This window comes from Camelus dromedarius, chromosome 1, assembly GCF_036321535.1.
Source record: "Camelus dromedarius isolate mCamDro1 chromosome 1, mCamDro1.pat, whole genome shotgun sequence".
Taxonomy (NCBI): Eukaryota; Metazoa; Chordata; class Mammalia; order Artiodactyla; family Camelidae; genus Camelus; species Camelus dromedarius.
In genome coordinates this window covers 90,926,646-90,998,734 of record NC_087436.1, presented here as the reverse complement: position 1 = coordinate 90,998,734, position 72,089 = coordinate 90,926,646, and the positions used below count along the sequence as shown (strand labels likewise).

At 34.8% G+C, this 72,089-nt stretch overlaps 3 protein-coding genes across 12 annotated transcripts in view; 1 reads left to right on the top strand and 2 right to left on the bottom strand.

Annotated features, from left to right (window-relative positions):
- YIPF7 (Yip1 domain family member 7) overlaps positions 1–8,180 on the bottom strand; it is a 24,957-nt gene extending 16,777 nt beyond the window's left edge. The window contains 2 exon segments of the mRNA XM_010980345.3: positions 6,504–6,620; positions 8,091–8,180. Coding sequence (XP_010978647.3) covers positions 6,504–6,619 — 116 coding nt within the window. The 5' untranslated portion in view covers position 6,620; positions 8,091–8,180.
- A 12,043-nt stretch (positions 8,181–20,223) lies between these two features.
- GUF1 (GTP binding elongation factor GUF1) lies at positions 20,224–58,215 on the top strand. Of its 8 annotated transcripts, XM_064487015.1 has the most exons (22): positions 20,224–20,584; positions 22,356–22,467; positions 22,612–22,760; positions 23,040–23,120; positions 23,974–24,051; positions 25,746–25,829; positions 29,146–29,210; positions 29,734–29,937; positions 31,441–31,580; positions 32,706–32,829; positions 33,195–33,327; positions 34,001–34,144; positions 35,112–35,245; positions 37,579–37,680; positions 38,516–38,635; positions 40,224–40,260; positions 41,224–41,295; positions 48,023–48,086; positions 49,052–49,124; positions 49,470–49,511; positions 51,513–57,037; positions 57,452–58,215. In XM_064487015.1, exons 1-21 carry the CDS (start codon positions 20,420–20,422, stop codon positions 51,514–51,516), a joined length of 2,127 nt encoding a protein of 708 aa, XP_064343085.1. In that variant the 5' UTR covers positions 20,224–20,419; the 3' UTR covers positions 51,517–57,037; positions 57,452–58,215. The 8 variants fall into 8 exon arrangements, with proteins under 8 accessions (XP_064343085.1, XP_064343088.1, XP_064343124.1 ...); XM_064487018.1 differs by lacking the exons at positions 49,470–49,511; positions 57,452–58,215 and having other exon boundaries at positions 20,225–20,584; positions 51,513–52,186; XM_064487019.1 differs by lacking the exons at positions 23,040–23,120; positions 57,452–58,215 and having other exon boundaries at positions 20,228–20,584; positions 51,513–52,186.
- GNPDA2 (glucosamine-6-phosphate deaminase 2) lies at positions 41,497–68,996 on the bottom strand. 3 transcript variants are annotated; one of them, XM_064487091.1, is made up of 7 exons: positions 68,867–68,977; positions 65,791–65,952; positions 62,044–62,145; positions 60,779–60,961; positions 55,192–55,376; positions 51,160–51,334; positions 41,497–41,829 (listed from the first exon to the last, which is right to left on the bottom strand). In XM_064487091.1, exons 2-7 carry the CDS (start codon positions 65,912–65,914, stop codon positions 41,819–41,821), a joined length of 780 nt encoding a protein of 259 aa, XP_064343161.1. In that variant the 5' UTR covers positions 65,915–65,952; positions 68,867–68,977; the 3' UTR covers positions 41,497–41,818. The 3 variants fall into 3 exon arrangements, with proteins under 3 accessions (XP_064343161.1, XP_010978645.3, XP_031291055.1); XM_010980343.3 differs by lacking the exon at positions 41,497–41,829 and adding an exon at positions 43,402–44,583; XM_031435195.2 differs by lacking the exons at positions 41,497–41,829; positions 65,791–65,952 and adding an exon at positions 43,402–44,583 and having other exon boundaries at positions 68,867–68,996.
- Positions 68,997–72,089: the final 3,093 nt, after the last annotated feature.

The following is a 72,089-nucleotide window of genomic DNA, read 5'->3' as shown; positions in this document are numbered from 1 at the left end:
TGCAAATGGCATTATCTTATTCTTTTCTTATGGCCAAGCAGTATTGTAATTTTAACCCCATCTTACAAAAAAAGAAGATCATGGAGACTGAATGACAGTCTCACACAGTAACATTCAGGTGTTGGACTGTGAACTGAAGTTGTCTGTGGGAGCAGTGCTCTGCTCCCTACATAGAGCTGCTTTTTTCACTGATTTTCAGGGGCAATCACCAAATATGACACTCTCTATAAATCTGTGGAAGCAGCAATTTAAAAAAATCACAAGTTTCTAGTATAGTCAATTCATAGGGAAAAATAAATATGTACACTGAGTCTTGTCCATAAAGTAGACTTTCTAGCTCTGGCCATTCCCTACAATTATTGCTGATTGAATGACCTTGGAGTGTTTGACTGTCCCTCTTCTGAAATGTGCAATTTAGTTCTGTTGAAACGTGATGTTTCAATACTTCCTTGACTATGCTTTTATTTGGTTTTTATTCCACAATTTGTGTGAGACAGTCGGAAAACAACAATCTTAGTAAAGGACTTCTTGCTAGAGCTAGAGAAAGGAAGACAGAAAAATTGGGTTAGTCTATGAGGTTATTTGGTCATTTTGAATTGTTTTTACATGAAGAAAAGGAAACATAAAGAGTTGTCCTTATTAACGAGTTTACATTTCTTTCATCAATGCTCCTTAAGCTAAGCTAAAAATAGAATACAGGATTTTGAACTTTGTAGCTCCCTGTGGTCTCTTTGTGTTAAAATATTTACAAAATGGCTTCTCATACTTTCCTTCCTACGTTAATATGAAATCTAAGAATAATATATTCAACCTCCCTTATTGAGTAAGCCAGACAGAACAATTTCTTCTGGAAAATAAAGCTACTGCGATAGAAAGAGCTACATACATTTAATCATCTGCTAACTCTGCTGTAAGTTCATTAAGGGCAGGGACCTGGCTTAAGTCTTCTTGAAGCCCTCACAGAAAATGCCAATTACTGTTATTGTTCATTTAGTCTCGTGGCATGTTCCTATTTTTTTTTTCTCAGTGAAGGAGGCCTACTATTAAAAGTTCTAGTAGAAATGAATTACAAATAAGAACCTGAATGTTTTGTTTGTTGATAAAAGACCCTTTATTCAAAATTTTTATCCTATATAATTTACCATGGTCTCCTTCTGTCACTATCTAAATTAAAATTCTCTCTTTGATTTTGTACATGTTGACTATAACATTTAATATTACATCAAAATGAACAAAACTTAGGCAATACTAAAATAATTACATTTTTAGTTCACAGTCCCACCCAGCAAATTGTAAATTGTAACATCATAACCCTATTCTCATGTTTTAAGCCTTTTTCCGAAAATTGCTATAAACAACCATAATTTTAACCATTTATCTTGAACTGCATTTAGTCCCACGTATTCTAGTGTTATCATTTTTTTACTAGATGGTGTCAGCTCTGAATGGTTATGCCAATGAAGTTCTCTTATAATTTTAGTGACATATTTCAAGCTTATAGTATCGTTTCATGAAAACAGTTCAGTGGGATTGGGACTGGGCAACTTACTAACTACTTTGTTAAGCCTACACCCCTGAATTATTAATTAATTAAAGGCAATTGCATGAGTCAGATTAGTATACCCAATACTTAGGTTTATATCTGTACTCCACACAGCAATGGGAGTTTTGCAGAGTATACCAACAAAATAGTCCTCTTCTCCTTGATTACACAGTATCTTAAATAGCTCTATAAGGTAGATACTGAAATTTTGATGATTTCCAACTTAGCACATTATTCCAAATTGCAAATGAGTTAGACCAAAAGAAACACTGGACTCTGGCTGGTAGGATTTAAACGTTAGCTTTGTTAGCGGGCATCTCCTCTTCCTATAAAAGTCACTTTAAACAACTGTGAAGTGATTGCAAAGGGCTCCTTTAGGACAACGGGCCACATTCTTTGCCACATTTCCCTTCTTTTGCTTTCCGACTCTGTGTGCTAAATCTCTGCCTGTAATGATACTCCCACAGTAGGATGCATCCTGGACCAGGTAGAGTGGTTAGCAAACATGGCCTGTGGAGTCAGGCTGCCTGGGTTCAAGTCCCAGTTTTACAATAGTAGGCAAATCACTTCACATTCTGTGCCTCAGTTTCCTTATCTGTAAAATGAGGATAATAATAGAACTCATAGGTGTTACGAATTAAATTATCTGAGATAAACAAAGCCCTTAGAAGAGTGTTGGGCACACAAAAAGTGATCGATAAGCATTAGCTCAGATACTTTCCACACACCCTGGAACAGCATCTTCTCTATTGTAAATCGTTGTCTCTCAGTCTGTCACTTCCTCAGAGAGAACAGCATGAATAGGAGGCCAAGAGTCTGCATCCCTTCTGTGCTGATCATCTATAGCTTTTTCCCATTTTGGTCTCCCTGAAACACCCAGACTGACTCCCACAACATCCCACTCACTCTGCGTTTTCCTACCTGGAGAATCTCTACTATGTTCGTGCTAGGACTTCTGTCTCCAAGCCCGAAATCATGGCCACACACCTGGTCCATGTACAAACCCTCTGTATGCTCACTAATTCTTCAATATTCTCCCTTGTACCACCAAAAACCCCACTTAACATTGGGGTTATACAGCTCCAACCAGCCTGCGGAGGCCCATCTTTACTTAGATGATGTCGTGCTAAGATATGACATAGTCTCCACCTAGTGAAATCTCAGGCAGCAGGACTTAACATTTACCTTCCAATGTAAATATAAATCACTGTTAGAAGACTCAGTTATAATTTCAGTGGTTGCAGAAATATGTTCATTGTACCCAGTCAGTTTTCTGTGTCCCATTACATAATCACTAGCTACATATTTGATTAGAGGTTTTGTTTTTCCAGAACTTTCAGTTTGGACTCCCATCATGGTGGTCAATTGATTCTGCTTTCCTTTGTCAGCCCTACCTGGGCGGATGGGGCAAGATGACTTGATTCCCAGTGTCACATGATGAGCTGGAGTGTAAATCAGGTGGTAAGGAATGTACCATCAGGTAAGTACAATTCATTATACATCTACCTCCAACTTGGACTAGTATTCAAGGATGTGCATATTTCATACAGTCAGGTGACATCACACCCCTCCAGGAACCTGAGACTATGAAGGTTTTCAGAATTTGCAACTCTATCATCCGAAACAGCGTTAAGACAACAAAAATACCCTGTTGGCTAAAAAATTGGTCTGGATGCCCAGAAACATTTTATCTATGTAAGTCTCCCATTGAGCCAGTAAACACGCATTCTAAGTATCCTTGGTAAGAACATCTCATGTAGGGTCAGTTTGATGGCATGTGTTTTAGGAAGTGCCATTGACAGAGCCATTGACCATGCTTGAAACACTAGAGGGAGATCAGGTCTAGGGATTCAGAAGAGCTGGTGATTCAGTATCGATCTGGAAAAGTCCTACTGAGGACATTCAAAGGGAATTTTCCAGTTGTCACCTTTCTGTAGAAATAGCAACTTCTTACTTTAAATGATTGGAATAGATTTCCCACTTCAAAAATTGGAAAAATATAGTGGGAAAATGTAGCCTAGATAACTGGCTGCAGGTATTGGAAAGAATGGCTATCAGAACGACTGGATAATTAAGTTTTTTTAATGCCAAAATTCCTTCTTGCTCATTCTATTAGAAAACTTGTTTTTAAACATAAATATCTTCATTGTCTTAGTAAGCCCACTCAACCAGCTTTCAGATCACGATGCTATTCATTGAGCAGAACAAGTTTTTTAAAACAAGCTCTCATATGAAGGGGGTATGAGGGGGATGGAGCAAGGGCAGGGAGACTAATTGATTATAACTAATCAATCAAAGATTTAATCTTTAAAGATTTAATCAATTAAGGACCGAGATTAATTGATTAAAATTCTCTACTGGATTCCTATGTCTTTTGCCAGTATGATCAGTGTCTTATTCTTATTTGGGCTATATTTTAATTGAACTATGCCCTGTATGATTAAAAGATCAAATCTCTCAAGTTATTTGATGTACACTAGTAAACTGCTGACCTGACTCTCTGTTTTATGTACCTCATAAAGCTACCACAGCTAATATGCCCTTTCCTAATTCCTGAGACTGGCAGTGTGGGTTGGAATTTAAATGTTACCACATCCAAATCAGGACTTGGACTTAAATGCCAAGCATCTGAAGTAGGCTAGGCCATAACCTGACATAAGATAATCATAACTTTTCCTCATTTGGTTATATTAATTTCCACCTCTTTGTCATTGTAATTTCTGGGCAACATTGATACATGCAATCAGATGGAAAAAGAAAATTGGGTAAAGTGGGGTGGGGGAGAAGGCTGTGGTCTGTGAGTCTCTGCTTAAGGGAGAAACCTTTTGTCCCTGTCTTATTGGACTTTTTAGTTTAGTTTAGTCTGACAATGTAGGTTGCAGATGCTACTCAGGTATTCCATCTGGAAAAGAGAAGGAAGAAAAGAAACAGAAGGCGACTGCTTTCTTTCAGTAAAACAGGAGAAGAACAGAGCCGGATAAAGGCCTGTGAGGTAGCTCGCATGTGGATTCTGTATTTTGAGTCACTGTCCTCTAATACCTTCACGCTCAAACTACTCCCTGTGTCATCACACACTTCTCTGCTTTCTCTTGACCCTCCAAATTGTAAATCATAAATGAAAAAAATTAAGTTCCTTTTCTGTTGTTGGATTCTGCAATGATTGAGCCAATTCTCTACAGCCTAATCCTTCCCTCCAAATTTTCATATAAATATTTTAAACACATTTACTCTGCCTGGTGATAATATTCAGATAGATAGATAAAGGTTTGGGTTGTTTTTTAATGCTAGAAAGCAAAGGCTAGGGACATGAATGAGGTAAAATTTCAGATATTTAGGTTCTACAGTTTTAAAAACATTATGTACCAATACCTTTCCCCATCGCCTTAGAGCAGCCGGTCAGCAGGAGTCGCAAAGACCGGGCTTGTGAAAACACACCGAGCTGCCTGTATCTGTAGGGGTGACCAGCCAGTGAAAACAGTGTCCATGCTGTCCTGGGCAAAGATGGAATAGAAGAGTCCCCACTATGTGTTGTATTTATTCTGTCTTTCCCTCCTCCTTCTGAGGATTTCAAGGTACTTACATGTGTTTGAAAAATAAACTTCAAGAATTAATAAATTTGAGATATTTATTATGTGATTATTTGCCTTAAACTTGTTGGAATAGCACAGTAACCACATCCCAGTTTGCCTACGAGGAGCCAGTTTATTCTTACTGTACCAACATTGTTATTAACAGCACACATTTTACTCTGAAAAACATCTTGACTTTACAATAAATTATATGCCCACTCTAGTTTTAGGTCTAATTATCTTAAACCCACTTTTTACTAGCTGGTGACCTTGGAAAAGTTCCTTAATTTCTCTGGGTCCCTGCTTTCTCATGTGTAAAATAGGGATAGTAATAATATACATCTCCAGGTTGTCCGAGGATCTAATGAGTTAATTTACAAAAAGCTCAGAAGAGTACCTAACACATAGTAAGAACTCAATAAATGTTAGTTATTATGAAATTCGTAAGGTCTGACCCTTTTCCCAGTTCATTAGTCTAAACCCAGAAAAGAATACCCAAAGAAACGAATGTCTAACCAAATACAGTAAGTGTAAGTGACTAGACAACAAACTGTCCATGGCTTCTGCAAGCTATAATTATACGAAAAAATAACATTTACATAATAGCTTTATTTTAACACACACTTTCCCACACATTCTCACAATTGTTCTTCGGACAGTTCCCACAAAGTAGGCATTACTGATGTTCTTATTTCTCAGCGGAAGACACTCAGTCAAGGGAAGTTGTCTTTCTCAATGCCACAAAAAATCAAATATGAGAGCCAGAACTTGCACCAAATTCTTGTTATTCGAGCTACCTTATTTGGGCCACTAGTTAAGGGTAAATGCTAAATTCTCAATCATTTTTTAATTTATTTTCAACTCAACTTGAACTGTCAACTCAAATAACTAACACATTCTGAATTATGTTGGTGACTTAATGGCAGCCCTCTCCAACTTAAATTTTTTAATTTTGTGAGGGAAAAGATTGGAGATTTCTTCTTTATCTTTGGGTTTATAGCACCTTTCTTAATTCCTGACACACAAGCAGGCCCTTGATAGATATTTTTTAAACTGAATAAAATCTATTTCTTAAGCGTGTCCTGGAAAATATCAGGTAAAAGGAAAGTGTTTTCTGTTTGTCCAGGGCCTATATTCATGCTCCCTGTTAAGTGATATTTTGAAAAGGGAAGACAATTTGTTCACCTATAAATGGGCCTGAGGCGATCAAAGGCATTCATGGAGAACTGAATTCATTTCTCTGCCCTTTCCTGACACTTCTTAAGCACTTTACTAAGATATAATGGGGAGAGGTTTTGCTTCCCCCAAGGAAACCTCCCTACCTGAAACCCCCTACCAAATATGATGACTTCTTAAAATGAGAACATATTTTCTCAATATCAAGTACTTACTTTCTAGATCCATAAAAATTTTCATAGGCATTGGAATCATTGCAGTTCTGCTCCTGATTATCAATGGTATAGTTAGATTGGTAAAAGTCAGTGTCAAACTGTCCCAAGTTGGACATCCTGAAAAATTAAGAGTGAAAAACTGATAAGTTTATGAGTCCATAAAACTTCTTTTTAGATATTACAAGGATTAATAGATAATGTGATTATGGCTGGATTCCTGTTAGAGAACAAAATATTCTTTGAATGGGGAAAGGGTGTAGAAATGTATGGCAGAAAGTCATTTATAAAACCTATATCTTCAATTAACTTTTCTGAAATTTTCATTCACTAGGACTGTGACTTTGAAAAACTTGACTTTAATTGATCTGAAAAACATTCTTCACCTAATACCTCATTCCCAGCAGTTTAAGAGAAAGTTTAAAAGTTAGTATACATCTAGAAGGTTTTCTCTTAAACAATGTTAGTTCCTCACTTTAAGGACACGAGCACGTGCACACACACACACACACACACACATTTATTGCAAAGCCAAAAAGCAAATGGCTAATAATAATAATACTATTTGAGTTTGATTTTTCCTACAGCTTTAAAGGGTAATAACATCCTCTCTGTTCTCTAAAACAAGACAAACCCTAAAAATTAATCTCCCAGTTCTTTCTATTTCCTGAAAGGTGGTTAGAACGTTTTCCTTTTCTCTTGCCCTGTCTGCTGCACTTGGGCTTCTGCTGAGTCAGACGAAGAAAGACTTAACTCGGCTAAAGGAATGGACTCTTTGCATACACCCTGTACATTGTATCTACTCACTTCTGAGAATGAAGAGGAGTGCAGGGCCTTGATTTAGACCTAATGGCTAGAAGATTAGAGGGAAGAAGAAAGACTTGAGAGGAGGAACAGATGGGGGAAGAAAGTAATAGTGAGGTGGGTAATAGTGGCTCTTTGGATGAAAATTAGGGGTTGGAGTAAAGACTCTTTTCAATTGGACAAATGTGGTTTTCAACTCAACATTTTAGCCTTTATTTTCCTTTGAAAAACTTTCTATTTCAAAAGAGTGAATTTAAAAATCACTAAAAGTAATTCATATAGTTATAATAATCTATAGAATATAACTCATAATAAATTTCAAATGAAATTGCATAAATGTCCCTAGTTCTAGGGGCCTTATTAATCAGAAATAGTCAAGTAACAATTGTCCAATATATCAAATTTTTACAGCTCAGGGGAAATACAGAAAGCTTTTCTAAAATTAGATGCAGTGATTCAAACATCTGATATAATAAATTAAGATTTTTCATTAGTAACGTATATAAAAGTAGCTGTGAATTCTATAAACTAAAAATCAAGGCTGGGAGAGTGTTAAATCTTTTAGCAGCTTGTAATTCACAGAATTTAAAATTTAACAGCATAACTTTCTCAGTCCATGAAAATATGTTACTATAAAGCATAGAGAGTAACTTTACTGGAGAATACACTAAGTGTTCAGAACATGCAAATCATCATGTAATGTGACAATTGGCATTAGAGTCCTTACATAACCCAGCTTCATATTTTGTTTAAATGCCAAATTCTTTAGAAGGATCAGACACATACCTTTATATTATTTTATGCTGCAAGATCCTCCAACAATGTAGCTTTCCTTGAGAATTTTTTAACAAATCAGCTCATGAAAAGATGACTTGCTTTCTCCATATACAAGTTTCTAAATTTGTACTCTGACACTCTGAACAGATGCTGCAGCCAAAAAAAAAAAAAAAAAAAAACAGCCTGCCAAAAACCAACACAGTACCTTCCAACACTTGTTAAAGGGTACAAACACAGTGAACCATTTAGAGACAAACAATTTGATAAAGTAAATGGTAGATTCAGTTTCCTTGTGTGAATAATATACCATTAACCTCTGATTTAAAATATTTATTTGAGGTCAACAATGAAAAGTAAGAGGCCTTAACACTCCTTCCACTTCATGGCTTATAAGAATATATTCACCCTAGACAATCTTAGGAACAATTAGAAAATGAGTGTTATAGAAACAGCATTTAGGAAGACTATTCACGACGTACCTCTGATTTTCCCCCTGCTTCTTACTTCTCCAATGCAGCCCAAGATGGACACACTAATGTGATCTAGGAGAGCTCCTTACTTAAAGGGCATGTTCTGTCCCATTTTCCAGCCAATCTTGACCACTGGAAGGCATCTGTGATATTGTGACTTATAAGAAAAAATATGTATTTGGTTATTCAGATGACCAAAACATATTTCTCATATATATTTGGTCTTTGTCCATGGATCCTTGGAACTTTCTAAGTGTTGAGAGTAACAAAGGTGTCCCTTGGTATGTTAACAAGGTGATTTTTGCACTTCTTCTAAGGATGGGGGATTGTTGCCAATGGAGCCAATAAGGTGACTGGAGGGTTGAAACTTTCAGTCCCACCCCCAACCTCTGAGGAGGGAAGAGGACCCGGATGTTAAATCAACTGCCAATTGCCGATGATTTACTCAACCATGACTATGTAATGAAACCTTCATAAAACCCTGAAGGATGGAGTTTGGAGAGCTTCTGGGTTGGTGAACATGCAGATTTTCTGGAAGAGTAGCACCCCCGTGGAGAGGGCATGGCATCCCCTCACCGTCTCCCACACCTTGCCCTATACATCTCTTCCATCTGACTGTTCCTGAGTTACATCCTTTTATAATAAATGATGATATAGTAAGTAAATTGTTTGTCTGAGCTCTGCAAATAAATCGAATCCAAAAAGGAGGTGGTGGGAACCTCTGATTTATGGCTCGTGAATTAGAAGTACAGGTAACAACCTGGGCTTGCTACTGGTATCTGATGGAGGCCGAGAGGTGGGTGCAGCGAGAGCCAGCAGCCTGTTAGGACTGAGCTCTTAACCTGTGGAATCTGATGCTATCTCGAGGTAGTGTCAGAATTAACTTGAATTGTAGGATATGTAGCTAGTCTCCCAAGAATTGCTTGGTGCTGTGTGGGAACCTCCCCTCTGCAATATAATGGAATTGGTACCACAAGTAATTTAGCATCAGATCCATTTCCATCCCAGGAAACTGCCTGAGTTTGTTCCCTTTATATTCAAGGTTTACTTCCAGGAGGCTTCTCCTTAGTTATTACCAAAGTAACCTGGCTAATACTCCTAATTTTTATCTGGATCTGGTGGTTTTGTCCCTAATATCAACATTATGGCTGAAGGTCAATTTCCTCTGTGATCTGCTTCTTGCCGATTCTCCTTTATAGGACTTGAGATCTATATCCATTTCTCAGTGACTGAAATCTTCTGTTCAAGGGTAGATTGTGTGATATTTTGGAACTTTCAACTAGAGCCAAAGGCAGAATGGTAAAGTGCATTTTTCAACATTGTTTAAAAACTTTTGGAATTTGAATTTCTTTAATCAGAGCTGTCTTTTGCCAGGTCACTAGTTAGGTAACAATGTCGTGCATTTTTTGAGCATCTATTGAGTACCAGACTATGTTCTAGAAGTCTTAGTTACAGAAGTGGACAAACTAAACAGACCTGCATTTCAAGAGATACATTTTAGTATTGATTCTACTATACCTACAACAAATGACAATAACTAGCGAGGTACAATTCTATGAACTTTAGGTTCAAATCACTTAAATGTTGCAACAATCTTATGAAGTATTATTATCCCATATTAGAAAAAGAAATGAAGATTAAATAATTTGCCCAGGTAGAAGCTAGTAGGTCAAAAAGGCCAATGTTTGCAGCCTAGTAGACTGAGTCATAGCTCACATTTTTATCCAAGACCATTTCAGGAATTAACCAAATTCCATCAAGAAGTTTGCATATACTATTAAGATGGAGAGTGCAAAGGGGAGAAAATTTGGGTAGTCAGAGAAGTCCTCTTAAGAAGGTCATTTGAGTTGAGACCAGATTGATGAGAAAAGGCCACTTGAAAGACATGTGAAGAGGAAATAAAGCAAATGTTCTGAGATGGCAGGGAGTTGGCAGTTTGTTGCTTAGAAATTAGCCACATGGTAGTGATTTTGAATCAAAGAAAATTTGAAGGAGATGAGCTCAGAGGCATAGGCAGAGGCCAGTTCATAAAGGCTATAGTAAAGAGTCTAGATTTTATTATAACTGAAATAAGAACCCTGCAGGGTTTTAAGCAGTGGGAGCACATGATCAATCATACACAGAAATAGAAGAGCAAGACTCATTAGGAGGATGCTGTGGCAGTAACACAGGCACGATATACACGGAGCTAGGGCTAGGGTAGCAGTGGGAGTGGGGCAACCGGTAGGGACGTCTTGGCAGCTGAGGGAAGGATGAACTGAAGGATCAGGACTAGAGCAGGTGCCTAAATAAGAAGAAAGTTCATTCCAGGGAAATGATGTTGTCTGAACTGGGGAAGCACCAACAGAGGTGGAAAGGACTAAACAGGTACACAAGATATGTGTAGAAAAGATTTTATCATTTTAACTTCCATTGGATAAGAGGGACAACTAATGAAGATGATTTCCAGAATCCTGACATCTTCCCTGTCCTAACGTATTAATGTTATGGGAAAAACTATATAACCAAATTATTATATAGTAGCCAAATTTAGATCATCATACTTTCTATTTCTCCTTTCAAAGTTCTTTATGTGAGAACATAGGTCCCTTCCTGTAACAGCAAGGTCTCAGAGTGCATTTTTTTTCTGACATAAAAAGTCACTGAAAAGTTTACCAAAGATAATATTTTCAGTCTTAGTCCATCTAGTTAAATTTTAAACTTACTTTGTGGTTCTGTACTTTACAACTTAGTTTTGCTTCATGAAAAACCAGCTTGATTAAATGAATTGCAGAAATATGTGAACCGAAAAAGGCACATAAAAATGAAATTAATCTAAGCCTCAAGTGAACTATACAAGGCATGAAACATTGAAGACCCAATGACTTCATTCTCTTGATGAATGCTTTAATGGGCCATTAAAATACAGATGCTGGAAAACTTTGAAGTTACTCTTACACATGTAACACTGTGTATGTATAAAACATGCATTTAAATATTTTTTTGTCTATTAATGAGTCATCCAATTATTATAATGTATATTGAAGGACAGAGTTGAAATTGATTTTATAGTCACAGTTTGATCAACTGATTAATTTAGTTCATCTACTTAAATAATTATTTCTGGGCTCTGAATGATCAGAAGGACTGGATAACATGAATAAGGGTTCTCATCTGATATAAAGAGCACCATATTCTACTCACAGCCACTCTTCTTTCCTTCCTTTTCCTTTTCTCTTTTCCCTTTCTCCTTTCCTCCCTTTGCTCTGTCCTCTCGCTAAACTCTTCTATGGCGATCTCATCCATTCCCCTGGCTTTATGTACCTTCTATGTGGAGTGAGTTTCTGAAATCATGTATGCAGACCTCACCTTTCTTCTCAGCCCTGGACAGTCTCTTTTATATCTTATAGGCAATTCAAATGTAACATAATACAAACTGATTTTTTTTAAATCTCTGCCTTCCCCAACCCAATGCTGTCTTCTCCATTTCAGGAGATGACATCACAAGTCACTCACTCATTCAAATCAGAAATCATCTAATCCTTCAGTGAATTGTATCAATTTTGTTTAAAACATATCTAAAATATATCTCCCACTAACCAATTCCATCCAACTCCACTGCTAACACCCTGTTTTGTGCTCCTGGGTTCTCCTATTTAGACTTCTGTTTGTAATTATTCAGTAATGAAGACTGTAAAAAATCATGCCATGAATGGCACAATGACTTGTCAAAATCAGGAAAAATTTTCTTTTATGGTTGCTGACCATAATCTGCAGTAGGTACAAGGAGAAGAATCTCCATCTACAATTTCTTAGTCTCTCTCTGGTGATCTGCTAAGTGTTGAAGAAATTGTGAGCTGATCAACAGCTGTATCTGAACAATTTGCCCTGCACTGACAATTATGCATACAATTATGACAATTATGCATTTGTGTTAAATTAAAGGATGAAGGGTTAGGCGGATGGATGTGTCAAATTCCAGTGTAGAGCACAATTTTTCAGTTATACATGAAGATATATATATATTCATTGTCACCTTTTTTTCTCCGTGAGCTACCATAATATCTTGTATATATTTCCCTGTGCTATACAGTATAATCTTGTTTGTCTACGGCCATACCACCCTGAACTCGCCTGATCTCGTCGAATCATGTGTGATTAAGACATCCATTATTCCAATCTTTCAATATAAAAATGGAGGCTCCAAGAGACTAAGTGACTTCTGAGCAGTCACACACCTAAAATGTGATACAACCTAGTCTGCAACATCAATTCTCTCACTCAGCTCCATTTCCTTTCATTACTCAGACTGTTTCTCCTGAAGACTGTCTATGGCTGTCTAAAACACTGGTGTTAGATGTCCTGTTTGGAAACACTAAGGGATATTTATTCACAACCTCCAAAAAATATTTTTCAGCTGAACAGAGCTGACAATGAACCAACAGAAAAATATGTCATCATTTTCTACCTCTGCTGATAGAGAAATGGGTTGTTTGCAACCAGTGTTTATCAAGTAATTATTTTGCAGTCTGCATTGCAATTTAACATACATTATACCTATAAATTACTACTCTAATTAAGGCAGAAAAAATACCGTACATCCTGTGTTCCATTAATTTTTTTAATACGCTTTGCTCAGCATTCTCTACATGCTCCTTGTGTTAATACCATATAAGATTTTTTCCTGATCATCTGCCCCTTAAAAAATCCTGCTTCTCTATTTCATAAGCCTGAAACTGCAGCCCTGACTATCACATAGTCACATGAAAATTGACATAAAATTCTGCTTCATTGCATGAATTTGAAAGAGCTCATTGTGTTCCATGGCAAGAAAAGAAAAGAAAATTACAGTTTTCCTTTATTAATACTATCATAATTACTCTTGGCTTTTAATTTGGCTATTTCTTGGTAACTTGCATTTTTGCCTTGGAATTAAAAATTGGAGTCTAGCAGAATTATTACTGAACACTTAGTTTTTAGTTCGATAATAACTGTTAGCAAAAACATAATTTACACCTGAAATTATGAAAATTGATATGAGTAGTAGTTAATTTGAATATTCTTACTAGCCATATTATTAGAATAATCATTTTAAAATGCAATAAATCAAATTTATACACAGTATAAATTTAGCATACTGATATACCTAGTTTTTATATGAAATTTTTCTTAGGAATAACATAAATTCCTCTACAAGTTATGTAATCACATGGGTCCTTAGTTCCCTCATTTGTAAAACAAGAATAAAAGTTTTACTTACCTCTTAGGTACTATGTATTTTACTCTTATCTCATCAACTTAATTTTATTTTTCCATATGTTTCAAAATATACCTAAATTATTACTCAATACATACATATAACTATTTATGTGTATATATGTATAGGTATAAATAAATTTGTGTATAAAATATGAGGATTAAACAGGATTTTGAACAGGAACAATTAACATAGGCAGGGGCAAGTTGTAAGGGCTCAATATATGTTAACTGTTATGATTATTATAATGCTTGTCAACAACAGCAACAAAAAAAAAAAACATAGAAAGCTGCAGATAAGAGAAAGAGTTTATGTGAGGTCTTAAGTATTGCAATTCAGGAAGCCCCGATTGGAGCAGAAACTCAAATGTGCTCTGAGGTAAATAGAAAATGGTGGAGTTTATAAAAAGCCACTTCTGAGACATCCCTCAAAAGTTATATAGGTTATTTTTACAGAACTATGATTGGTGCCAGTCGACATTCAGTCACTTGACAGTAAAGAAAACAAGTTCCAGGGGGTCTCAGGACGGCCTGATCAAAAGCTCATATGGCACTCAGGTGTGGGCATGTGTAAGTTCCACTTCCCTAGTGGCCTACTGGTTCCTTTTGACATAAGTGACTCCGTTTTGTCGCTCATGGCCCATAGTTTCTAGGTGGAAATGAAGTTGGTTCAATAAAAGGTATCTATATTTACTCTTACACGCATTATTAACAGCCATTCAACATATAAATATTTTTTAGTGATCTCTACTTTGACATTCACAGACCTATATGAAAAATCCATTTTAACAGAAGAAGGTGGTGGTGATTGGGAAGAATATTTACAAACACTGTCATGTAGACAGATTGTAAGTAGACATAAAACATTTCTTCCACAATCATTTCTTATTTTTTAATGAAAAAAAAATTCCAATAATAGGTTAAGAATGGACTTTAATACCAAGATATTACTTACTATTTTGACTAAACTCCCTTAGGTACCAAACAGAAAAGGTGCGAGCATATACTGCTTATATTTCTTTCATCAATAAAGGGTAAAATCTTTTCCAATGCTCTGCCATAATTATACCTTTGTAATTATACCATTACTAAGATTCTTTCCAAGATATTCCAAGTTTAAATTGGACATTTTATTATGTTCAGCAGGTGAAAGTAGTTACAGCATTTTGGAAAAAAAGGTCAGATATGGTATATATCAAAATGTAATTGTCAATATGGAAATTCTAAAACAATATCTAAAACAAAATCTCTACCTTCATTTGGCATGAAGACTTCACTAACTACTCACAGCTTAGAGTTTAATTTAATAGGATATTTACTCAAACATTGCCTTGATATAAAGGATTCTTTTGAAAGAAAACTTTCTCTTTTGCAGTATTTATATTTTTGTTCACAACCATGTGCTAGGGAAAGTAGTGTACAGAGTAACAAAGTAATATTTTCAATACAATTTCACTTTCTTTTTAAAAAAAAATTGGGGTCTCTCGTTTAAAATGGAATACCTATGGGGGTTAGGAAAAGACCAATATTCCACAATCTGAAAAAATGCTTGGAATCACCTGTTGCCAGAATCTGGGCATAATTTCTATGATAAAGTTGATGAGTCTGTAGTAAGAAAAATGATTTGGACCATCAAGTTCTTTCCCTCATGCACAACAACAGCCCACCCATGGAAAAAACTTAGGGAGATCCTGGAGATCCTTGGAGACCTAGGTTTTATACTAAGTAGAAGCAAGCACAGCCGTTCCTTCATGGTAAAGTTGCTGCTTTCGCAAGTGCCAGTGGACTAGTCCTGCCACCTGCTCCTGTGTTCTGATACCTATTTAGAGAAAGCCAGTCCTAGTGGAAAGGAAGACTAGTGTCAGGAATTTTGGTGCAGGGGAGTCGCAGCTTAATGGAACTGGGCTAGAGGTTCTTGCTAATTATAGTTCTATGCATCCTGGGAACTATTTTCTCCCCACATCCTACTCTTGGCAAGGTCAGAGACAAGAGGCAACCAGTGACAATGCATATGGGAGAACAGAGTTTGTCATGTACCACACTACTTTCACTGAATGATCTGGTGTGAAAGATGTGCAGCATGATCCAGTGGGGAAGAGAAGCCAACAGAAGAACTAACATTTGTATTTATTCTTACTGAAAAAGAAGGAAAATATTAAGCTTTACCAGTAGTTAGCATACAAATTTACACTCCGGCTTCATCAGGGTTATCTGCAGCATTGGTGAGGACCTGAGGAAAGAGTAGAAGCCCATATTTTGGAGAAACTGACAGTGGTGCCCATTTTCATCTTTCCCTTTTGTAGGACCACGGCATCTTGTGGGTGATGGAGTTATGCGTTTGATTTTTTTAAACTTATCTTTCCCTCATAACAGGCACATGGTTTCAAAGTCAAAGAATAGATTAAATGAGAAGACAGTGTATTAGAACAAACGTAAAAGTTGGATACAGACATTAAAAGGGAATTGTGTTAGTTTAGGAAGCAAGGGCAAATATATTTAGCAAAATAGAATTTAAATCTTCAATGAAAATAATAGAGAATATAAGTGGTAGTGCAGAAAATTTAATCAGGGCTATAGAAAACACACTTCAGATATTACCTTCTAATTCAGAATAAAAGCAAAAAGAAATTAAAGTGAAAGAGAAAAGAAGAATACAGGAAGGAGCAATTCATAATAGGCAAAACTAGGAAAATATTTAAACCATTAATAATTTTAAACTAAGACAAAATATAATTTTGACATCTCAAGTGAACAATGACAAAATTAAATGACAACATTTAGTTTTTGTAAAATGAAGACAACCAAAATTCCCATGTAGAGTTTATTGTAGTATTTATTGTTCATAAAAATCCTTGGCAGGTAATTAGGCATTGAAAGACATTATAAAACTCATACTTTTCCTATTTTATTAAATCCAGTTGAAGAAATCTATACTAAAGATAAAATTAGGAACATTAAAGTAAAACAGTACACTGACCTGAATGTCTAATATTAGGGGACTAGTTGAATAAATCAAGACACACCTCTGTAGTTGAATATATTGCAAAGATGAAACTCAGAATATCACCATTAAACTATGGAATTAGGTGATCAAACTCAAGGGTATGTGTGACTGTGAGATCATTTGTTAAAATGTCAACTAGATTGAAGGGTATACTTAATAGGGTTTCTAAGTATCTTAAAAATGTACAACCGATGTTTTGGCTGGACCTGACCTTGTGATTCTTATGTTGCAAGACGCCCTCAGCAATAACCATCAGGAAACTTTGAAAGAAAGAATGTTTACTACTTACAAGTTCCGGAAATTACATAGCACAACTGGGGCCACACAGCAAGGTTGTAGGTAGAGAAGGAGAGAAAGAGAATGTGGGCCTGGGGTTCTGCCTTGATTGGGATTGAAGGTAGGGCGTGGGGATTAGTGGGCTCACTCTTTATTAGTGAATTTAAAATATTAGAGCAGGAATTTAAAGTGTGAGAGGAGAAAAAAACAAGCAGCAGATACTGACTGTATAAAATAGATAAACAAGTTTATACTGTATAACACAGGGAACTATATCCGATACCTTTTAGTAGCTTATGGTGAAAAAGAATATGAAAACAAATATATGTATATTCATATATGACTGAAGCATTGTGCTGTACACCAGAAAATGACACAACCTTGTAAACTGACTATACTACAATTCAAAAAAAGTAAAAAAAAAATTATAAAGCCCTGATTTATGTCCAAAATGTCAAAAAATATGAAACTCTAAAAGAAAAAAAAACACAGATTAAAAAACTAACATAAACCATGAATTCCAAGCTGTATTTTTCACTATAGACACGTGGTGGCACCATTTTAGTTGCTTAGCAGCAGGACGGGAGAGCCTTTGTGAACATGGCATTAACATTGCTCTCAATCCGAGTGTGTGGTCTAAATTTGAGTGATAACTATTGTGCTGCTACTAAACATTTATCAAGGGTATTGCTAGTGTTAAAAATGCTCCAAAATATCAGTAACCTTGAAACAGAATTTAGAGGCGATAAAATGATTGATTATACATGTATACATTATTTTTAATTTACTATTCCCTTTGTTGTGGTTTGAATTGATATTTCAAGTTCATATGTTGAAGTTTTAAACCTCAAGAACACCTCAGAATGTGACTGTACTTAAAGACAAAGTCTTTAAAGAAGTAATTAACTTAAAAAGAGGTCATTAGAGTGGGCCCAAATCTAATATGACTTGTGTCTGTATCAGAAAAGGAGATTAGGACACAGATAGGTATTGAGAGAAGGCCACATGGAGATACAGAGAGAAGATCTATAAGCCAAGGAGAAATGCCTCGGAAGAAACCAACCCTGATGACACCTTGATCTTGGACTTCTAGTCTCCAAACAAATAAACTTCTTTGTTTTCGACACCCAGTCTACTGTACTTTGTTACTGCAGCCCAAACAAATCAATAGACATTTCAAATATGTTTAAAACCACACATATATTAGTTGTGGATTAATGTACTGTTTAAGAATGTAACCTCCTTATTATACATTCATTTCTATGGAGAAATGAGCCTTGATTTATGTGAGTTTTTAATTATCTGTGCTCTTCAGAAACCCTTGCCTCAAGTAAAATGCCATTATTTTAAATCTTGGCCATTTCCCTCTACTGAACATTAATTCAATATTTAACTCATTTACCCTTGCTCAGCAGAGTTTCAAGGAGTGGTTAAGGGTGCAGACTCCAAAGCCAGACCACTTGAGCTCACAGCCCACTTCATCACTAACTGTATGCCTCTGAGCAGTGACTTAAAAAGCCTGGGCCACATCTTTCTCAGATATCTTTAAAATAGGAACAGTCATAAGAGTACCTGCATTAGAGCACTCTATAAGGAAAAAAAAATTAGTTGATATATGCAAAGTGTGTAGAATAGTAATGGGAACTTAGTAGATGCAATTTTGCTGTCAATGAGCCCACTGCTTGATTAGCCTACATTTCTCTCTTTCAGAAAACCTTTTTATCCTTCAAGACCCAGAAAAAAAATGATACCTCAACTTTGAAATTTTAATGACTCCATTTACCCTTTCTTTCCAGGCTGAAGACTAAATTATCTTGTGTTGTCAAAGGTATTGCAGGGGTATGAGATTTGGTTTCTAATAATCTGGATTCAAATATGCATTTTTTTCAATTTACTTATTGGAAGATTTCAGATAAGTTGCTCGATTTGTCTGAGTTTCCACATTATATGACACAGAGATTCTCAGTAAGTATTTTTCTAATAAATACGTATTTCATTTGTGGGTCTGGGAGTATGTCAACCACATACGATACTGCAGTGTTCCCAAAGTGTGGGACTAACGGAGTTATCGAGATAATTTTAGGTGAGTTATAGACATGGCATTAAGGACACTGAATCCTATAGAGAAAATCCTTCTTTCAATTTTACTTCAATACTGCTGATTAGGTCAAGAAGAAAAAAATGGTGCTATGTTTTAAATTTCTTTAATGCTTGCTAATATCCATTTTTAATCAAGAGAGATTCAGAGCCTTTATCAGGTAATATTTCGTTAGAACTGAATCATTTTTTTTTAAATTAATTACACTTATTTTTACTTGTTAAAAAATTTATGACATTTTTCCATTTACAGAAATGATACAAATTTTTCTTTTAAAATAAACTCATCCAAGTATAAAAGGTAGTTGATTTAAAGAAAAATATTACGTATATAAAAGCGGTATGAGTATATGGTGAAAATCACAGAGAATAATATACAGATTATTAACGTTTGGGCAACATTGACTTATACGAACTATTAGGAACGATTGTACTGAATGCATTTCAGGGTAGCTACTAAGTTCATTCTCTAACAAAGGTGACAGTAGCAATTAGTGTTTAATTTATAGTAGTCTCAAGAACGAACTAGGAACAATACAATGGTGAACTCAGCACAGCTGCTGCTCTTTTCCTCTGCACCAAACCCTGGATACTGCAGAAAAGCTCACGGGGGAGACACCGGACATGGTAGACAGGTCTCTATCCCTTACTGTTATCCTCCACCTCACTTAGCCAGAGCTCTTCCCTCTGCAAGGTAAATAGGTAAACCTGAAGATGATGGAGACTTTAGGGTGTTCGGGATATAACCTTTCTCAATCTTCAGCTCTGGCTGAAACTTTCTTAGGATACATTATTGCAATACATTTTGCAGCCGGTTTCCACTCAGATGCACTTCAGTATTAGTGATATCACAGACGTGGAGAATACATCTTGACTTCTAGATTTTAAGACAGTTACCCAAGTATTTTGCTATCTAGTAGGAGGCTAAACCCCTCGGTTCTCCTAAAAGCACGACTAACTGTGCGCCCGAGAACTTCCCCTCGCGGGACTTCCTTATAGCTGCTTGCGGAAGCGCGCTGACGTCACGACGTCGTGCGTCGTGCGGACGTCGACGAGCCGCTCTGCGTCTCGGGTGTCCCGCCGGGGCCGCTAGTTGGGTGTTACCTTCAACCTCACGTTTTCGTCTCCGCTTCCGAAAGCCGGTTTGAATCCTGTCTGCCGGCCTCTAAAGGGGGCGTCTCAGAGAAAACCGGACTGCGGGTGATGGCGCCCTCGCGTCGCGGGACCTTCTCCTGACGCCTCTGTCGCCCCGGGGGATGTGGAGTCTGGCGGGTCTGGGCTGGAGGCGCGGCCGCGCGCTCGCGACGCCGGCCACCCGGGCGGCGCGGCGGGGGCTGCTCGGGCCTCGCCCCACGCTGGCCTGCCCGACTGCGACCGGGTGCAGGGATCCGGGCCGGCGCTACAGCTCTGCCGGCCGCAAGGTGAGCGCTCCGTAGTTTCTCTGTAGCCGCGTGTTAAAAGTTGGTAGGGTGCTCCTGGCGACTTTGAAAAAGTGAAGGGCTCCCTGGCACTACTGTGAACGCAGGTGCGCCTCTGTAAGACGGGAGGTCTCGCAGCGCGGGCAGCGCGCGGGTTTCTGAGTTCACTGCTCACCGGTGCGACCTTGGGCGAGTCACGTCCTCACCTTCCTAATTTGTAATATAAGTAACTCCTTGATTGTTTATGCCAGGCACTGGTCTAAGTGTGTATTTAATTTTAAAAGCCTGTTGAGGAAGCTGCTAGTATAATCTCCATTTTCCTGCAATTTTTTTTGCCGTGTAACCTGGTAAAGTTACTTGACCTTTCTGTGACTGTTGCTAATAAAACACCGAATTGTTATTTGTGAGAACTGCACGATGTTAAGGCACAGAGTCCAGTATCTAGACTGTAAGAAGTGTCTGTGACTTAGCTTCTCTTTGTTTTATTATTTGATTTTACCTCAGCCAGAGCAAAACTGCATTTGTGATTCCATTCTTATGGTTGAAGAAAGTGGGGTTCAGCAACACCAAACACTATACCGTCAGATGACTATGAAGAGATGCAGTTTAGGCAGTGAACTAGTTGAAGGCAAATTATGAATAACTGGAAAAATAAAATGCTTTATGTGTTATCAGTTTGACCCTTTTCTAAAATATCTGTGGAATGTAAAATGGATTTATGTTGGAATTCAGAGTTCTTAAAAATGGTGCAGTATTGTATCTTGCATTGGGCGGGGGGAATCGACAGGGCAAACAAATTAGGTTTCGTTTTTTTGAAGAATTTCTTTCAGATGTAGTTAACACTTTTATTGTCTGTCTTGTATTGGAATATTTATTTAAAAAGGAAACTTAAGCTCAGGAGAATTGTTTATTGTTACTTCACTTTTTTTTTTTGCCGATTGTGAAATACAAATTTAGCTTTGGAAAAGTGTAATGTTTAGAGTACAAAAAACTGACATTTTACTTAAATACTAATTTTTAGCAGCTTGCAGTGAGTCTTGTTAAAACATTGAGGTGTGTGTAGCTAAAAATCAGGAGTTAACATTTTAAAATATTTTGAAAATTTAGTTGAGAAATAAGAACCTGTTTTTTTTCTGATGTTATTTATTTATTTATTTTTCCCTCTCTCCAGAGAAGTTGTGAAGTAACAAAATTGTATCTAAATTACCCCCCACCCTCCAGGAGAAAGAAGTATTTATTATTACTTGCACCAAGTGAGGAGAACACTGGGGATCTTTCCCAAAGCAGTGTCTCCTAAACTAAACTTTTGAAGGCTCTGTTAGGAGTCCAGATTTTTAAGTAGACCTGACTCTGGTGATTAAATGTGTGATGGGGCAAAAAACTTTCTTCTTCTCTTCCAGCTTTTCTGTAGCTTTTTGTTGCAAGAGGTTTTGTTCAACCAGGAGCTCTAATGCTATTCAGCAGTTCCAGGTTTCCTGTATTCTTCATTCATGAAAATACATTCAGTTCTTCATTGGCTTTCTAAGTGGTAGAAATATTATAAGGGACTTTTATTTAGCTGTATGGTCACCGTTGACAGTGAATTAGTTGATGTCCTGCTGTAATCCAGTTGCTTGAAATATGAGTTTAGCCATATATTTCTTTATTGTCAGAGGAATAATATAAATAATATAAATGCTATAAATGAAATTGTTCAAAGAACACTGAAAAAAATCCTTTGATTTAGTATACTTGTTTCATATTGTCTAATGTAGTATTTCTCTCTCCTTTCTAGGAAAAAATTGATATGTCTAGATTCCCTGTTGAAAATATTAGAAATTTCAGTATCATTGCACATGTGGACCATGGCAAAAGTACTTTAGCTGACAGACTTCTGGAACTAACAGGTATTTTCATTTTATATTGTATACTTAATGGCATTGGGTGATAATTATTTTTTACCTTTTTAAAAAAAATCTTGCTTTTAATTTTATATACAGTATTGTCTTTTTAAAAGCTCAAAGAAATATCTATAAACATTTCTATTATAGGGACAATTGATAAAACAAAAAATAATAAACAAGTTCTTGATAAATTGCAAGTGGAACGGGAAAGAGGAATCACTGTTAAAGCACAGACAGCATCTCTCTTCTATAATTGGGAAGGAAAGCAGTACCTTTTAAATCTCATCGATACACCGGTAAGTTTAATACTATTTTTGTCTCTTGTTAAAGTCAGCCTGGTATTAATAGTGCAAACAAATCCTTTGCTGAGTTTTTGAACTGAACATTAAACACCTAAATTTACTTTGTGTCTTCTCAGTCTTCTTATATTAGTGTAAATTGTTTCACAAGCACAGGCTAAAAGAAAAACTTATTAAATTTTTATCAAGTGGAGTCCATAGGTTTGCCATAATGTCCGTCCGTAAAAAACGTTTAAACTCTAACATTTAGCGGTATCAATATTTTTTGTTTCTCAGGGCCATGTTGATTTTAGTTATGAAGTATCCAGGTCACTCTCTGCTTGCCAGGGTGTTTTACTTGTGGTTGATGCAAATGAGGTAGGTACTTTTATATGATGTGTCATGCTATTTGGTTGTTTCAAGGTTTTCCTTAAAATAGAATTTTGGAAATAGAATTTTTATGTTTGAAGAAGATAAGATTTATTTTATAACACAACCAAAATCATGTACTTTAGTCCTGTTAATTTGAAGTTTTATTACACTAAAGTGATCTATGAAATTGACTGGTTCATCCTTTAAGGATTTTTAAGTTGATCTGAGGAATTGTTCGATAGGTTTTTGAAGTATGTCGTATTATACATACCTCCTACCAAAAAACTCAATTTTAAGCAGATCTTAATCTGAGGTTTCAGTTTTTACCAGAACTTGAAAATAAATCTTTATTTTTGAGGTCATTCTGGGTGTTTTTAAGGTAATAATTTGGGAAGTTAGGTTTAAAGAAACATGTCAATAACACTACTAAGTTCTTTTATAATATAAACATAACCATAGAAACATACTCATATGAGAATATAAGAGCTATCATACACTATTTAAAGTGAACTTTTGGTGTGTTTCGGTTTCTCACAAACTCTTCATTCAAAACCCAAAGTTTTTTTTTCTGTGTTAAACTTTCCCTGATCCTGTCAGTTTCTCCCTTAATAGGCTTTGAGGACCTTGAGGGTACATGTTTCTCCACTCTTTTACCAGTGCGTAACACAGTGCCCTCCAAAGAATGTTTCCTGAACTGAAAGGAATTTTCACAGGGAATGATGCAGTTGCATGGTGGTATAGATATAGTTTGCCTTATACCTTTGCTCTTGATGAAGATGTGTGGAATGGTCTTGAATTACAACTTTTGTAATAGATGGAAAGGTGATCATCTTGGTATCTTGGTCTTGATTATTTTTAGGGTATTCAAGCCCAAACTGTAGCAAACTTCTTTCTGGCCTTTGAAGCACAGCTGTCGGTAATTCCAGTTATAAACAAGGTAATTACAATGAGACAAGAGTGCTATTTATTATTTTACTTTCTAAAAGTAAATTTAGTGTTTAGTCGAATTTGAATTTTCAACTATTCATTAAAAGGAGTTGACACTTAAACATCATGAGGGGTTAAAGGCACCAACCCCCTGTGCAGTTGAAAATCAACATATAACTTTTGACTCCCCACAAACTTTACTACCAATAACGTACTGTTAACTGAAGCCTTACCAATAATATAAAGTCTTTTAACACATACTTTGTATGTGTTACGTGTATTATGTACTGTACTCTTACAATAAAGTAAGCTAGAGAGAAAAAGTAAAGAAAATCGTAAAGAGAAAATAAGTTTACAGTATTGTATTTGATACTGTTTACATCATCAATTGATTTATTATTTCTGAGTACCTACATCAGTATTGTCTTGTGTGATACAAAACACTGTAGATATTATAATGTATTATTGACATTAGACATCAAAAATTAAAAATGTGAAAAAGAAATCATGTTTATTTGCAGGTATAGTGATTCATGGATTGATAATGAAAAAGCAGCAATATAATTGCTTTATGCTTGTCTAGTGTAATCGATGATTGTTTCCCAGTAGCCTAGCCTATTCAGTAATGAATGAATTGTTACCAATTTTTATGGCATATAGTATCACAGTCATATATTACAGTTTTAGAAACATTGTTATGTTTTTTAAAAAACCACTTACCCGTGATGATAGGCTGATACACAGTTTCTCCAATTATGAGAGAGAGGCATACTGTATGGTAATACAATTTTTTGAAAGCAAAGTTATAAAACAGTAAGAAAACTAACATTATTAATTTTATATTAAATATCACTCATCTTATGCCTGTGTAGGAATAGGTTATTCCCCCACAATAAAAATCTTGCACATGATGTACAGGTTTATTTTTGTATATTTTTGGAAAAAATCCATGTACAAGTGGACCTGCACAGTTGAAACCCTGTTATTCAAGAGTTAACTGTAAATTGGTGGGATTTATTTCTTTGAATTGCATGAGATAAAATTGGCATGTCAAACTCCTGTACCTTGGCATGTAGTTGAGAAGATGGTCTCCCTGAGTTACATGGAGTGATGGAGGGTTGTTTCTGTGGGAAAGAGACATGCAGGGCAGCCAAAATATTCTGTTAGACTAAACTATATAAAGGAAAAGAGGAAGAGCTTATGAACTAGGAGGAAACAGTGTAACACGGGAAACGTAAAGGTTAAGTGCTAAACTGAGCACTGTTGATAAAGTTTAATTCTTACATTTTAAAGTTAATTAATTAAGAATTTTAGTTAAAAATCTACATTGCATTCAGTTTTATTTTTTGATACTGGAGTTTAAAAGAAGCAAGGTTGCTCATACATAAGACAGTTTGTTGTTGGTGATGTCTAACTTACAAAATTCGTTTGCATGGTGATGTTATTGAAATCTTCTGCCTTGAGTAGCTAACTGCCTAAATTTTTTTCTTATTTTGCTGTCTGCCCTCTATTTTCACTGGACATGCTTGTTAAAATTTTATTGCCTTTTTCTAGATTATTCTTATTTTAATACTTTTGAAAATAAAATTGTAGAGGGGTCAGTTAGATTAAAAGTGGATATACTTCAGACTATCTCCAAATATTATTAGTATGTAATACAGTTAATTTCAATATATTATGACATAATGAATTTTTTTTTTCAAGATAGATTTGAAGAATGCTGATCCTGAAAGGGTTGAAAAACAAATTGAAAAGGTGTTTGATATTTCAAGTGATGAATGTATTAAGGTAAAATACCTTTTTTTTTTTTTTTTGAAGACTTGGGTATACTTTCAAAAATGTCAGATAATTGGTCTAGGTAAAATTTCATAGTTTTTGATAGCCCATCATTATAGTTTTCCAGAGTTCTTCTGCTGTTTCATTTGATCTTTGCCAAAAATTGTTATTACATGGTTAGGAATTACTTTTATGATACAGTTGAAAGAACTAAGGCTGAAAGATTTTATCATTTTCTTAAGATTGTAGATGTAGTTAGCTAATGTGCCAGGACTAAAATGTGGGTCTCCTTCAACTCTTTGCCGTATTATTTCTTGTATGCCATTTTACCTCTGTGGAAATATTCTCTTTAAAGAGCAGGGTCAGGCTAATTTCAAGGCATTTATACATATCATTCTTGGAAATAGATTTTATTTATATCAAAGTTGATACTATTTTATATTTGAATTTTTAAATTTACCTTTCAAACGTTGGTTGTTTTGGGTATTAAATAGCCACGACCCAACTGTGCTTTGTGCTACATGCTCGTGTAGTAAGTTTGTCAGTGTAATACTACAGTGTTTAGTTTCCACCTTCAATTTTTGATTTTTGAAAAAGGTTGTTTTGGCTGATGAAGTATTTTTTGGTTGGTTAATCTTAAACATTTAGATGATTATATACAACTTTGTAATAACTGGAAAAGCAGTAACTTTTCTTTCTTGGAGATATATATATAGAATTTAAGAGTTTTTATTATGAGGAGGGACTTCGTTATAAGGTAGTCCTGGAATTATGGTATGACTTGGATTACGTTATTTTAAACTATAATTAATTATTCAGATATTAATGAATCTTTACCAAATTCATTCGTCTACTGAGTGGTGTGTGCTAGCTAGGGGCACAGCAGTGAACAGTACAGACAAGACCACTGTCTTGTGTTTATGTTCTACTGGGGAGGCATTCATTAAAGAAATAAATAAAGAAGTAAATATAGTAATTATTGAATGAGACAGGTGTTGCCAAGGAAATTCATTCAACAGTGTATTGTTCCAGGTGGAATTACTGTACTTAATAGGGGAAAAATCTTTTTTCTCAAAAAGGTGCTATGATGCAGAGAAATTTAGGGAATTCCTCTCTGACGAACTGAGACTTAAAGGAATGAAGAGTTAGGAGAAATGCATTCCTGGAAGAGGAAACATGTCATGTTTGGTATGTTTAAGGAAGAGAAAGGAATCAACTTAGATGAGATGGTTTTGTAGGGATAGGCAGGAGTCAAGTCATGCTAGACATGTGCTAAAGAGTTTGAAAATTATTTTAAGATAATGAAAGGATTTTAAAGCAAGAGAGGAAAATAAACTGATCATTCAGTTTGTTTTATAGAGAATGGATTAGAAAAGGGTAAGAGATGGGGAGAAACCAGCTTGCAGTGATAGCCCAGGTGCAAAATGGTGATGGCTAAGTATGTGATGCTGATGTTGGAGAAGTTGGCAAATTTCATGTATGTTTTGTGGATACAGTAGATTTTGCTGATATGTTACATGTAAGGAAACAACGTAAAGAATCATGGAGGCTTTAGGTTTGAGCACCGACTTTGGGTTTGAGCACCTAGTTGAATACTGGTATTTATTAATATGGCAAGGACTTGGGGAGGAACAGATTAAGTGGGAAAATGAAAAGCTCTGTTTTGGACATAGTGGGTTTGAAATGTCTATTAAACATCCAAGTAGAGATATTGCATAAATCTACAATTCTGACATTTGGGGAGAGGGCTGGGTCAGAGATATTTAGGAATCATTAGTATGTATGTGGTATTGAAGCCATGGGAATGGTTGCCACTTCCTGAGGAGAAGGTGTAGCTAGAGAAGAGGTGCTGAAAGTCAGACTATATTATTGTCAGTTTGCAGGGTATTACGAGTAAGAACTTGAGAAAGATTAGAGAGTGGGATTCAGAACAGAAGTATGCAAGGATTTCAGAGAAGTGGAAATACAGATTGTAACAGGAGAGAAGGTAAAGAGATTGTGGATATGGGTGTAGATGGATTTGTATATTTGGGTAAAAGAGTTTTTGATATTTTCTGTTTCCTTAAATGAAATAAGAGGAAAAGTCATCAACTGAAAGTGAATCGACGGGAGTGGAAAATGTGTGGATTGAAAAGGAAGGTGATGTGAGTTATCTTAACAAGTGGTGATGTGAATTTAGTAAGGGGCGTGTCCTGGGACTGCCAGGAAGTGTTAACTGCACATTGAAATTCATGAATTCACAAACCAACCAGATCAGTTACTTTTCTCTAGTAATGTTAAGTTGCTCTGATTATAAGCATAGAAAAGACACACAGTTGGATAGAGTCACAGTCTAGGTTTTACCAACTACTTAAGATGGAGAATAGAAAGTGGTTGAACAGAGTGATTATTAGTGGACTGTGGAGTCTCAGCCGGGAAAGGAAGCAGAGGGGCCAATGGATAATGAAAAAAAAAAAAAAAAAAACTAGTCCATTCAGTGGATTAGAGGTTGTGATCTGAAAGGATTGTTACAAAGAATGGACTAGAGTCTAAAGCAGTGATTGTCATGAGGAGGCAGTTGTGTCCCTCCAGGAAATACTTGGCAATGTCTGGAGACCTTTTTTGTTGTTACACTGGGGGACAGGTGCTACTGCCATCTTGTGGGTAAAGATTCCATGGATGCTGTTAAGCTTCTTGTAATGCACAGAAGAGCTTCCAAAACAGAATTATCTAACCCGAAGTATCCTTAGTGCTGAGGTGTGAGGCTGATCTAGAAGGAGTTTAGAGGGTAAGAAAAACTCGATTTAGCGAATTGAGTTTGAAATCAGGATTTCAGACAGTCCAATTACTGGTAATGACAAAGGTCAGACACATGTGTGTGTGTCTTTTGGCCTGCTTTTTCTGTATGAGAGCAGTAGTCATAATATGCCCTATTTGCCATGCATGTATATTTTTATCCATGCAACAACCTTGAGATTCAGGTAAAATGTGAAAAATCATTTTATTTATCAGATGAACTTGAAACTTTATGTTATGTATTGGTCAAAGTCATATGTTACATGTAGAGTTATGATTATAACCCAGATTTTTGTGAACTCTTGGTCCTTTGCTCTTTCAGTATCATAATCAGAATGCTCTTATGATTTAATCCAAGAACTAGAGAATCATCTAACTAGTGAAGAGCATTTATCAATCTATTATATGCTTTGTGCTTCCTTTTACTGTGTTCTCCAAGCAAATCAATAACTTTTAGAATTCTTTCTTTTTTTCTGATCGTAAATCTCAGTTACCAGGATAAAAAAGTAGTCTTAACTTTAAATGTTTATTGTTTTCATGTACATATTTTTAGATTTCTGCTAAACTTGGAACAAATGTTGAAAGTGTTCTTCAGGCAGTCATCAAACGAATACCCTCGTAAGAATTTTGCTCTTTTTATTCTATTCATTTATCTTTAATAGTACAAAGTCCATTAATTTTATCTGTTATTTTAGCTTAGAAGCTATGGCAAATATACTCTTTGTGGTCAGTGAGAATTTTTTATTTTTTTTATTTTTAGTAATACATAGAAGGCAAATACAGTACAGAAAAATCAAAAAACAAGGATGATAGGGATTTCTTAACAGTCATGTTAATAGACTTGAAGACTTTGGTAATTACTGTTTTTTGCTTTAATATTGAACATAAATATTTCATCAGTTTCATAAGTAATTTTAAAACACTCATTTAAAATGTATTTAAAACGTGAGTTTGAATTAAAGCTAATATAAATATAGGTATTGTATCTTATTTTATAGAAGGGTCTTTATTTTGATCGTCAGTTATTAACTTTTCTCAAATACTAAAATAAATTAAGCATAAAATTTGGCTTCAAAATAGGCATTTTATTAAGATTTTAATTTATTATGTGTATGTTTGTTTTTTACTTACTTTTTAATAGTCCTAAAGCACATCAAAAAAATCCCCTGAGAGCTTTGGTATTTGACTCCACCTTTGATCAGTATAGAGGTGTGATAGCTAATGTGGCATTATTTGATGGAGCGGTTTCCAAAGGAGATAAAATTGTATCTGCACATACTCAAAAGACATACGAAGTTAATGAAGTAGGAGTTCTGAATCCTAATGAGCAGCCAACTCATAAACTGTAAGTAATCTGCGTTAGTAATTAAAAGACACTTGCACATGTTTCTGTTTCTGCCTTTCTCAACTTGGTATGCTTAGCATGCTCCCAGTTTGATAACAGGAAAAAAAAGCAAAGCCTGATTATTTAATGCACTACATGGTGAACGCTATTTCAAAAGGAATCTCATGTGTGAGGGGGAGTAGGAATTTGATATATATATTTTTTATTCCTTTGACTAGCTATAACTGATTTTTTGATCTGGTGCAGATTGGGTCCTACATGATGGATTTGATGAGATAGTGAAAGAGGTAGTTCTCTCATCTATATCCATATCCACACTGGGTATCACTTTTTGGCATTTAATTTTTTTTATAATTAGATTTTTCAGCATAAACGTAGTGAAGAAAATTTGATAACGATTTAGTGTGGAATTCATGGTAAAACTTTGATTAGAGTTCATGGCATGTGGAGTTAAGTAAGGTTAGTGTACATTACAAAAGTTGAGTTCTGAGCTCATTTATAAAACAAATATTTATTGAGTGTTTATTCCATCGGTACTCCAGGTACTGATGAGATAGGTTCCTCTGAGCACGTAGTCCTCTGAGGTCTTTGTTTCCTATTTGTAAAATTTTACATATTAAACCAGGTGACTATATAAGGTCACAGTTGATGGTTTAATGTTGTATGTCTAAAACTAGCACTATTTTGTCATTTTATATTTAGTTGAAAATCATAAAGTATCTTTTAATTTTACTCAGATATTTCTAAATCCTGTCCATATTCTTATTTAGTTACTTACTGAAGTATAGTTGATTTCTAGTATTATGTTAGTGTTAGGTTTACAGCATTGTAATTCAGTATTTTTACAGACTATATGCCATTAGAAGTTATTACAGGACAATAGCTATAATTCTCTGTGCTTTAGAAAGTCTGTCTATATTCTGTGACATTTATATTGACCATTAGTGCATCTTCAAGGAAATTTGCTTTGGGAAAAAAAAAACAAAAACAAAAAAACTAAGATAAAACTCTGAAACCTTGGGATTTACTCTTTTTCTGCAAGAGGCAAATCAGAGAAGAATCAGATCCGTTGAGAGTTGACATTTTTCTGCTTGATTAAAAGAAAATAGATATATATTTTTTTCTTTTAAAGAACATTTGTAATACAATTTACTGATAAAATAGACATTTCAAAAAGTGGTTTTTGTTTCTGCGCTTCTCAGTTTCACTGTGTTTACATTGTATTTTAGAAGCTGTTGTTTAATATGCAAAGGGGGCAGAGTCATGAAGAAGGCCCTAGGCTTGTGTGGCAGAGGTCCTTGGTAATGGATTGTAAGGCATGGTATGTTCTTTTGCTGACAATCCTTACAGTTGAGGGTTGATATGGAAATGGTAACACTTATTTCCAGTTTGATGAAGTTTTGTTTGGAAAGGGTGATCATTTCTTGGAAAGGCAGAGCTGATTGTGAGGATGCACTTGAAACATTGAAACAGTAAATATTTCTACATAATAATTTTATTTAGATATGCAGGCCAGGTGGGCTATCTGATTGCTGGGATGAAAGATGTCTCTGAAGCACAAATAGGAGATACATTATATTTACATAAACAACCAGTGGAACCCATGCCTGGGTTTAAATCAGCGAAGCCAATGGTATTTGCAGGTGAGGAGCTCACTTATTCAAAGGATAAGGGCCAATTTACTCTGTAAATTGAAATAAAAATTATTAGAAATACTCCTTTTGAAAAACAGCTAATTCCAGGAAAATCTGCTTCTCTTAATTGGCTTTTTTTGTGGGTGTGCTATTTACATATCAGTTAATTTCATATGTGTAGTGAAACTTTATATGGGAGATCATTTCCTAAATTTTTTTAGGACTTCTTAAGAAATAAGCTCTTGAGAAAAAAGCTCTCACATATGGAAGAGCATAGTAATATGAATTTCCTTCTTGTTTCACTAAAGAGTGGGTTATTATATTTGAAACACTTTTCTAATTAGGATGTTTTTATTACTAATTATCAGTGACATTTCCTGAGTGCCTTCCCCTTTGCTGGCCTTTCTTCACTGCTGTATTGTGCTAGTGCAGACATGGCAGGGAATAGTGTCACCTCACAGATGTATAACTTCAGAACCTTTTACTTCTGTGTGGTATTACAGACATTTGAAAAAGGAGGACCTGATTGAAGGTCATGAAGTTACTCTGTGCTGGGTATCCAAATCCTTATTTTCTCCCTTTAGTGTCTCTCACTGGGAATTATGAATTTTGTTTACTATGCTGCCCTCCCTCGTTCCCTCCTCTCCTATTTACGCAAAGTCAGTCATTTGGATTTTGGAGGACTTAAGAGGTGAGGACTTGGATATGAGATGATAGAGAATCTGATGAGTCCTTAGTTTTTGTTTTCGTTTCTACTTCTATTTTTTTTATCTGCTAATGGAGTGGTTGTGGTATGTCTTGCACTTTTGTTTCTTGAAATAAACACAATATATTTTTCTGGTAGGCCTAAATCCTGTAGTTCTTTTTTGTTTTTTCTATATTTTTTGCAAAAGGAAAAGCATTGCTTTGAGTGTGAATCTGGTGGTAAATTCATAAAGCTATGAAACTTGCAAGATACTTTGAAGCCAACGTAACTTAATATTCATGGTTTTCTTCATAAACCAATATCTTGATCACTGAAAGATAGGAAAGTAATTTAAAAGCTAAATGATTACTTTTGAACTTGGCAGCAGTTTGTATTAAATTTTCTGTGCCGCTTTTTACATGTAATAATTAGAAACATTGTGTCCCCAGGGATGTACCCTGTAGACCAGTCTGAATATAATAACCTGAAGAGTGCTGTAGAAAAGCTGACTCTGAATGATTCCAGTGTGACAGTTCATCGGGATAATAGCCTTGCTCTAGGTGCTGGCTGGAGGTAAGGTTCAGTTATGTTGTAGAGTCCCATCTTTATTGAAAAGTAAAGTTTAAATGGTTTATTACTCTTGAACATTTCTGAAGATAAGTTCATATTAGTGTACAGTGAACTAAAACAATGTCTACCTGTTTCTTGCTGTGGATTCTCTCTATACTCTCTGGGTAAGTTTTATAGCATTTTAAATAGAACCCCAGTGGAAGATCTGAACATTACTTAGTGAGATTATGCTGGCATTTAATTATGATGTCAATTGATGGAATGACTCTTGATTCCACCCCTCTCCCACAAAATAACAATATATTCATCAAAGAAAATAGAGCCCATGGGACATAAACATTTTGGAGTTTGGCTTTTTCTCCCCACAGATTAGGATTTCTTGGACTTTTGCATATGGAAGTTTTCAACCAGCGACTAGAGCAAGAATATAATGCTTCTGTTATTTTGACAACTCCTACTGTTCCATATAAAGCTGTTCTTTCATCAACAAAATTGATAAAGGTACTCTTCTGAGCCAGCATACAAAGGAAAATTAAATAGTGTGTGTGTCTTTATGTATATGCAGAATGCAAAAGAAACTTTTTAGAACCCCAGTAGCTGACTGTTAAAACAAATGTACACTGTACTTCAGTTTTTTAAAAAAACTAAACATTTGTCGATTAGTAGTAATAAAAAGTGAATCACCTAATGACTAATGATGGAGAAGTTACTTGAGAACTAATTTGTGCAGTATTTATACGAACCTGGTAAAATCTCCACATTATCAATACTAATCTGTTAGTAAGGGTGAAAAGTAGAATTAGTAATGAAAATACTGTTCTAAATTTAGTGGAAAGATGAATATAATTTTGGTCATAAGTAATTTATCTTTTGAAAAGTGATGCATTCATTCCTACATGACTAGGAAATTTTAGATTTCAAGTTAATGATAGAGACAATATTGTATTCCATCTAAGTGGCAATCTGTTCATTTTAAACAAATACTAACTTTGGCAACTAAGTATTTTCCAACAAAATTAACTTACAGTGCCTTATAAAGGGCAGATTAAAATGTATTCTTACATCATTTTTTTCCTAAATGGTACATGAAATGTGTTTGGTAAATGTCAGTAATGTGGATACATTAATAATTGTTATTAAATGATCACAAATCAATGATTTTTCTTATTTTTAGGAATACAGAGAAAAGGAAATTATAATCATCAATCCTGCACAATTCCCTGATAAATCAAAAGTGGTAGAATATTTGGAGCCAGTTGTTTTGGGCACAATTATCACACCAGATGAATATATTGGAAAAATAATGATGCTTTGCCAGGTAATAAATGTAATACAGTTTAATACAAAAGTAAATTTTAGTCTTTTCTAAAGAGGGGACTCAGTTCAGGTTTTGAAAGGTTTCTCTCTGTAGAGCACATTGAATTTAATAAAAGAATATTCATAAAGATCTACCTCTTCATATATTTTATGTATCTATACATGTAGATATAGATACATATACTTAAATTATTTTGATTTTTAAAGAAGAAAATAGAACCAAATTTTCGATCACTGTACTACTAGTTTACTGAATTGATATTTTAGCCTTAAAGGAAAGAAATTTTATGTCTTTTTATCCTGAGTAGCTAAAAACATAATTTCCTTTAGCCTTTTTGAGTATTTGAAATTGAACATCGTTTGAAAGATAATTATAGTATTTCAGAGACCTTTGGAAAGTATTCCCAATTTTCCTTTAGTTCTTGCCACATTGTAATAAATGACTTAATTTGTAAATTTGATATAATGTAGTCCTCAAAAATTACCTATTTGAAATATTCTGACACATATTGGAAAGTACTTTCAAATGATGACTAATGGACTTGAATTTTAATTCTGTTCTCACATACAAAAAAAGTTAACTTTGATCACTCAATTTCTCTGAATGCTAAACTTCTTTTATTTGTAAAATAAGAAATTAGAACTTCGATTTTATCTGTAGCTGTTTTGATTTATTATTAAATGAAACTGTATAATTAAGAAAGATAAAACTGTTAGATAAAGACAAAGGATTAAAAGTTCTGTTAGCAAGTATATTGTAATTCAAATACAAAATGGTTTTCCCTGTATTGTAAATATTGATCAGATATTTTTACTAGACCATTAAAGACATATTCCTTCACTTTGCCCATTCTTTATTAGGATTTGTAAGGAAATCTTAAGTTGATAATTGACATCTGTCTGTGTTCATCAAATAAATCATTATTGGGATAAGTTATCATTAAATACATTTTTTCTTCCCTTTTTAGGCTCGAAGAGCAGTTCAGAAGAATATGATGTTTATTGATCAAAATAGAGTTATGCTTAAGTATCTCTTCCCTTTGAATGAAATTGTGGTGGATTTTTATGATTCTTTGAAATCCTTGTCTTCTGGATATGCTAGGTAAAAATTTAATGGGAAACTGAGATACCTGGATAGTCTTTTGAAATATTGACCAGCAAGAGTATGCTAATAACTTCACTTATTTGATAATGTAAACTGTCTTGAAGATGGTTGAGAATCATACTCAAAACTTGGAGCAACTTTATAGGTGTTACAGAGTACTTGTAATTTGCTTAATGGAAGAAAGAATTCCTTTGAGTCATCAAACTATTACCCTTTTCTTAATGAAAAAAATTATAGTGCCATCTTCATGAAATATGTATGTTGATTAAAAAGTATACATAATTTTAAAAGGCTACTGTGACCTCAGGGGCACTTTTAAAATGTATTTGTATGTTATAATCCTAGGAGCCATTTGTATATATTCAGACATTTAGAAAATAGAAGTATATATTTTGTTTGTAAAAAATGCTAGGTGTGCCCCTGTATTTGTGAACACTGCAATAACTTGATCTTCCCAGGAATAAGTGGTCTACATTAAGAAAACCATTGTCTTACCCCATAGGAGTACATGGAGGAGGAGCCTGATAAAAGTGAAGGAAGAGTTAATATTAAATAACAAAGAACTCAGTGCATGGCATTTTGGGAGTATTTTTTGTTGGGGCAGATAACTCTAGTTGCCATAAGTATCCTAAAATCTTACATTACTGGATAGCATATACTAGTGTCTAAAGGAAATATAATGGGGAAGTAGAGGGAAAAGTTAATGTTCACATCTGTAAAACACATGCATACATGGGCAGGCATATTTGAAATTAGCATTGAAAGGATAATTCCAGTGCTAGACGGCCATACTGCAGTGACCTGGAAGTTTACTTTATGAAATGAGCTTCTAGGTGAAGAGAGTCAGCATAACTCAGGATAGAAAGGAATCTTCTTTATGTTCTTTTGTGCTGAGAATTTTTTTTTTTCTACTTTGTCACCCAGTTATTTTTCTTATTTCCTTCAGATGAGATCTTGAGGAAATAAGTAGCAGTATAATTTAAAATAAAATGAATTGAGGCAGCATGTTGTTAAACAATTACTATTATGATTACTAAGTGTTTATAACATTTTTAACAAAAGTTTGTGCATTCTAGTTTGCATTTGAATACCACTTTCTGGGTGAAGTGGTCTTAAAATCTTTTAGCTTAGAAACTTAAATGTATTTTGCATTAAGTGAGAGAACATGGTTTATTATGAACTGTGTAAAAGTAAAATAATTCCAGCTTCCAAAGTTAAGGTAATTCTTATGTTTTAAGAATGCACATGGATATTTTTTCATATTTTTGAAAATTGAAATTCTAAAATTTTTTGAGCACAGAACAAGGTGAACATCTGACTGTAAACAAAGTGAACGTCTAAGGACTATGTCTGTTTTCTCTCTCTCTGTATTCTGTATAGTCCTTAACATGGTACTTTTCATGTAGTACATGCTTAATGGTATTTGTTGGAAAAAAGGAAGGATTTTTGGCGATGCTTCAGGCAGTAATCTGGTTTTAGAGAGTATTGGGGTCACCTTGTGACCTTCCTGCTGAAAACCTTTAGAAGCCAAACATTTGCAACTCTAGGCACCAGTTTGTTTTAAAATTAAGGCAGTAAGAATACACATGTTCTTGTTCACAGTTGCAAAGACATGTAAGCATAATTTAAATTTTTCTTATCAGACTTCAGTTTTAAGTTAAACTTGTTTGTTTTAATTAGCATTGTAAGCTTTGACCATATTGTTAATAATAATAGCTCAAACTTACTAAGTACTTAAATGTGCTAAGCTCTGTTCTTAGCACTTTTTATGTACTAGGCACTGTTCAAGTTTTTACATGTATGAACTCATTTCATTCTCAAAAAGCCCTGTGAAGATTCATACTGAAGAGCCATATATGAAATTCAGAATACTCATTTATGAATGACTTTATCAGTGCCATAGTATTTATTTACCTGGTAATAGAAAACTAAACAGAAACCCAACTCTTGAGTCTGAGAATGATCCACTAATATATTGTTTTCTACAGCCAGCCAGCTGCTAGGAGGGAACATTGAGAAGGTGACATTTGCTTTCAATGATCCATTTTCCTAGCCTGGCTTAATTTCTTTCCTTCCCATAGTGCAGCATGTTCTCCTTGATTTTGTATCTCATTTCATAAATGTAAAAAGGTGAGTAAGTTTGTTCTTTGCTGTGGTCATTTAGATCCAGTCATCTGAAATGTACATGTAGTATTTTGTTGGAAAGTTAGATCTTTGATGGGGGTGGTGGAAGGGTATGAGTGGAGACAGAAAAAAGATATTTTGAAAAGAAAAAAATATAATTTCTTGGGAAATATAATGTTTATCACTTGGACATTTTTCCTTGTTAGTTTTGATTACGAAGATGCAGGCTACCAGACGGCAGAACTTGTAAAAATGGATATTTTGTTGAATGGAAATATTGTAGAAGAGCTAGTAACTGTTGTACACAAGTAAGTCAAATAGAAACTAATCATGGGATGTGAAAGTAACCACTCTTGACATGTTTTCATTTAACTGTCAGTTGCTCATTTTTACTTGACAGCTACATTTTGAAAAATTAAAGTAATTAAATTACCATGTACTAGTTTTTCCTTCCATTCTTTTCCCAAGCTTCTCTTTCCAAACTGTTAAAATATAAAAGAATAGAATTAATTATAATAGCCAAAAAGAATAATGTCATGGAAGGAAATGTTTCCCTTATCAGGTAAGACAAAGTAAATGTTTTTTAACATTTTATTTATGTATTTCTTTAATTGTATTTTAACGTTTATATTTTATAATAATGAAAAATGAAATCCCCTACATGTTCAGGAAATAGTAGATTGGTTAATATAAATTATGGAGCACCCATATAATAATTTATCTTAAGCCACTAAAACTATATTGTCCAGTAATATTTAGTGACATAAAAAATGTATTAAATAAAAAGGTAGAATATATCATAGCAGTATGTCACAAGCTGTAAAAGGTAATTAAATATGTATGCAGAAAAATAACTAGAAGAATGGAAATGTGTTTAACAAACATTCTAAGATGTTTAACAGCGCCATTCTGAGGGTAGGGGAAGGACCTCAAGAATGGTTTTTATTCTTAATGTTTCTCTAGATTTTCTGTTATAGATCATGTTTTTGCAGTATGATTCAGAGAGTAAGTGAAGTTTATGATAAATATGTTCATTTGTACCTCCTTAAGAAATCACCTTAAATTGATTATGTATATCAATTAGAAAGCTATTTTAATTATTCTTATTTGGGATATGTGAAAAGTTGAATTTTGTCCTCTCAGAGACAAAGCGCACACTGTTGGCAAAGCCATATGTGAACGTCTGAAGGATTCTCTTCCTCGGCAGCTGTTTGAGATAGCAATTCAAGCTGCCGTTGGAAGTAAAATCATTGCAAGAGAAACGTGAGTTGAAATTCATTTTTGTTCCCTGGTTGGTTTTAGCAGTGATATACCTAGAAAAATGAAAGAATATTGAAAAATTTAATTTGACATTGGCCTAAACTTTATTTCTACTTATAAAAACACTAATCTGACTCTTAATTCCACTAACCTAAGTAATGACTGTTACTTTGAATTACTTATATGACACTTTTGGGTGATAATTATTTACATTAATATAACTTACATGGGTTTGAGAAATTTTATTTGCATTCATTTTATTGAATGACCCCACTGAATTTCCTGGGTAATGGATTTCTGTAGTTTTTGATTTTTTTTTAATCCCTTTAATTAATCGGAACCAGAATTTAAAAGGTTTTGGAGATATTTTTCCAAAAGATAAAACTACATTATGATTTTTACTTGCATTTAATATCACTTCCTTAGAGCTAGTTAGGTTGTAAATTGGAAAGGTGAGAGAAGAATGCTGATACCATGTTAGGCTTTGGGAGTTTGCATTCTAGATTAGGGACTTACCATGTGATACAGCAGACATGGTGATAGGCTACTCAGTGTAGGAAACACTATAGTCTTTCATGAAACGTGATGTATAAATCAGAACATGGAATAAGCTGCACTCCTAGTAACAGTAAGTGCAGAAGTATCTTGTAGCATTTCTCATTTTGTTTCCTTGATGATCTTAAGACTCTGGAAAGTCAGAATTATCTTAGTTGGAAATTGCTATTCAAGTCTAGCTTAACCCAAACCTAATATATCAGTAGTGGTGAAATACAACATCATTTTTATATACAGTCTTGGGATAAATGTTATGCCTCTATTTGCAAAGAATTTCATTTCCTAACAGCATTTTGCTATAGTTATTTTGTGTTTCATGAATACTCAGATATTAGAATGGTGTTGGTAACCAGGGAACATCCAGGAAAGTGCAATTTAAAATAATTATTACCAAGTATCATTCTAACTTAAATGTGTTGGGGTAGAGAATACCTTAAAGAAAAAAAATTTTATATCTTCTTATGGAATACATAAAAATGCAGCTATTTTCAAATTTTTGATCCTCTAAATTTTTCAGATAAATTATAAAAATAGATTAATTATAGCTGCTTAGATGGATAGTTTATTGTGAAATGGGTTTTATAAAAGTAATATGTTTTTCTTTATATTCCTTAGTCACTCTTGACTCACAATCAGTTAGTAATGAGATAATAATGATTTTAAATTAATTTTTTTAGAAATAGTAGTGGTAGTAGTATTTTTAGGTTGAACTGGAAATGACCTTGTGTAATTCTTGTAATTAAGATCACACCATGCTCGAATTTGGCCTCATCAAGACTACCCACAAGCCTTGACCTTTTTTTATTCTTAATAAAGTATATATTGATAGTCATGTTGAATTCATTTTCTGTTTTGTACTAATTACATGAAAATAAATACAATAGCATTTGAGCTATCTAATTATTTGCTTATGGCAATTTTACATGGGTATGACTTGATCTTAATATCCTTAGTAAAGAGAAGGTTGTTTTTTGAAATAAGTACTTTTAACTGGTATAATTAAGTTACGTACAGATACAAATTTCCTCTTTTACAGTGTGAAAGCCTATAGGAAAAATGTTCTGGCAAAATGCGTACGTATATGCACGTGTTTCATTTTGTTAACGATGTATCTATTTTGTACGTTTAAAATCAAGTGGGGAATACATTGGTTTCCATTGTTGGTTTTTATAATACCCTTTATTTCATGCCCACATTTTCTTTTTTTGTTTGTTTCTTTTAGGTTTTTTTGGGGGGGAGGGAAGGCAATTAGGTTTACTTATTTATTACTATTTTATTTAATGGTGGTACTGAGGATTGAACCCAGGACCTCATGCATGCTAAGCACTCTATTCTACCACTGAGCTCTACCCTCCCCCACGTTTTCTTTTTAAATAGGTAAATTTCAGCTTGACCATACTGATAGCATATTCATTTTGATCACATTCTTAAATATTTCCCATCTTACTTATAAAAATTTCCTTATATGCAATACTACCCAAGAACCTTTTGTAACAATTATGATCAGGATAAAAGTTCTATTGATTTAATACATAAGGAAAGATTTTAAAGACAATGACTGTTTTACAAAGGGAATTGAAATTGAAATCCATCTCTCTCACACTGCCAAGTTTACTATTTCATCTCTTTTATAAAAATGATTCTTAAGTCCGTTATTATGAGATTTAAATCATAAATGCTTTTTCTAGGGACTGGCACATTGAAGCCTAGGTGAGTTCCTGTATCAGACTACACTAGGTAGTCCAGAATTTCAAGCCCTTGAATCAGTAAGGAGATTGATAACTCTTCTTGTACATGCATACTGGGTTTCCTTGAGGATCTTTATCTCTATCTTAAAAAAATAAAGCCTTTATCATTCTTTGAGAAGATAGTAAAATTAGGCTCTGCTAGGAAGGGGATTGGAGGTAATTCTGCAGATGTCTACTTCATGGGTAATAATTGTAAGGTGCTTATAATTGTACTGCTGTGTCTAGGTAATTGTAGGATTATTTTCTGTGGAGTGATTTGGATTTCCAACTTTTTAAATTTTGTTTCAGTATGGTGGTGATATTACCCGAAAAATGAAACTTTTGAAGAGACAAGCAGAAGGAAAGAAAAAACTGAGGAAGGTTGGCAATGTTGAAGTTCCAAAAGATGCTTTTATAAAAGTTCTGAGAACACAATCTGATAAATAATTGATGGGAAAATATAAGGAATTTTCATAAATTAAAAATTGTGTATCCTTTAATTTTTCTTAGTAATTTATATGTTGAACACAATGGAATTAAAATTAGAAAATTTGCTTGATACTTTCAAGGTTTTCAAGTTTTAAATAACCTCTTGGTTTTTCTTAGAAAGAGAGTAGTGGGTAGATAAGAGCTTGGGTTCTGAAGCCATATTTTCCTGGTTTCAGCTTCCTATTCCACAACTCAACTAGGTAAGGTAACCTTGGCCAAATTACCCTCTTTTTATCCATTTAGTCTTCATTAAAATCACGATTATTCTATTACTTACCTCTGTAGGCTGTTGTGAAGGTTAGATGAAATATGCTTAAAATATTCAGGAGACTACATGACAGCATATGCTCAGTGAAATTTGTCTTCAGACATATTCCTTACACTGAAAGGGCCCCATACTTAAGATTCTTTCTGTCTAGTTCATGCCTGAGATAAAATATTTTCAGTCAGTGTCAACTTGTTAGCTGGATATATTTAGGTGATACATAGGAATCTTTTTAAACAAAGTCAAATAACATAGTGTCTAGACATGTGCTCTAGTTTTCCATAAAATGTTTATAAATGTTTGACACTACAGTTTTCATGTACATATAAGTTAAAGTAAGGGTGGGGCTGTCTTACTTCTAACTAAAATGCATTTGTGCAAAGTGATAATGTTTGGTATTAGCAGCAGCTGTTATTAATGACAGTTTAATAATTAATGTCTAGATTTTGTAGTTGAGGCGACTGAGCTTGAGAGTAGTTCAGTAACTTAACTTAAGGTTACACAGCCAGCAAGTGATTGTCTTAGTCCAAAGCATGTGCTTTCTTTACTCAGTCACTGAACAAACCAGAGGACAGACTATTACAGTAAGATAAAATAGCTTAGCTGTGAGATAAGATTTTTTTCCTCTACCATTATTGCCAGGGGAAAGTTAAAAGTTGGTACCTGGCACATAGTATGCACTACTATTCTGTAACATCTGGGCTTCATTAGCATGCTTGTGATTTGGACACTTTTTTTCCCTTTAGTCTCTGACTTTTTGGGAAACAGTTTTACTTGAAATAGTAAAAAATATATTTTTCAATTTTTTTTGCATACGCTTATGTTCTCTCCCCTGGCCACTCTCCCAAACATGATTTAGAGTTGTGTGCCTTCTAAGTGTTATCCCCTAGAGGATCTTACATTACTGATTTTTTGCATGCAATGATGTAAACTGAATATTATAACAGCCACCATTTATTGAGTTTAATATGTGACAGCCACTGTGCTGAGCCCTCTTCCCTCATTCAGTCTGCATAACAGTGGAGGTACAGGTACTGTTACCATTCTATTTTATGAGGGAAGAAGCTCAAACTCAAGTATTGCCCAATGTCACAGCTGTTGACAGCTATTTTTTTTTTTACCCCCCAAACCCCAATCCTTAGCTACCATGCTTTATTGCCTCTTGTGGAAATATTGTCAATAGGCTTCTTAGTTTTTTTGCTTAACAGCAGCTTAGCTCCCCAGTTAGTGAGCTAAAGTGTTCAGAAAGCAGTTTGCTGTGGACCTTAACTACATGGACTTGTAACATCAAGGGCAGTGATACATCTTTTAGACTCCTTTTGTTTCAGCTTGCACATGGAAAGCACTGAAATAACAGATGAGCTGCATCTGAACAGGTATCCATACCTTCTAAGGTAGTTTGCAGTAACCAGTACTTATTACCAGGTGTGGGACTGGGAGATGATACTGATTCACTATAGTCATTTAAAAACCATTTGTAACACTTAAGGCTACTAGAACTTCATTATCTAGAATTAAAGCAGCATATTTTATCCTAACAGTTTTATTTATTTTTTAATTTATTTGCTATTTAAATATTTTCTGGAATTTAACTGTAAATACAGTCACATAGGCAACTGAGCAGGCATGTAAGTGATGCTTTGTCTACTAGATAGACTTAGAAGAGGCAAAATATGCAGAGGAAAGGAAGCTTTTTTTTTTTTTTAAACTCCCCAAGGAGCACAACTAAGAAATAAGAAACAGAGACATTGTCTTTTAATTTAAATCTCCTAACTAAATGATGACAACAAAAAGTACATTCCGGCACAGAGCTGCTATGAATTGTTACAGTCTCTTAGATGTATGTTTTCAATTTCACCTCTGAAAATAAAATTTAGGTAACTTATATTTGTTTATTATAAGCTTTATTTGAGTTAAAGATAGAAAACAATATACTTCTATTTGCAATTTAATGATGCGAGTTAATGGTAATCTAAAATAGCTTACAGTAATTCCTTTTATATTATACTTCATATTATCCTTTTAGACATATATATAAGGAATAAAGCTAATTGTTTATGAAGTTTAACAGTAATCAGAAAATTTTCTTCAAAAGAATTCCCTATATGTGTGGCTAAGTATAAAGCTCATAATTGCCAAAATACTTACAAGTGCATGAACCCAAGTCATTAAATAAAAATAAGAGCACATTTGTAAAAAAGTGCTATAGAAGAAGGTGCACAAAAAACACGCACTTATATATACTTTCCAAAAGGGTGTAAACTGTACTTTTAGGCACTGTCATTTCTCCAAATTTTCTGTACCAATATTACATAGCTGGACTTTTGATGTCCAAATGCTACTGCAGGAAGACGACTAAGGCAACCACGTGCAGAAAGCTTGTGTGTGATGCAGAGAAAATATAAAGATAGCATTCCAGAAGTAAAGACTTGTAATGACAGTTGTTTGATACCTGAAAGGCTTCAAGGGTATTCTTGTGATTAAAAAAAAATTAAAATCTAAGAATGCCTCTGTAGTCATATGAAGGTACTTGATGTACAGAATCTTCACCTTTAAAATCACTTAATATTTGTAAACAGGCAAACATTTCATTTCTGTGCTGTTTTATAGAGTGGCTATGTGGCTTCTGTACTTTATAATAACAAATGGCTGATCAATTGAGAGAGCCAATTACTTCTCCTAAACCCTAGTATAAAATGGACACATTCTAAGCATGGAATGTTTAACATACAGATATTGGACTTTAAAAATGACATATTCAAAAATTCCCCATGTTTTATATTGCATAGCTGAAAATTCATCTATGTATAAAAGTGTTCTATTCATTCAAGCAGAATTTTGATCCAATCTCCTTCAGTTTCCTTCTTTCATACTGTATAGTGGATCCACAAGTTTATTGTGCACATGCATTAAACCTTAAAGAAAAAAAAGCACAATTCTAGTTGTATTTCTCATTTTGAACTACATCTCATTTACTTTAGAATACAAAAAATTTAATAAGCAGTATATTGGTTCCCATCTGATAGAAAAAAATTTATTTAAAATATGCAAATAGGAATGTTTCAGAATGTTAAGTTTTAACTACCTAGCAAATACCAACTTACAGCTTATGAAAACATGGATTTAAAACGGGTACAGGTCCTTTGGGATAACTGTAATTAGGAGTTCTTGTCTTCAGAACTTCAGTATGACGAGGTAACAAATTTGAATACTGCCTAATTACATCTAAAAGTCAGCTGAGTCTGATCCTCCAGCAGTTAATCTACCAGATTCCACTGGGAGAGGTTTACTAAAACAATATAGAAGATAACATATTAAATATTAATTTCCAAGTAAATTTAAATTTCATCTTATAATTGGTATACTTACAAACTTTCCTTACTAAAGCTTCTTGGGAAGTATCTTCTCATTACTCATGTCTAAATGCACATGTACTGTATTTCTTCAAGGAAAAAAAATTGTTCCCATTGCTGAACTAAAGATTTTATATTTTGTAGGTTAAAGAAATCAGTTAAATTTACCAGGTTATTAAGAACATGGAGGCCAGGGAAAAGGACTCATGATGTGGTTCTTAGGAAATGAGATTTCTGGATCAAGGAGACAAGGTACTATAGTTAGTAAGATGTTCTTTGTCACGAACGCTGCAAAAGCACTGCAAAATCCAAACTGGGGAAGAACCAATTTTAAGAGATAAGCAAAGTGACATGCAAAGAGCACTTAACTATACATGTAGTAAGAGGAAAACCAGAGGAGTCTTAAAAGGAGGGGAGAAATAATCCCTAGTGTAACTGAAAGAGAGAATGCTGACTACTTACCAGCCTACTTCAGTGTCTAGTCAGTACCTCAAACTTGTTAACAAGGTTAAGACCCATTTTTTCCCTTCTAAACCATTTCTTAAAAATCTTGGTATATGGTGTTACCCTTCAATGAGGTGCTAAAGCCAGACAACTGAAATTCACTGTTGATTTTTTTCTTTCCCTTTTTAATTCAGCAGCAAGACTGCCTGGCACTACTTTCAAAATATATCCCAAACTAGCCACTGTTCATCTCCACAGTTACTGCCCTGGTCAAAGCCACTGTCTTCTCTAATCTGACTACCAACTCAATACCCTACATTCATCATTTCCCTCTGCCCCATAATAGAATTTCTACACAGCAGGCAATCTAATTTCTTAAAAAAGACTACATCATACTATTTCGTTACTTAAAATTCTCCAATTGCTCTGGTCACTTAGAAAATAACTTGGATTTTATTCTTTTGTCTTTGTTTATCCTTCTGGTCTCACATCCTCTCACTTTCCCCCTTATATGCTATACTAAACTGGCTTTGCTGCTGTTACCTCAGAAGGTCTAAGCTTGGTTCTAGTGCCTGGTCTTTATACTTGCTGTCTCATTCAGCCTGGAATGCTCTTCTCCCTGAGCAAAGCATGACTGTCTCCTTTTTGCTTATTAGATCTCAGCCTAAATGTCATCTTACAATGAATTACTATTTCACTTTCTTTAGAGCAATTTTTAGTCTTAGAAAATGTTTTTCTACTATGTCTCCAACTAGAAACTGAGGAGGACCTTCAATTCACTGCCTGAAGTCCTAGGTCTGTAAAGGTCATGACACATGGAAGCTCAATGAACATTTACCTTAGAAAATCTGTGAAGTTTCAGTGAGATGGCCTCTAGAAGCTTTTTTTTTAAATTTAAAATGAACCTAGAACATAGATTGATAAAAAGGAGACAAGAAAAAGGAAGGATGGAGACAGAGATTCTGTAGTTCAAGGTCCTTAAGGCAGAAAGGGATCCAGGGCACTGGCAGAATAACTAGACATGAAAGGATGCTTAAGGATGAGGATGAATTTAGAGTCTTGGAGGTAGGACTGTGGAGAGACTAGTTAAACCTTCCATGCAGCTGGAGGGAAAGAAGGGCCAAAAGGGTAAAGTGAGTAATGGGAAAAGTTTGAAGACAGAACAAGGAGCACAGCTAACCAAGGAAATGAATGGATCTTCATATAAAAAAATACCAAACAAAGCATAAAAGTGCTTGATTGGTTCTGCCTCCACCTCAGGTGTATGGCAGCCACTTGGCTATCTGGCCCTATTTATGAAATGGAGTAATCTCAGTTCAGAGATTCAGAACAGAAAGCAATGTACTAAACATAGTGCATAAAAGTCTTATAATGATGTTTGGTTTGTATGTCCTAATACTTGAATGTTTCTATGACAGTTCCATAAAGTTAAATAACCCCCCTTCCATGCTTACCAGTGCTTTGAGGACAAAAAGCCTGTGATAAAAATCCATGAATATGTGGACAAACCAATGAGTATTTTATTCATTAGACTATCTTATGCAAACTATCCTGGAGGCTGGATTTGAAATATACTGACTTATTGGCATTTGTTCTTTGCTCAAAAAATGGTAAGAGTATTTTTCTCAGACTAATAACCTCCCTCCCCCAGTACCTTTTTGGTGCTCTAAAGGCTGCTGTTAACTTTACACCCTCATAGGGACGAGATTAGCTCTTGGATGTTCAAATGCAAGCGTTCTGAGGGAAGCCAGGACAGAAGTAATCCACAAGCATTCTGTCAGTGAGTACTCTTTGTGTTCATCGTGGAGGCTAGTTTTCACCTGCACTAGCCCTTTTACCTTTGGTCTACATTCTAATATTGGGATTCCCAAGGTTAAAAAAAAATCTAAGGTACTAACTATGTTAAAAAAGTCAAACACTCCATACTGAAACATAACAAAGAAGTTAAACTTAGAATGCAGGAAAACAGTGATAAATAGTGAAACCATCCCTGACTCTCAGACTGATAACAATTAGAAGCTGTCCATTTGGTAGAAATCAAATGTATCAAGGACTCTTAACCCAGATTCCTGGAACACACTAGAGCTAGAAAAGGTTCAAGGAATTCTGGAATCTCCCTAATTAATATACAGCCTTGTGTGTGTGCGCACATGTACACACACACATGTACATGCATGAGCATTTTTCAGAGGACAGTCTTCACCAGATTCTCAAAGAGGTCTATGACCCCAAAAGGTGAAAGGCCACTGCCACGTGAGCCCTGATTTGCCTCTCTGCTCTTAATCTATACATTCCCTTTTGTTTTTAAAGTATAACCTAGACCCATTTTATCAATACGCTTTGTTCTCTACTCTATTACAAAGAACTTTTTCTGTTACTGTGTTCGCTCATCCTGTGCTGCTAATTATGCCATTTCCTTATAATCTAAATGTTCTCCACCTTCCATGGCTCTCAATCCCTTCAGCTCAATTAGAGTTTTCTTCAACTACTATTTAACTATAAAAATCTCTCCCTTATTTAAAACAAGATTTAACTGAAAAGTTTAATCCATTTTCAGCAACCAGTATGTAAGCAGCAAAGTGCAGATTGGAGAGACCAAAGAGGGGACAACAAAGACAATGGTAATTTCAGCCGTGTAGTTTAGAAGACGCATGTATCAGCTCTCAGAGGATCATGCTATTTACAGAATTTATCATTTGCTGAAAGTTTGATCTTGGAAAGAATATATTAGAGGTTAAAAACACATACCTTAAAAACATCAGGATAAACATTAAAAATCCAACTCCTTAAATTTTTTTTTTAAAAACCTAATTACTGGCTATAACTTAAACATAAGATAAAGCTAGTTCTAAACTAGAAATAATTTTGGAAATTTTAGTACTTGCTTTTTGGATGATAAATCAAGAATTTATCATGACTTAGAGACTGACAATTTTCTATAAAGAATGTGATAAAAAATAATTGCTACTTAAATTCTGACATGTTTTGAGAAGAAAAGTTAAATACAGATTTTATGGCTTTGGTTCAATCTGAACTATTGGAGGAGGGTCTTAAAAAAGATAAAAAACATGTTCACCATAGATAATGATGATGTCTTGAAAATATATTATCTCGAGGACATAAAACATAGGCCTTATTTAAATAAGCAAAAACAAAAAAATAGAACTAATAAAATGAATTATTAAAATGTTTCCTGTGGTTTACTTATATCTTTCAAAAGGTATATACTAAAGTAAACTTCGATTTGCTAATGATCCTTATTTTAGATGTAGTTAACGTAGATTTTCTTCAGGAGCAAAATAATTAGAACCCTCTAAGGTGCCCAATGATACTTTTTAGTAATGGCAAAAAAAAGAGTAGTGATGTGAATAGTATTTGAAGAATTACAGATGATACTATGGGATTCATTTCCTCCAGTGCACCTTGCAGTGATACAATAATAATGATATGACAAATATATCGAACTACATTTATAACATGCATAAATTTACAAATAGTTACCCTATATCAAAATATCTTACTGTAAAATGAGGTCTATAATGTAGCTCAGAAAAGTATCTCAATTCCATTTTTCTCCATATTGAAGGAGGCATCCTGACAGAGGATGATGTCCTGAATCTCTTCAGAAATATATACAGCTCCAAAGTGGAAAACACTTTGTAAGTCACTTAACATCCCTAATAAGTCTGTTAATTCATCTAAAAATTGGATTCTAAGAGTATCCACATCATAGAATTGTGAGAATTAAGTAAATCAGTAAGTGTAATACATTTAGAATTAGTACCTGGTCATGTAAGTATTGGCTCTTATTAAATATCTTACTAAATACTTACTTCACTAAAATGTGAACATTTTCTGATAAAGATAAATTAACAAAATCACACAAGTACAGGGGTCTATCTGGGGATTATTCGTACTAGCAAATGGCAATGTTGAATGAATCTCTTCAAAATTGGCATTAAAATACGTGGATAATGAGGATTCCTTCTACTAACTTTTTCAAGGAATCCAGTATCTGTGATGAAACCTGGACTACATGAAAATCTGTAAGTAAAATGCCATGTAAGAGCTCTGTCTTACTCACAACTCATCACTGAACTGTGTTCTCTGCTTTTATCTGTCAGATTACTAAGAAGCTAACATTTTCAGTTTTATTTGATATATTTGTGGCTTGGTAAAAAACTGATAAAAATATAAATGACTAGAGGTAATCTAAGTGTTTAACAGTAAGGAAACATTTAAGTAAATCATGATGTGTCTATTACTATATAGCCATTAAAATGCTTTTGAAGAATATTTAGTAAAACAGGAAAATGCTCACACAACAGGTAAGTGTAAATACTAAACTCTATACATATCATAATTTTGTTTAAAAAATTAGACTATTTCCATTGTTTGCCAAACTTCATTTGTGTATCACCTTCAAGATTTTTTTTGTCATATTCACACACTTACATGAACTGTGAGTTACCAATTTCCAATTTAAAACTGACTTAAAATTTTCAAGTTATATACTATATTTCATGAATATGAGATGTAGAAAACTGTAAGCTACACCATTATTTTATCTACCACTAAGAAACATGCTACCAGATACGCTATGATATACTGCTTTTAAACACATCCCAATTTTAGATGAGATAAATATGAAAAAAGATGTGTCTTAGAGACAATAAAGTATACTAACTTTTTTGACTTTGTTAAAGCAGTAATATCTATGAAATACAGGTTTGATTGGTTCATTATATTTTCTAATACACATTAAATAAACACCTAGTTACTAGAATAATAAGATTAAAATACATACATTTTCATTCTTATAATACCAGCAGTATACATACTACATACTTTGTGGATTACTGACCTATAGATATGACTTAATTATATAATATTTTCATATCAGCTGTATAAGTACAGGTGCCTTGTAAAGAGTACCTAATTTATACAGCTTGTTTATGTGTGTGTATTTATATATGGAACAGACTCTTAGCAGAGAATACCATCTAACTCTGAGTGCAGTCAAGTTTCCTTGAAAATCTCTTAAAGCACCTATCACATCAAGCACATGTGGTTTTATATATATATAACCTAGCAAGGAACCAGGTTTAAGAATTACTGGACTAACCTGCAGGAAGAAGCAAAAGGGAAATAAACATGCGGAAGTCAGGGAAATCAGACTCCTGCTTACCTGCAGAGTTCATTCCATGCTGTCTGAAATTTAGCCAGTATAAATTTAAATATGACAAAAACTTGAAATTGTGAAGATTAAATGAGACAGTGGGTGACCCATCTTATCCCCTGATTTTGTTCTAAACACAGCTGGGGGGGTAGGGGGTGGGACAGGTAAACAAGGGAAAAATTAGAAAGGACATATATACATTTCCTTTGGGGTTATTTAATTATATATTCAATATGAAAGTAAAATATTATTAAATTTTGGATTTCAAGAAACATTTACTGAAAATATAGATTGAAGAGATTTTCTTCAAGAAAAAATATTAGGAAACTACTCTGAAAGCTAGTATTATCTAAAGTGAGATGTTTCTATTCCTTGAAAGAACTGACTACTGTGTCACCATAGTGCCAGTTGTCAACAGGCCACAGTGCAGTATGTGTGACTCCACAATATCACACTTTACTTGTCATCTACAGTGGAGTATTTTCCCAGTCTGCTTTTGAAATTTCAATGCTCACCTTTAAAGTATTTCACAGTTTTAACTCTTAATTCTAAAGTAGCATCTTCATCACACACGAAAATAGTTCGGGGATGCTGCTGGAAAGCTGAAACAGTCCACATGTGATTGACTCCTTCTTCTATTGCTTTGTAGAGAGCAAATGCCTTGTGTGCACCTGTTATGAGGATCATTACCTGAAAAACCATGAACATTACTTGTTAATTAATTCTTAAAACATGTTCCAAATGACTAAGAAGCTCTATTTTTTTTTTAAACAAAGACTTTAGCACCAGTATTCTTCTGAGGGTTAAAATAAAAATAAACAGCTCCATTTTTCTTCATAGTTTAAGGTATTTATTTCCATTCTTTCAGGTAACAGGCAAGCACAAAGTGGATCTCTTCTTCTGGTTGAACAAAGTAAAACAGTACCTTGTTTGTAATGAAGTATTACTGAATATACCATAATGCCTGTGATAATTAACATTAAATACTGATGTGCAGAAGAGACATGGGAGAATGAAGAAAAAGAAACAAAAGGGCTGTTTTGCAAAAGCAGAGTTACAAGTCAAGAAAAAATAAATATAACCAGGAATCAGATACCAAATTGCTCTAGTCCAAATAAGTAATAGACATTACTTTGGACATGTCAAAGACTCTAAAATAACAGATATTTTAAAAGTAACCTTAAGATGGGAAACTGAAGATTGTTTCATTGAGTGTGTCTTATCTAAAATTGTCCTGGAATAAAACTAGATTTAAAGAAGGATTCAGGATGTACTCAGATGCAGGAACTGCCCTTTAAGCACGCATGACTGAAACTATCCTTATATAAACAGAAAATCCAAGCTCTTGGTCCCAGATCCCTAACAGCCTATGAGATAATTCAAAGAGCATGTGCAGATGTGAGTGAGTGTATACGTGTCTGAGTCTTAACATTTTTAGCAGTAAACTGAACCTATTTTACAAGTTAAACAGTTTATGTAATGCAGTAAATTTTAAAGATTTTTTTCTCATTACAGTTGTCAAATAAAAAAAATGAATGTTAAGGTGGTTCTAATTCTAAAATATCTGTAACAAGGTAAAAATTCTGCATTGCATATTTTATAACCAGACATTCTAAAACGGAGGAAATTAAAGATTAATGAACCAGATACTACTATATTTCTTTTATCAAGATTCACTATGTATTTTTCATTTTGAAGCTATATGTTGATTACTGTCAAAGCCTCATGAATGCATTCGTATATGAATTTCTACTGTTTTTATTGATACTTCTTGTTCACAAGTATAGAGATCTAGATTCTGAAGAGTTAATATGTCATCACCTATAATTAAAAGCATTCTCTTTTAAGTTAACAATGCTTGATATAATAAGGTAAGCACAACACTGTTTAATGGATTTATTAATCCGTTTTCCTTGTGGGATATTAATAGTTTTTTTTTCTTAAGATTGATCTATATGTTACAGAGGAGTTTTAAAAAAACAAAAACAATAGGATATTCAAGTTCTTTACTGTATCCTGTCTTCTAATTTAAAATCTTTGGAATTAGGACCCAGGAATCAGCATCCCTTAAGTGATTATGATGCAGTCTGGCAGAGGTCCTTACACTAGCACCTGAAAAGTCTCTTTAAAGCTATATTAACACACATTACATCTAGTGACTGCTGCATGATGGATATTTTCTCAAGTTTAATTTACTTCAAAAGTTTAAAATATGATTTTGTGGTTTCAGAGTTAAACACTGAACTTGGCACTTTCTTTGAATTATCTCATTTAACTCCTGAATACAACACTATGCAATAAATACTATTCTTACTCATATTTTACAGATAAGGAAACGGAGGCACAGATATTCTGTAACTTGACCAAGGTCTTAGTAAGGCTACTATGTAAACAAGGGGTCTGATTCCAGCATCCATATCATTAACTACAGTAAGACATATATACCCTTTAATTGAGAATTAAGAAATATCTAGAAAAGCAGAAACTGAAAAAAAGTTGCTCAGAACACAATTTGATGTTGACAATATGTGATTAGTTCTACTCCATCTGCTCCACTATTCTCAAGGAGAGTATTTCTATCATGAAAAAGCTTTAGAGCAGCTCCTATCACAAATCAAGTCTTAAGGATAAGCAGAATAGCATCACATAGGGGGCATATGAGACAGCTATGGGGTGGTCAGTAAAAAGCTAGAAATTTGCTAAGGCTGGAACCCAAGGAAATGAAAGGAAATGGCTGAAAACTGATCGAAGTCTGGTAATACAGAGCGTTTTTATGCCAAAGAGGCTAAACGTCATGTTGTGATGAAATAACAGGGAATCAAGACTTTATTATATACATGAATAATAACTAAAGTATGTTTCTGAAAAAATACTTGAGCCTGTAATATAGAGAACAGAATAGATAAAAAACGGAGATACCCAAGAGGATGGGTTTGCAACAATCACTGACAGACTGATACAGACTAGAAGACAAGTGTGAAGTCCTTATTTATCTCTAAGTTATCTGTTAAATGGTGGGGACTTGGTGACTGATTAGATATGGAGAAGAAGCTGAGAATGACACACATGTTTAAAGTTCAGATAATTTTCAGGGAGAGTGTTGCTATTCACCAAGGGGAGGGAAGGTAATTACAAGGTAAGTATAAGGAGTTAGTTAGAAATACAAAAGGTTGCCATCTGCAGCAACATGGATGGACACAGAGAAAGTTTAAGTAAGAGAAATACAAATATTTTATATCATCACTTATATGTGGAATATAAAAAATGATACAAATGAACTTATTTACAAAACAGAAACAGACTCACAGACAGACTTATGGGAGAGAAGGGATAAATCAGGAATATGGGGTTAACAGGTACATACACACTATATAAAAAACATACAGTAACAAGGTTTACTTTATAGCACAGGGAACTATATTCAATATCTTACAATAACCTATAAGGAAAATAACCTGAAAAAAATATATATATATACACACACACATACACACACACATAACTGAATCACTTTGCAGTATACCTAAAACTAACACAATATTGTAAATCAACTATAGTTCAATTTTTTAAAAAATGCTATAATAAATCAGCATTAAAACCACTGGGGAAATGATGGAGTCCTGTAGTTTTGCCACGATGATTTTCTTTATAATCACACTGGGAATGAATACTATGAAGTGAATGGCATCATATAATTTTACTAGAAAAACTGAACAAAAGAAAAAAAGATCAGTACTTGAATAATTCTCTGCTAACTCTTAAGAATTAGGATAAGAGTTACACTACAAATTAAATATTGTTAAATGAAGAAATCTATTTGCATAACTTTCATATTTTAGAAATAAGATTGCTCTAAGTTGTTCTTAACTTATTTACTATGAAATTTCAGTCCTTAAAAGGTCTTTTTTTATACACCAATGATTTTTAGATGAAAAACTTCTATATTTTGAATGACAGTTCTATTTGTGTACTCATGTCTAAATATATTTACATCAAAATCAGTTAATTATTCATCATACCTTGTCTGTACTGTCCTCTGAACCTGTCCAATCCTGCTGCCAGAAAGGAATGGAGTTTCAGGTTCCTCTATAATTTAACCACTTATAATCATGAGCTGACTATAATATGTTCTGTTATTCCCAGGAGAGGAAATGACAGCCCAGTTAAAAATTTAAAAATTAGGCAGAGTCTACTGTTCAGAGCACTTGCCTTATTAAATATACCAAATTTAGAACAGATCCAGCCCTAGAGGGGTTCCTTTTCTGCTGGTTTTCAGTGTGATTTTAGGACCTCAAATTGTGAAACAGGAAGAAGCAGTCAAAGCAGTACCCCAAAAGAGGTGGTGCCTAATTCTTAGTTTCCAGCTCCAAAGACCTAATTTAGTTGAATTCTAAACATGGCAATGAGAAAGGCAGAAATGACTGAAAGCGAGAGAACAATTTATATTGTAAATAGGATGCAACCAAAATGTCACTTATTCAACTCTGTACTTTCTCCAAAATCTAAAGACATCAAAGGGAATACATCAAAGAACATTTAATTCTTACTTCTCTAGCATCCATCACTGTCCCCACACCAACTGTTAGAGCCATAGTTGGCACTTTCGATAAATCTCCATCAAAATATTTAGCATTTGCCAAAATGGTGTCCATTGCTAGAGTCTTTAATCTTGTCCTTGATACTAAACTGGATCCTGGCTCATTGAAAGCAATATGACCATCTGGACCAATTCCTTTCAAAAGAAATACATATACACACACATATATATGTAAGTAAATAAGGTTTCTCACATAAAGTAAGTAAGATTTTCAAAGTTCAACATATTTTAAGACCAAAGATAGATAGTCATAAACATGCTTACCTTGTTTTATTTGATAGCTGAATTTCTAATGCTGTATTAAAATATTTGTTCCTGTATTCGATTGAACAAGTATTTCAGTATTTTCCATATGCTGAGCATTGAGCTAGCATGATTCTAATAGTAGCAAAATTGAGTATCACTTTTACATAGTGATACTTTATAGTTTATAAAGCATATTCACATGCATCATCTCAACAACAGATACATATTTAACAACCTTGTGATATAGTCAGATTAGGCATAATTATTTGCTTTATCTCCTCCACTTTTTTTTAAGCTCGAAAGGAAACTTCGATGCTCAAGGATAATATATGACTTGTTCAAGGTAACTATTTAGCAAGTACTACAAAACTCAAATCTAAATTTTCTGGATTCCTAACCCAGTGGTCTTTATACTTATACTTTAGCTTGCTTGGTTCTAGTCTAGTTGGGGCAATTAACCACTGGACCTCCCTGTGGTATCGTTTCCTCACTTATAAAAATGTCTAGATTGGACGAGATACTATCTAAGGCAGTAGTTTTCTTCAAACTTTTCTGACTGTAACCTATGGTGAGTAATACACTTGACACTGCAATCTAGTATACATATAAATAGTTAAAACAAGAACTGCATGAAATAATACTTACCCTTACTAGGAGCCATACAATACCATTTCACTAAAAAGACGTACAAAAGGGAAATGCTGGATGTGACTGGCCCTACTGATTTCACTGACCTAACACTGCATGACAACCCCAATTTGAAAACACTGCTTTAAGGAGACCCACTGTACTGTTCTAGGACTGCCTCTAAAATATAGGTAAGAATATGACATTTCTTATTTGAAGGAAATTGGAGGCAAATCTTTTTATAAAACCAACATTTTATGGCATAAATAAATCAAGTTTTAGACATACGTATCATACTAGCTAGTCAGATTTCTGGCAACCTCAATCAAAAAATAAACCCACAAGTTCTCTGGGTCAAAATATCATATTCTGCATATTTAATAATATATATATTTTTATTGACTCAACACACAATTCTAACAAATTTTTCCCAGGCTACAAGAAGGTAAAATATGACAAAGAGTAACCAGGTTTTGAAGGAAGAACAAATGAAAACCTTAGGAAGCATATATGAACTACCAAAGCACAACATAACCTAGGAATTTTTAACAATCTAGGATCAATTTTTAATCTGGGACATAAAGCCAGACCTATATGTGGTCAATATATACAGTTTGTTTCCATTATTATGTAGGTGCTTTTAAGTTTTAAATGACAGATATGCGTATCTCTCAAACTAGTCTGTAAAACTGTTGTTTTTCCTCTTAAGTATACATCTGCCCAAATATTTTTATTAATACTTCTATACAGAGGAAAGGAATGAACCAGGAAAATAAAAGTTCCAGGAAAAACAGGAAATCCTCAAAGACCAATACTAGTGGTCTCACTGGTGATCTGGGTCATACAATGTGCACAGCAGAGCTGAAATTACCAGTAATGGTTCACGGCAGAGAAGGGTCAATACATTCCCTTACTGACCATGAGTAAGTATCAAAAATTGAGCTTCCTGATATAAAGTTATATTTTTAAAATGTTCAGAATGTTTTACAAAGCTTTGTAAAATTTTCTTGAAAATAATTATGAACTCTAAAAACCACGGTTAATTCTTATTCAGTCTTTAAGTCTAAACTAAGATATCAACACCTTTATGAAACATCTCTAAAACCTCTGAGTCTGGATTGCATGTCCTCCCAGTGTTCGTATAGTTCTGTATCCTCATCACTTAGAACAAAACATGACACACAGGAGGCCCTCATTAAGTAATGGTTGAATAAATGAATAGCTGGTTGCTATTCTTTGGTATGTGCAGTACAGTTCTTCCCTCCTTCCATCCTGCTCTGCTCCCCTCACAACAGGGGCCAGATCAGTTATAACACTCCATATCTTGTCTCTTTTAGGCAGAACTGTTGTGGTCTAGGGAAAAGTACTTGTCCCAAGTGGAAACAATCAGAATTTCTCTCCAGAAATCTGAAACTTGACCAGGGGTACAGAAAGAAAGAAGGTGTCCGGAGCTGAGGCTTCTGAGGACAGCACTGCAGGAGAGGGTCAGTGAGTCCCTGCTTTGGTGATCTGAGGCTCCCTGGTTTTTGCTCTTCTAAAGACTTGTTTTTTCCAACTCTTCCATTAATTCTGTGAGTTACCCTAGAATCACTCCAATAAATTCATTTTTGGTCCCTCTAGTAGATTACTGTTACTTGCAAATCAAAGAAGTCTAATCATGTAACCCAAGTACAGGGTTAAAGTTTTCCTCACTGTCTTTTTTTATTTTTACGTTTTAAACACAAATTATCTTAAGGTAATTTTAAAATTAATAATGCCTTTAGAGTCTATTTATAGATTTCCATGTTTGTGTTATTTCATTGCGGGGAGTGGATCAGGAATTGCATGATACACCTTACTCTTTCTCTCAACACTTTTGTCATCACAAAGAATGAGAACTCCGAGAGTATGTATTTCCTCCTTTCTCCTTTGTATGGAGGGAAGGGCGCTCCTGCTCCACTTCCCGGGAGTGAGCAATGGTGGATTTATACTCTTGAGCTCTTCTCTCACCCTACTATTTCCAGTACAGAGGGGAGGCGTAGGAAACCCCATTCTGGCCTCAAGCCCAACCTGCAACCTCTAATCCAACTTTACCTTTAATAAAGCTGATATTTTGATCCCATTTGGCTCAGTTCTTAGTGTTTTTATTAACCAAACCCTGGAACAAAAGAAGGGTAAGTGGTAAGACCCAGATACCAAGCCTTATCTTGAAAAGCCAATGATAACAACCTAGATCAACAAAGGCAAAGAATCAAATGAGATTCTTTCATGAGTACACATCCAATAATAGGTTATCCTAAACAGGAAAAAGTTCAAAGAAAATGCAATAGCCAGCTCTTCCCTATACACGATTATATGTCCCTTGGATGATAAATATAAAATGTCAGACCTTGCACCCTGGATCATCACGAGCTTACAGTGAAGGTGTTAATGGAAGAGGAAAGGAAATTCTCTTAATTTTTTTTTTTTTTTGCAAGGGAGAACTACAGGAATTTTAAGACAAAAATTGGTTAAAAAACAAAGTAAAGTTCTTTTTTAGTAGTAAGAGTCAGTAATAAACATAAATAACCATGATTATGCTCCATCAGTTTCAAAGGGAGAAACTAAGGTAGTTTATTGCGAGGAAAATCAAAAAAACTTTAGCTAAAAAGAAATAAGAAGTGACTTAAAGCTCTGGGGAAAGAAGAAAGTTCTACTAGAAATCTTTAAAAAAAAAAAAAAAGGGGATATTAAGCCTTAAACATTACATTAAGCTAAACTGTTTTCTGAAAAGAGGCAAAAGGACAAGATGGAGTTAAAGAGTTCTTAATCAGTTTTTTTTCCCCCCAGTAAATTCCATTTCCTCGAATTGAGTCCCCAAGGGATTTATCACAAAGATCCTTATGTAAGGTCAATAAATTAACAGGGAAAAAAAGGTCCTCAAATAAAGAAGCAAAAAAATACATTATTCATACAGCCATTTTTAATGACGAAGTTCTAATAACTACCATGTCGTTTTGTATAATGCTAAATCAGTGAAACTATTTTTTGACATAAATAAGATAAACTTGATAAAAAGTAAGATAGGCATATTATTTTATAATAATTCTACTTAAATTTGGTATAGAGTTTAGAAAATCTAAAAAATGCATGGGCACAGCACTCAAACATTTTCAAATACATACTGCCTTAGACTTGATATTGGTAGGTGCAAACAGTCATTATCTCTGAATTGAGCCATATGGACAAAAATGGAGTGCAAATGTTTTCCAGAAATACTGAAGTAATATTAGCAAGTTTTATTTAAAACATAGATACTTTCTGTTTTGAAAAGCAGAACAGTCTAACTTGGATTCTTGCTCAGATAAAAACAATCCCATATAAGCAAGAAAGTAACTGATATAAGTTCTGCTAGGCTGAGAGAACACTTTTCCCAAAGAGAAAGTTTAATTTTGCTGGTTACCCTTAGAGGTAAATCGGTAAAAAAGCAAGACAGTCAATGAACTAAGGAAAAACTACTTCAGAATCTATACTTCAGAGACAGAGTAAATTAACACTTAATAGAATGCCAACTACATACCAAGCACCACACAGGCATTTTATATATGTTATAACATGGTTAATTTGTCATAAATTTGGAATAATTTATATTAATCCTGTTTTACAAAAGAATTATACTGAACTTCAATAAACTTCCCAAGTTCATACAGATAGTAAGTGGCCAAAATAGTATGCTGTAAAACCCAATTTTCCCCAAGGGCAACCGAACACCTGAACAGTACTTGGCCACCTTAATCATAAATTAACCTCAATACAGCTCCATTGAAGATCTAATTCATGTAATTTTGAGAAGTCTTCTAAAAAGACTTAGAATATATTAGAATATATAGAATAGAATATATAGCTAGACCTACTGGATATATATATAGATAGATAGATAGATATATTATTCATTTAAAGCTTTAGTATGTTTAAATACTGAAGATTCTGGAAAAACCAATTTTGGTTTCTTAAAGTTCATATGACACTGTACTACTCAGATGCTTCATACGGATGACAGAAGACATACTGTCATTACGAAGGACGAAACTCTTTCACCTCTTTTCAAAAGTAGATCATGAACACACACACACACTTGCGTGTGCATATATATACACACTTATATTTCAATTGGAATTTAGTTAATTAAACATTTATTTACTTTAGAGTTTATACAGCTTAATTCATAATGACTAAAGGCTGATGATTATCTCTTACAACATTCTTAACTTCTTAGTGAAATGAAGCCATTTAAATGATCGTAGAGAAATGTTAAAATCTACCTGTTCTACATGCAAACTTTTAGAGATTAATGCTGTAATTTGATAAGAAGGCTGGGTTGGAGTTTTAAAGAAACAGTAAAAGAGTAAGAGTATCATTTAGGAAAAGAAACGCATCGCTTATTTTATAAGATGTGGTCAACTGTCAATTTTAATAAGGTAATTAGATGAATTTAGTGGGGATTAGGACCTATTTCTCAAGACATAATCTAAACAATTCCAACTTGCAACATTGTTATTTTTTGATGAAAATAAATTTTAAGAAATCAATAGCTAAATAAATGGGTGTTATAAACAGTCATAGGTGTCCCTTACATTACACAATGGTAAGATTTTTTTTATTTAAAATACCTAATACAAATACTAACAACTGAATGTTTTACATACCTCCAACAAAAAGATCGATTCCTCCAGCTTCTTTTATTTTCTTTTCAAATGCATCACATTCTGCTTGTAAATCTGTAGCATTTCCATCAAGGATATGGGCATTATTAGGATCTATATCAATATGCTTAAAAAAGTTATTCCACATATAAGAATGGTAGCTTTCAGGATGATTCCTGGGAAGTCCTAAGTACAAAGTTAATGAATAAAAATGTAACTAATTCTAGAAATAAATCTAAAGTTTACTTTTCTGATTAAGCCATAAATGATTTTCAAAATATTTAATCTTTCTATAGTATATGCAATTTAAAAGCATTCTTATATGGAATATATGCTTATTATGTGCCAGGCATTATTTTAACCACTGTACATATATGTTAACTGAATTAATTTGTCCAACATATACAGAAATACTATTATCATTCTCATTTTATAGATGAACAGAAACACAGAAAAGTTAAGTAACTTTCCCAAGGTCACATAGCTCACAGAAGGGCTAAAATTAAAACAAAGAAGTCTAGTTCATGTGCATTTAATCACTTATACTCCACTTCTCAAATACAAAATTATCACCAATGAAATTGATTTATCTGTTAAACTCAACATAAATTAACTGGCCACACACCTGCAATGTTGATCCACATGCCTCCTCTATACTTCCTATTTGTATGCAAGATATACTAAATCACAACAGTTCTTTGGCGATCATTAATGGCAGGCTACCATTAAAAATGTATTTCTATGAAACTTACATTTTAACACAGAGTTTGTATGTATCACAGATCTCTCCATTTAAGCAAGTTAACCATCAATAAATTATGAAAGGTTCACAGCTACAAATATAAAGAATCTTATATTTGAAAGATATTTTACTAATTACTTTTACATACATATTGCTTAATACGACCCCACAACAACACTGGTTTTAACTTTGTCTTAAGGGAAAAAGTAAAAGAGACAATGAGAAATGTGAATGAACTGGCTCAAAGTTACAAGACTGGTAAGTGGCCCAGCTGAAGATGAATGCAGATCTTCTGATTTCTAGTCCCATACTCCTTCCACTATGTCATGCTGTCATCAGAAAAATATAATTTTTTTATATAACCTCCCAACCTCACCATAAGGTAGCACATTATACTCTAGAAATATATTCATATTACTTTCAAAACAAATTTAAGTAATATTTAAGTAATGTTAATATTCTCAAAATATATTCATGTTATTTAAAATATAACAAATTCAAATAATATTCAAATAATATAGCTTACCTACATATTCATCCATGTTAAAGGTCTTCACATATTTAAAAGAAAGGTCTCCATTCTTGTGATACTCTATTAGTTTTTTATAACATCCTAAAGGTGTGCTCCCTAAAACAGATAGATTCCATTTTTTAACATAACTTGAAAAATCTAATTTTAAAAACTTTATATTAACCTTATTCTCTTCTTACTTAATGATATTCTACATTTCTAATTTATTAGGCAAACAAGTATTAATTTAAGTACCTATTCAAATAAAAAAATATGTTGAATTAAACTCTTTACAAGGTACTCTGAAATTTTAGTAAAGTAGAATTTGTTGAATAAAGGTAGAAATTTGTCTACAGAAATAACAGTTTGGAAAAATTATACTTGAATTATTAGATATTTGGAATTAATGTTGTTTATTCCAGGATTAGAAACTTCAAGAGAGCACATCTGAATTAAAAGAAAAATAAAGATCCCATCTTTAGAGAAAAATGTTTATTTAGAGAGGGATTTGTAGCATAAATGATATATAAATAGGTCAAGTGTTGACCATTTAATGAAATTAAAAGGGAAAACAGCTAAATTTAAATACTGCCCCTATTTTAAAATAGAAGGCGGCAAGGATTGAGTGAGGAAACTAATCCTGTAAGTTTTTAACTAGAGCTCCTGTTTCTAATTTTCTTATTGTCAGTGGTTGTCAGCTAAAATGTGCAAAGTAAAATTACTTCTAGGAAATGGAATACTGGCTTTGGATACTTCATCTGAGCTCTACTAGTGTTTTATAAAATTAGGATGTTTGATAGTGCGCAATATGCACAGTAAAGACGAATTCACCCACTTGAGCATGGCCTCCCTTTGTTTTTTAAATTTGCTGTATTTTTTCATTTTAACTGCAAATTCAAAGGTTAGACTGACTACATTCTTACAAGCAACCTAGCCCACCCAGTCCTGGTCAGAGGATTGATTCCTAGTCCACCCACCATCACAAGACACAACACAACACCCGTACACAAAATTTCTCATCAAGAGGCAGGCAGAGTGTGACAGAACCGGACAGCCTCTGGCAAAATCAAAAAAAAAAAAAAAAAAAAGGGAAATTCTAGAGTAGTAAAAAGATCGCCTTTCATTTAAGATGACAGAATAACAGAAGTGTCTATAAATAATAAATATCACATAGGTTCAGAGAACAGAAGACTAATAGATTTTCTTAAAGTTAAGCATACATATTATTTTAAATTGAAATTACAATTTAAAATTTATCTGGTCAAACTTTTCAATTCCTTCTGAAAGAACTACAGCCCACTAATGTGAAATCTGGCTAGAAGATGAAGAAATCACCTCCCTCTTCCTCCTTTTTAGAAGCATAAACAAACCTGTGTCTATCTTTCAGTGTCAAGAGAACAGTTACAGGACTTCCCCCTTAATTTAAGGACATATGACTAAAAAAAGTCAGAAGTTATTACAACTGTGATGACAAAAAATGCATTCATTTTCTATTTTTTAATCAAAGTGGCTGAAGAGAAAAAATAATGGAAAATATGGTACAGGCTGAACTGGTTAAAGAAACGTCAATTTAATATATTTGCTTGCAATATTCATTTATTAACATAACTAATTTAGCAAATCCTTATTATGATTCAGATAAAACAAAGATTAAGACTGTTTCTACCCTAGAAGAACTTACAAGATAGGGACAGACAAGTACAAAATAACAGGGGAAACTATTATAAGTAACGTATAAGAAGTCTGGAGAACGACAATGAATCAAAGAAAAGCCTTGCTTGTTGGAGGAAGGATCAAAGTTGGCATTTCAAGTAGTTTTGAAGAAGAGGTGGAATTCAACGATGGAGTAAGCTGTATTTGAAAACAGAAAAAAGATGTGGGAAGAGATTGAGAGAAGAGACAGCTGTATGCTTATCATGTGCTAAATGCTATGGTGTTTCAAACCTGAGCAAATGCAAATCTCACAAGTTTGAAGATGGAATAACTGGGTCAAAAAGATAAAGTAATGTGCCAAATATCACACACATGGCAGTGAAGCCAGAGATTCAAGAGATTCTGTCTGCTTCCAGAGCTCACAAAGTTGCTAACAATATGAGTGAAAGTAAAGCCAGCAAGTTCAGGCCTGTTCCATGAACTACAGTCTAGTCTGCCTGCCATGATTCAGTGTGGGGAATGGTGGGAATGCGCCTGGGAGGCAGGTCATGCCCCACAGCATGCAGGCTCTTAAATGTCATGCTTGTCACCATCACTTCAATAAATATACAGTGAACAGATACTCCCCAGAACTGTGCTTGGTGGGGCATAATTCCAATATAGCATGTTATCCACAATTACAGAAATGTGTGTTCAAATTTCAAAAGCACGGGGGATAGAGAGGGAGCACGATTAACCCTGTCACTAGTCAATGAAGGAGAAAAGTAGAAAATGTCAACAAAGGTATTCCAGAGATAGACCTTTGGCAGGTGTATCACTGGGCAATTCTTCTATCCAAGACAAAGCAAGAGCTGTACATCTAAATACACAAAAACATGCTTAACTCTGCTGGCATTTATGACTCTGAAGCCATTCTGCCCCTACACACAAATTACTATTTATTTCTATATCATGATTAAGACAAAGTGATTAAGGCAGCTGGGCTGACCATAGCCCAGGTTAACAGTATGGAAGCTGATGCATGGTTGTGTTCAACCACTGGGGCTCACATACGAGAAGTGTGGGTGCTGAGGGGGCCCATTTCTGGTATGCACAATTATTAAAAGTCTTTCTTTGCCATTCTAACCAAGATCTACTGCCCTTGACTAAAAAACAAGAAGCAAAACAACAAACAAAAAAATCAACCTGATAAGCTAAAGAGGACCTTTCATGGAAATTATGCAAGTGAAAAAAATTATGATTGTATATTTTCTGTAACTGGCATGTATGAGGGGAGGAACAAGAGGAGAAAATACTGTTAAACAAAACACACTTATAAGAACCTTGAATTTATATAGTGTTTACAATATACAGGGGTTTGCACAAACACTATCTTACATGAGCCTCAAAACAGCCTTGTGAACTATGAATTTCCTTATCTTTCTTAAAGGTAAGGAAACCAAGAATTAGGGTGTAGAATAAACACCTTGCAGTCACCAAGAAAATAGCAGCTCTGATACTCTTTTCCTGTGGACGTCAACAATATCAAATAAAGTACCACGAGGTCAGTGACACTACTTGGTTATTTTTTAGGAAAAACCTTAACAGAGAACTTAATCCAATAAAATACACAATTAATGCTTACATGTATCCTGTCATGAACACATACCAGTCTTCAATTTTTATGATACTTCTATAATAGAAAATAATCAGAGAAATATGAGGCATGTGAGGTAAAATCAAGAGTTCTGTTGAACATAGTTTGGCTATCTCTTAATGATTAATAACAAGGTTGATCTACTAAAAATTAAAGAACAGTGAAAGCAACATCCCTAAATACAAACAAAAGACTACCAGAAAAAGGTACCAAAAAAACACTACGTTCATCACTTGAGCTATGATATTTTCTTTTGCATTTTGGAGTGGTAGGCGAGACAGAATTTTAACAAAGAAAATAGGAATGAAATGTAGATACTAGGTATGTCTGTATCTGTATCGATACATTCGGCTTTATATACTAATACATTAAATCAATGATGTGGCAGGAAATAAATAGGAAACATATTTTACTAAGGAAGACACTTCAATCCCACTACCTTGAGCATCTAATATAGAAAAAATGGTGATTACCTGTGGGTAAACCCAGTGTAAAATATCTGTCCTGTCCAGGTTTGAACTGAATGATGCGATTACAGATGTATTTGGCTGCCCATTCACTAGCCAAGTCATAGTTATCAAGAATTACAAGCCTCATTGTGGTGATGCACAGCTTCCAGGACAAGAAGTTCAAACCTGAGAAAAGTCCATTGCAAAGCACTGTAAGTAATTTACAGTCAAACAGAAGTGTGATGCGCTGATGGCTTTAAGAAGGACATTACTTAAGAACCTCATGCATGTATAAAAATACAACCTGTGCTTTAAAAATAGTAATAATGGCTGTTTTCTTCTGAACAGACCTTGGGTTCTGGGCAGTGGGCTAGGTCATTTAAGCACATATATCAATATTTACAACAATCTTCTGAAGTAAACACCACATCTTGTTTTGGATGAGAAGAGGGACTCACACAATTTTCCTGAGTTCACACAGTTACTAAGTGACAAAGCCAAAATTTATATCAAGGCAAATTTACTATAAAGACAGCACACTGCACTGCCTCCATAAGGATACTATATAAAGCAACATAAACCAAACCAAAGGCAAACAAAGCAGTAGTCATTTATTGATTTCAAGTTAATGGTATTAATGATTACTCAGCAACTTTTGGGTTACTTAGTAAAATCCAGAACTCCCCCTATGAATGATGTAATAACTAAATCTCCCTTTGTTGAATAATGTTTTTATAAAATGATACCTGCACTTTTAAAAAATTTCAATCACTAGAGAAAGGTACAAAAAAAAAATCGACCCAAATCCTGACACCCAGAAATAATACTCATTACTATCAGTTATACATCATTCTAGGTATCTATCTAATGCACACGTATAAATAAGATATATAGAATAATTTCTAACAATGGGATCAAACTACACATGCTATTTTTAACAAAAAGCTTAACATTTAATTCTTTCTGCATTCAACAAAAGCAAAAGAAAATTAAAGAAACTGCTGATCTCTGGGGAAAATGAAAATTCTTCACACAAAGCAATTTCAGTTCTTAAAAGAATATTCTAAGGTTAAGAAAAAATGTTATAAAAATATTAAGAGAGCACAGTCACTTAAAAACTATATGATTCCATTTTAGACAATGAGGATTGACCTCCTACCAGGAAAGATGTGAAAATTGCATTTTTACATTTCCTCACATCCCCTGATTTCTGTATGACATATTATTTTTATATTGTCAAGATTTATAACATTTATACTGTGTTCTACAACCATAATTCCCAGATTTGAATTCTTAGTTTTATATTTAAATAGATCCGTCACCCAGACCAATCCTTTTACAAACAGTTTCAGCAGTCCTGAATTCTGTACCCACAAACCTTACATACAGCAGTAAGTCAACTTTTTACATTAATGGGAGTAGTAGGTCTTATCACAATGAATATATGTAATCTAAATATGTCCTTAAGAACATAACAATGTAGAATGCTGGCATAACAACAAAAACTTGCAATCACCATGATCTAAAATTCTGGCAGAGTAACGAGATACATAGCATTTACAGACAATAATTTACACAGTAAGTGATAAATTCAGTCCAACAAATGGACTTGGCCTCGATTTAAATTCATCAATAATCTAATGCCAGAAACAATTTCAAAGTTACACGAAAGAATCAGAAACATTTCCTGGCTGTTTTGGTCATAAAGACACATACTTATTTCTAACATTCAGCAAAATGACTATTGGTACAAATAAAAAAAAAAAATCCTGTAAGATGAGGAGGTGGAAGGGCCTTAGAGCGTTCCAAGTGTCTTCTGTGCTCTGGGCTTGCTGTTTCCTTCCTCAGTTCAACACACTTGTGATGGAGGGCCTATTAATTATCAAGCACTAAGGTCACACAAAAATGACTAAGATAAGGATCCTACTGTCAAAGGGCTTAGACTCATTTAATAGTCTCTGGTGTGGAACTTATTCTCATTTTTCAGATATAGAAAACTGTAACTTAGAAGTTATAAAGCTATTAAACAAATGGAGGGTCTATCCGACTGAAAGACACATGCTTCAAAAGTGCCTTGTAAGTAACAATCAATTAGGATGCTTGTTAAAAAAGATTCCCAGGGCCCTTTCCCTGGACATGGTGTTTCAGCAGATCTGAAACGGGGTCCTGAGAATCTGCACTTTTACAAATGTAACAGGTGATTCTTACACTCAGGATACATTGGAAAAGAACCCCATGCAAGATGACTTCACTGCAGAGAGGTTCAAATAAGTCTCTCAGGCCAAGTACGGGCACGTTTTGTTTTCTTAAGCTTGTCGGTGAGCTTAGAGTTCACTTCCAAAAGTCCCAAATGAACACTTCACCCAGAATAAAGTAGAAAGTTTTTGTCACATTTGTCAGATTAAAAAAAAATGTGTTTTTTTCCTCCAGTTTTGGCAATCCTCAAAGATCCAAACTACTGTGGCCCTGAGCCATTCTCCAGCATCTTGACCCGACAGCACTAAAAAATGACACAGCACCACCGTTCCCTCATCTTCCTCTGGTGCTGATTCATTTTGGATGTGTATCCCCTGGAGACAGGGCTGCCGAACACAAATCTAGGAACTTTAAAGCTGGGTGGGGGCTTCTAGACGACTTGGGTTACACTAAGCTTTTTTAGAACCTGCACTAGAATCTGGAACCTAGACTTGCAGAGCCCCTGCTCCGAGCTTTTGCCCTACAGCACACTGCACCTGACCTGAAAAGATCGCTCAAGCCCCGACTAGGAAGGAGCCCTGCGAACCCGCCTCCACCGCCTGCCAGCTGCGCCCCATCACTCCGCAAACCGCAAGGCATGCAAACCAGGATGACCATCAGGAATTTTTAACAACAGAAGGCCGCGAAAGAGGAGAGGAAGGGAACCCCTCCCGGAGGCGCAGTTCCGAAGAGGACGACCAGCCAGGTTTGCGGGGGGCCAGGCTGGGGACATCAGGCCCCCGCCTCCAGGCTCCCGGACCCCGATCCGCCCGGCGACCCCATCCCGGCATAAAGCCCACCGTGGGGGCAACGACCAGCGGGTCTCCGCCCGACTCCCCTTCCTCGCCCATGCCCGTGGACTCACCGGCCGGCCCACTGGCTCTTCCCACGCTGGAACGGCGGGCGCAGCCCACACACGGCCACCGCGGAGCCACCCCAACCGGCGCTCGGAGCGCGAAGCTAAGGACCCGGATGTAAACCCCGGCGCGGCGGGGACGGCGGCGCGGCCCGCGAGTGCTGCGCATGCGCGCGCGCCGGGCTCGCTGCGGGTGAGGGCGCGGCGGTGCCCGCGGGTTCTGGGAGACAGGAAGCCTTTGCTGACGTGAGTCTCCAGTCGTGGACCATCGCCCCGGCACCGCTCTCTTCATCTCTCAGAGGTGGAATTGCGGTAGATTCTTTGGGTTTATAAGACTTAGAGTGTAGGACCGCGTTGCTTATATATAAGCATTACTTTAGTTGTTGCTTATAATAGCAGTATGAATTCATTCTCTCTCCGCCAGTCTACATTTATTGAACGTCTGCTTTGCAAGCACAAAGTCAGCTAAGCGCTTTTTTAAAATCAGTAAGCTCATCTGAGTTAAGTTTAACACGCAGAAAGGCAAACTGCCACGGGGAACCGTGGAGCTGCTCAGTAAGAGGGAAGACTAGAAGGAGATATTAATGAGATACAGACTTGCTCTGAGTAATTCTAGGAAAGGAGTAGAGGAAGCAGAATCAGCTTTGAACTGAGTATCGCAGATCTTTGTTCATGAGAGGGATGGAAGGAAGCAGGGTTGGGGAAGTTACTGCTAAGAAAGCAGCAGTCACTTAAAGGAAGAGTCCCATGGTCTCACCAGGTCCCATTAAAAACATTTACAGTCCTGTTAGGAACTACAATCCGACTACCAGCATGGGGTAACAGGCAGATTCAAGTTTCCTTGGACACTACAAAAATAAGATAAATGTGTAGTGCTATGTCTCCAAACTCCTTATCTAAAGTTCTGCACCTGGGCTGTAAATCCAACCTGCTTCTCTGGATCAAATAAACCCTTTGGGCTTAAAATTTTAGGCAAGAGAGAAATGTTCCATTCTCAGATATAACTTCAAACAGCAAAGTTTCTCACAGAGTGATAACTGGGGACAGTTTCTTAGCACTATAGCCTTGAGGTAGTTTTCAAAGGAAGTTTTTAACACCTCCCCAGTACTATAATTTATCATATAACAAAAATCTATTGTGTATTTACTGTGGTCAAAAAGACCTACAAATAATAATAAAAGAGTCTTGCAGGGACTATTATTGGAGCATAGAAGGATGTTTATGAAATATATTCTTTTTCAGTGGTTTTACTTCTTTATGTGTTTCTGATACTAGAAAAGTATGTTCCGTCCCCACTGTAAGTGCTGACAATGGTTAATTCTGCTTTGATTGCACTAAGTCATGTCCTGTCTTCCTTTTCTCTCAAGTTGGTGTTTCTCACCTCTTGCAATCCATGTGCTATGCTCTGTACACCAAGATTAAAGCAAGAAGTTACTTCCATCAGAAATATTTAATATTGAACAGAAGACTGTTTTTGACAAGGACAGGGACAAGTGTACTGAGTCATTCATTTGTCCATTCAATAAATATTTACCAGTTATGTGCCAGACAACAACGTGAGGAAAACAGACACACAGTCCTTGCTCCCAGTGAACTAAGAGTCTTGTGGAGATACAGACATTACCCAGTAAATCCTAATAAAGGAAAGTAGTCTCAGTCCTGAGACTGAGATACTCTACTATGTTTGGGGATACCTGAGCATAGAAAGCACCTGTGGCTTGTCCTCCAAGTAAAGCCCCAAGGAATGGCAAGACTAACAGAAAGTCCCCCTGAACCAAGGTTTTGGATGACAAATTTGGTAGAAAAGTTTTAACAGGCTGTCACCCAGGGAAGGGGACAGGTTTACGGTGGCATAGTACATTAGAGGTGGCTATGGAGTTGACAGGAAAATACACCTAATGACAGTCCTGGTCTACCGCAGGCCACAGAGAAGCTTCAGACAGCAGTCATTCTGTGTAATCTTGAGTAGCTGAAGTTAGCTGATAGAGAGCCTGAAAAAGTGTTCTGGTCAACGTGTATCATGCAAATGAAAGCCAGTGGACAAAAGATGTTTCAGCAGACACCAATGGGGATATATACTGAAGACCAAGACACACAGGAAGAGATACCAGTGCAGTGGAAGTCACAGAAGAGAAAATGACTCTAGAACGGATGCCTCCACTGATGTAGACACCAATAGTCTCCCCACCATAAATGCCAGCCTGGGTCAAAGGTGGGGAAAAGGAATACTCAGAAATGCCATAACTGACACTTGAAATGACTAAAAGAAACCACTAAAACAATGAAATGAACCTGAAAATAACTTTTAAGTTTCCCACTCTCATGAGAATAGGGCTTGAGGGAAAGATTTATGTAAAAGTTACATTAAAGCTGTATATTATATAGATATACTACAGAAAAATAAGAAATGGCACATTGGAATTTATGGCCTATAAAATTTTAAAAAACCTGGATGCTACAAAACGTTTCAGCAGGATATGCCATGATCAGATGTGTATGTGAAACAAAAATCACCCTGTATGCCTGTGAAGAGTCAATTCAAGTTGAGTCTGGAGTAGATCAGGGAAAACTGGATTTTGCCAGAAAATACAGAGGAGGACCCTGTAAGCCCAGGAATAGTTTGCACAAAGGTATGCAGGCAGGAAAGTAAAAGCCATAAGCATGGAATTCTGAATGACTCCCAGGCGGCTAAGAGTAGGGTATATTTCAAAAACTAGAGAAAGTTCATCTGGAAAGAGATGGAGATGACATGAAGTACCTTGCAGATGATGCGTAGAAGTTGGCCTTGATATTATGAGCAATGGGGAACCACCTGAGCTTTATGAACATAGTAAGAGACTAGCAGATTGTGTTTTAGGAAGAAGGAAGCAGAGTGGGTGGGGACTGTATTATAGCCACAAAAGTCGAGACACAGAAATACTCTAGGTTCATTTTGTATTTTCCTGAACCAGCTCTAGTACTAGGCATTTTACTAATGGCTGATAGTGTTTTTGTTTTACTTTGTTTTGTTTTATCAAGAATGTTAGGTTTGACTCCCTGCATCTATTGAAACGATGGTATGGTTTTTCATTTTGGTCTGTTGTTGAATTACAGTGATTGATTTTCAAATGTGAAATATACCTTGCATTGCTGAGATAAACCTGACCCAAGCATGGTTTTCCTTGGTCATGGTCATCACCTTTCAGTCAGAAGCAACCAAAGATTTGCCTGCAAAGTTTTTGACAAATGCCTC

Bases quoted from the DNA above. Each gene is read 5' to 3' on its own strand.
- GUF1 (XM_064487015.1), top strand. From the start codon at position 20,420: ATGTGGAGTCTGGCGGGTCTGGGCTGGAGGCGCGGCCGCGCGCTCGCG. The intron at 22,761-23,039 runs GTAAGTTTAATA...TTTGTTTCTCAG, and splicing joins TAAATCTCATCGATACACCG to GGCCATGTTGATTTTAGTTA. The intron at 24,052-25,745 runs GTAATTACAATG...TTTTTTTTCAAG, and splicing joins TAATTCCAGTTATAAACAAG to ATAGATTTGAAGAATGCTGA.
- GNPDA2 (XM_010980343.3), bottom strand. From the start codon at position 65,914: ATGAGGCTTGTAATTCTTGATAACTATGACTTGGCTAGTGAATGGGCA. The intron at 55,377-60,778 runs GTATGTAAAACA...TTCTTTTGAAAG, and splicing joins AATCGATCTTTTTGTTGGAG to GAATTGGTCCAGATGGTCAT. The intron at 51,335-55,191 runs GTAAGAATTAAA...ATGGTTTTTCAG, and splicing joins CAGTGATGGATGCTAGAGAA to GTAATGATCCTCATAACAGG.